General features: G+C 42.2%; 1 pseudogene; it reads right to left on the reverse strand.

The window, feature by feature from the left end:
- Window positions 1-10276: 10276 nt before the first annotated feature.
- On the reverse strand, window positions 10277-56775 carry LOC138611086 (cadherin-12-like; annotated as a pseudogene).
- Window positions 56776-72089: the final 15314 nt, after the last annotated feature.

Consider the following 72089-nt stretch of genomic DNA (forward strand, 5'->3'; position numbering starts at 1 on the left):
TGTTTCTTTTTTTTCCATCCAATTTAATTGAAACAATGTTTTATACCATATTTAAAAAAAAATCAAAAGCTAATTAAATTAGAGGAAAATTAGTAATACAAGTACAAGTAATTGTAATAAATGATGAGTAGCAATAACAAGTCACAATAGCTAGTTTTATCTAATGATTTTGAGTACACACTACTAATAAATATAAATACTAAACTAAACTTCAAACTCCATGTTAATACAACTCCACATATTTAGTTTCAGCTTGTGTAAAAAGTTAGGGTTCCATGTATACAACTCGACATGTTTAATGTCAGCTTGTGTAAAAACTAAAGTGGGATAGGGCAACGGGTTTCCACGAGATTTGCGAGTAAAGTCAACTAATTCGGGTTAAGAGTGCACCGCTGCTTTTACTTTGTCAAAGTCAAGACTGTCTTCCGCTGGAAGTGCAGAATAAACCCTTTGCGCTTTACCAGTCAAAACACATTGCAACAACAACGTCCATGCAGACTTCGGCCACTTAAGAGCAGAAGCCACCCGTTCAAACAAGACAACATATTTATCAACATCCTTTTCATCAAAAGGAGGAACCAAACGGATGTTTCTACTCACGTCAAAGTCCGGAGATCTAGCAGAAACATTAGCAGCAGCACCAAGCTCAAACTCACGCAAGCGAATTGTAGTCTGCTGTTCAAGCTTCTTATTTTCGAGATCGTTAGCAAGCTGAAGTTATTTTTCTTTCAATGACAGGTGTTGCAATTCAATTTCAAGCTCTTTAAGTTTTACCAACTCACCTACTTTTTGACTTGACTGCTTAGGAGTGCTCGGTAAGTCTGGTAAAATGCCCTTATTCACCAAGGCAGCGCATAACTCCGACTTCACACTTTCGCCTGTTTTGAGACACCTACGTTATAGTGATCAGCAATTAACAATAGATGATCTTTAACACAACGATTCAACACCTCCACAGAAGGAGATTCAATGAACTGCTCCAAATTAAACTCCATTTTTAGAAGAACTCACCTCTCGGCTACAGTACAACACAGCCTTAACAGCAACTACTGACTCAAATACTGTAAACTTAATCACAGCAAAAACACTTCAACCCCTTTAGCCCAAAAACTGCATCCATAGTTACCAACAATACAAAAGGCAACACACAGTACTACTGGCTACAAGTACAAGTGACCAAAAATAGCATCCAGAGAAACACAGACTTACTGCCACTAAGTAATTAAACCCTGATGTTACAAAAAAACACGTCACTACAACATTGAAAACTCAGTTTTCAATCTATTTGTACGAGCCCCCAAATTATGTCACGACCTCACCAAAGGCTCTCAAATCAAAGAGGCCAAACATAATAAAGAATCAGAGTAGTAAAAACAACAAGAATTTATTTATTAAATCACAAGAACCCACAAAACAACCCATTTCAAAATCAAACCTAAACAAATACTGATGGGCCGGCTGTCACACCGCGGTGAGGTTTGTCTCGTTCTGGGTTTTTTTGTCTCGTGACTTCCTGTTTTATTTTGAAAATTAACTCTCCTCTCGTTTCAAGTCTCTTGCCCTTCCTCATGTGTCACAGGTCTGATTGTCCCCCCTGATTCCTGATCCTGTCCACCTGTTCCCCATTACCCTTATGTGTTTTATGGTCTGTCTCCCTTTGTCTTGTGCCAAAGTGTCTCGTCCTTGTCGTGCACCACAGCCAGTTGCCACAGTCCATGTCGTGTCTCAGCCGTGTTATTCTCACGTCACGTAAGCCAGTTTTCTTTGCCTCCTTGCGAGTGATTTCTTGTTTGTACATTTCATAGTTTAGTGCCTAGTTTAGTTCTGTTTTATAGCCGTTTTGCTATCCTCCTTTGGAGCGATCTTTTGTTCCTATTAAAGTTTGATAGTGTTTTGTAGAGCCTCCGATTTTGAGGAGTGCGTTTTATTTTGGTCCGGTTTCTTACGGAGTTTGGTTTTCCTCCTTCGGGAGTGATTTGGAGTTTTTTCATCTTTTCATCATCTTTTTCATCTTTTGTTTTCCTCCTCGCGGAGAGATTTTCTGTTTGTTCTTTTCCTTTACTTTTTGTGATTTTGTCCCTCCTTCACGGAGTGGGTTTTGTTTGGAAGAGATTCTTCCTGTGTTATTTTTTCCCTGATAATTACTTAGATTCATAGATATTTTCATAGCCTGTTTATTTGTCACTCTGTCAAAGAGGTCAAGAATTCTAAATAAAGTGTGCTTTGACGGTCTACTCTCTGCATCTGAGTCCTCTTTCTAGCCCAGGCCTGACACCGGCCAAACAAAACAAAAGCAGGAAGACCCTCAGACCAGCCCACAAAGGGCCGCAGGATCTGGTGTCTTTCCTTCCCTAAACCTAACCAAAACTAAACCCTAGTACAGAAACAAAACGGAAAACTAGACTACCGGTCCCATCAGAAAACGAGTAAAGAATGCACAAAGCAAAACTCAAATTAACAAAGGAGTAGCTCCAGCTACTCCTGCTGCTGCTGTGAAGCCATCAGAAGAGAGGAAGAGAGTGTAATGTTTTCTGCCCCTCCCTTTTATGGTCTCTCCTCCAAATCAGGTGGATCACCAGCACCTGAAATAATTAGCAGGGTGAGTACAGACATTAACACCAATAGCCAGCAGGGGGAGCGCATGTAACAATTACATTTTTCATATTTTTCAAGTTTCAAGTTTTTTTTTTAATATTTTGTGAAGTATGAGTGTAAATTATACTTTTTTCCTTAAATTTCAAGTTTTAATGAACCAAACTTGTTAAAATCATGACAATGACACTCTCTCCATGCCAAAATTACACAGAAAAATGTCCATTTGTTACCGTATGATGTCTAATTCAAAAGTTATCGAAATTTTCAATTTTTGGCGGAAATCCAAGATGGCCGCAAAGATGGCCGCCAAACGGACCCTTGGGACAATATTTCAAGTTGGGAACACCAAAATCTGTTTACAAGACACTTTGAGGATTACAAAAATCTGTGTTGAAAAAATATATCCATGGGGTGCATGAGGACCCTATCCTCCTACTAGACTGATAGTTTTGATTCTCTGGACATACTTGGTGTAATTTAGTTCCGGATCAGTCATTGTGGGTTCAATTTAGGTTATGTGCAAGATTTTACACCAACTAGGTCAGGAGCCAATCATCTTGCTGCCCAAACCTTAAAGCTGTAGTAGGTAACATTATTAAAACTGCTCCTAATGGCATTTGTAAGAGTCCACCACTCCTGAAAAACAACAACCAATCAGAGCCGAGCAGTCTCTCAGGCTGCTGTCAATCACACGCTGCGTGTGGATCCTCTATTGTCGAAAAATATAAAGTGATGATTAAATACCAGACAACAACTTATTTCCAAATATGTATTTGAAAAATAGAATTTTGTATGTTTGTACTTTTTCAGTGTTAGAACTGAGACTGTTATATACAGTGATAAATTAATGTTAATTTATGAAGCCTCTTATTCTCATGAGGTTTTTATTAAAATGGTTTGTTTATTGGAGCTGATGACAAACGGGCGTAGAGCTCAACGTCAACTGTTCAGTCATTGTCTGTTTTGGATTTTTATGAGGGTCCGTCTTGAATAAGTTAACTTTATACAGTATGTTTGTGGTTATAGACATTAACAGTCACCATTATGCAGGGAGTTGATAGTAGTCCCACTGCTGAGAAAATCTCCCAATTTAGGGACGCTAAAGGTTTGACAGTAAGCCACACGGTGAAATCCCTGGAGTGTTGGTTGTTTTCTTCTCTATGTTGAGCCACCTCTGGTGCACATTCACTCAGCACACACAGGGATGCAAATTATTGGGATCTGCCAATCAAATGAATGTGTGGAAATGAATTCCACAGTGACGATAGTTTCCACCCTCAGGGGAGACTGTCAGAGATATTGTAAATTCATAGGCGTAAGCGCAGATGTCCTAACCACAGTGCAGCTCTTATACTTAAAGACAGAAACAGTGTATCTGTAAAGGTGGGACTGGTGTGGACACAAGGGGCCCTGTTAACTCGACGGAAGGTGCTCAGTCTAAACTGCGCTAAGTGATTCAGGGCGTCTCTGACGCACTTTTGCTCGTTACACAGCGCACAATCTGGTTCCAAACCGAGGTACAAGGTGCAAAGAGGTTGGCTTAAGTCCCTGGATTATTCATAGGTGTGTTTTCGGCATAACATGAATCAAACCAATCAGAGTGTCAGCTGTCATTCCCTTTAAGAGCCCGGTGCATCTGCAGGCAGGCATTGTCCTTCTTATTTAAACCAGACCCCGACCGGCTTATTTAACTTATTTCTTTCCACTGTGTCCTTGAACACGCAGAAAAAAAGCACACGTCACTGTGCGATTCATGTCGAAGCACGGATTGAATAGATCCCATTGCCCAACAGAAACAAAAATGAAAAGAGGCACGCTGTGTACATTTACGCACGAGGCACAGCATTAATGATTTAAATCTCCAGACGGACAGGATCTTCTGTTTATTAAAGTTCTGTGTGCTGACCATCAAAGACAGGTCGGCTTTAAATGTTTACTTACTTATTGTTGCTACTCGATCACATGGCTGTATTCTCGTGTGTAATCAGCACTGGAGAGTGTTTTAATATCTGTGGGTACGACTGTCGGTGCCACAGGGAGTTATGTTTGGGTATGGTAATTAATTTACCTCCTGGTTGCGTGTGTGTGAGTGTGTCTCAGTTTCTGCTTCATCATAGAGAGCGTGCGTCTGAATGAGCGCGCAGTCTGGAGAGCTTTGTGTCGGTCTCAGTAGTTTTTGGCCTGTGCGCGGCTGGAGCAGGAATCTTCCTGAGGTGAAGCAGATGTGTGTGGAGGTGAAGCAGGTGTGTATGGAGGTGAAGCAGGTGTGTGTATGGAGGTGAAGCAGGTGTGTGGGGAGGTGAAGCAGGTGTGTGTGTGGAGGTGAAGCAGGTGTGTGGGGAGGTGAAGCAGGTGTGTGTGTGGAGGTGAAGCAGGTGTGTGTGGAGGTGAAGCAGTTGTGTGTGGAGGAGAGCTTGTCCACGTCTTCCTGCCCTTCTCAGCAGATCGGTAACAAACCGAAAGCAGCATCATGATTTAAGGAGACGATGGAAACCAAAGCTTGCGGTCTGTTTTCACTGTATCTGCAAACACACTGCTTTTTCCTGATGAGTAGAAGCGCTGCTGTGCGTCCCCGTGAGAGTGACAAGCAGACTCGTGTTGTGAACTCTCCGATGTATTTCCATAATGCGCCTTTAAATAGCAAACACAGACTGCGCCACAGACTTTAGACTTTAGACCAGGTTTTTGTTGGTCTAAGGCGCAGTCGCTCTCTGCATCCTCTAGATAGCAACGAGCCATCCGTTTGCCTGACCACACCTCATATCAAAACCAACGCGCCCATGGGCGCTAACGGTGGCGCCAGATGACTTGCTATTTACACCACGTGGGTGCTGGGCGGGAAAATGACGACTGCAACGACACGTGGTGCTTTGCGTTCGGTAGACGATAGGGCCCAAGGTTATCTCAACGCTTCCATGTTGTCATGAGCTTCGTTCACACCGTCTGACCCTCGGTTCTGTTCCTGGATGGCCATCACGTTTTCTGTTGAGGATGTTTAATGACACTGTTATTTTTACAAGACAGCAGATAAAGTGTGTCCACTTGTGAAAACTTAGAGCTTTGTATGAGGTCCAATTATAGTTTAACTACAGGGCTTGAAATGAAATTGAAGTGGGCCGTGTGTGTGAGCAGAAATGATTGTATAATCTGTTTAAACTCTTCATAAAAATGAAATGAAGAAGTGGCTGAAGCTCACTTAAGCTTTGAAAACATCATTTCACAGCTCGATACACGCATTAAAACATCTGTCCTTGGTTTGTGTTTCCGTCCTCTTAGAGCTCCGTTCTCTCCATCCCTCAGGCTCTATCATCTTTGTATGTGTGTCCTACATTTGTTATTCATCCATTGTTCAGTGGCCCAAATTCTTTCACAGTCCTCCACTGATCTCTTAACAAGCTCTCCTGCTTCCCTCTGCAGAAATGTACACCCCTCTCCCTTCACTCACTCACTCACTCACTCACTCACTCACTCACTCACTCACTCACTCACTCACTCACAGTAAGGAGCTTCTTCAGATACATTTCAATCTTGTTCTTCTCCCCCATCTGCAAATCTATATGTCTTTAATACTCATAATAAGACCTAAACAGGTTTAACAGATGGAGAGCAGAGGGAGTGAATAGATGCAGTGTGGCAGCAGCTGGATATGTGCAGTCAGGCTCCTCCAGTGAGGAGTGTGTGTGCAGACGGAGAACATCTGCAAGCAAACAAATGTCCAAACTACAAAATGAAACAGATGACAGACAAAACTTTTGTATATCTTCAGTTTCAAATAAATCCTTTGTAAGTACTGTAATATACCAGATGCTCCACATTTTTACAAAATAATATCCCTTAATATAATATATTTCTTTCTGCAACCTTCTGTATATTCTCTGCTTTGGACTTTGAAACATCAGATTTTTTGTTTGTTTGGTGTATCTCTATGGAGTGACGTCTGTTTGTCTGTCTGTCTGTCTGTTTGGCTCTGCTTACAGGAGCAGAAGACAAACAAAGTGTGATATAGCTGCTAGTCCTTCTCATGCAGGTCTGTTTCTGCGTATGTGGAAGACTTGTTATTTAGTTTAAGCACATTATCTGGTGGGGACAGAACAGTGATGATATCAACCCTAACATGTTTTATTACAGCAGGGACACCATATATTTGTGTGAATCTCATAATCTCTATGTCCAACATGATGTGTGATCCACACTCTTCTCACTCCCAAGAGGCCAGAGGCACAGATTCATACAGATTTAAAGCAGCAGTTAATTGGCTTCAGAGGCAAGCACTGCCCAAAACATGCACAAAAAGTTAGCTCAACAAGCCCTAATCCTGTCTAACATTAAACATAAAACTTTACACAATTATCCAAACTGGTCACCTCACAAAAAGCCAAAAAAGGGATCAAATAAAAAAGGGCTTCTTGCTCCTAACAAAGCGGCTAGTTTTTACAAAACCTAAAGAAACGATCATCACATCAGCTTGTAGCCGAGTCGTTGTCAAGATTTCAAAGTACCATTGTGATACCTCCTGGAGATTCTGGCTCATACATATGAGGCAGAATAACCGATTAATGTTTTCTACTTTTTCAACAGAACTGCACATTAAACAGGAACAACATTATATGACCCAGGGTTATACCACTTAAAAGATGAGACGCTTTCATCCACAGTGCCTGAAAAAGAAAGTGCCTGATGGTCAGCTGAGTGCAGAGAATGTTTGAGCAGGAGGAGAAGAAGAGGTGTCGTGTTTATAGAAAGAAAGAGGAAGGAACAGAGGCGGGTCTCTCTTCACTGCTGAACGATGCTGTCTCTGAAGTTTACAGATTAACTTCAGGTTTATCCTCTTACTGTTCCACCTCTGCTCTGAGGTGATGCCCTCAGAAGTACATTCATTTAACCTGCATTGATTCATATCATTCAGTTCATCACTTATTAGTTTGTGAGTTTCAAAGTTGAACAGATCCCTAAACTCATGAATATGTTGTTTTATGAAATGTTACAGTCTCTGTAAACCAAGCACGACCCCGGTGGCCTCTCAGACAGACTGTTCCTGTTTTGCAGGGTGGTGCTCTTTTTAAAATGGAGTTAAAATCATCCTGTGTTACATAAATACTGACTTTTCCTGACAGCGGGAAATTAGGTAAATCTGCTCCTCCCTCTGAACAAAATAAAGTTTGCTATTTTATTATTCTATATCTGTCTCTGTTTGTGTGTCAGCATATGTTATATAAGTGTGCTGGTGCTGACTGATGAGGGCTCTGAACAGGTGAAGCTACAGATGTTACACCTCGGAGGTGTGACCCTGTAGGCCATGTTTGGTTAGTTTAAACGTCCTGTGAGGGGACTGAAGGTGTACTATCTTCTCACAGAGAGAACGGCCTCCTCTGCTGTAAAGAATCCTCTCTTCAAAACATATATCACTTGTACAGCTTTAGTGTTTTTGGTGTTCATGTCCTGACTTCTGAGTGTATGTATTTCAATAGCAGACGTGTGAGAGATGCAGAATTACTCAAACAGAGGACGAACATGTTAGACCTTGACCAACATCCAGATTGGTGAGAAAGTTATAATTAATGAGTTAAATATTCACAGTGTCTGCCCTGCACATGTCAGGACATTCATTACTCAGCCAAATCCAAACAGCTGCCTTCAGGGACACCTGACACTTCTTATCTTAATATATAAAATAATAATAAATAAATCTTTTGATGATGACAGAATAGAATCACCCTGTAAGTCGTGTGTCCTGCATTGTCTGCAGAAGCGTCTCACTGTAGAAAAGAGCTCAATAAGTACAATAACGACTGTTTGGGACCCTTTCTTTTACGAACAGAGTCGACATATTAAAGCTCTGATGTTTGAGCTGCCCTCCTCCACACATCGACACCACAGCCGTGGTTCGGATCTACCTTTTCGTCAGAGACACAGCTGAGTGCCTCGTGCTTCATCTACTCCTCAATTAAGTGAGCTGGAAATAGATTTTCCATTTTCAATATAAATCCAGAGCATCTCACATCCTGTATATCAATCTTGTCCCCATCCTGGCATGTTCTGATTGGACCGATCATAAGCCGGCTGTGATTTACCTTCTAAATCAAAATGAACTCGGGAGTGAATTGACCCTCGCCTGCCAAGCCCAGTGTTGTCCATTGTTGCAGCTGAGATGGAGCCTTGATAGAATGAAGGTCATCCCCACTGTCTGAAGCGATCTGTTACGCCGTAGCAATCAACAAAATCTATTTTCCATCACAGCCGCCGCAGAGGAGGAGATGGATTCGATGCACATAGACAGATATTGATTTGGCAATTTCCGAAGGACGAAGCGAATGGGCCCCCAACTGTTTTTATTTGCCAGAGTAATGTGAGGGCCCAGGTGGGACTTTCAAACACTCTCCAAGAACACAAATGAACCCTCCTGACAGACGCATTCACAGCTTTATGATAAACAGCCGCGTCTAAACACTCACAGCTGACGAAAGAAGTGCACGAATGGGGAATATTTCTTTATTGCTGTTGTGTCCTGCTCTTCTCTATATGCCATTGTGTGCAACAAAGTGCCTTTATTTGGTTTACTATATTAACGTACATTATATCAACTGTACCGGTGTTTCTATCTTTTTTTAAATGCAGGTTTAGCATAATCATTTACATAACTTAAAGGGAGCTAACTGCAGGAGCAAACACATTGTAACTGCAGTGCACTGATCTGTGACCTGGTAAATCTGTTCGTGTGTGAGAGCTTACACTTTCTTCAGTGTTCACTGTTTACAAGGTTTCTATAGGAGACGAATGATCCACAGAGGTCTCCTCCTTCTCAGATTCTTATTCAGTGTTTCAATGTTTCTGACGCTCTTTGCTGAGAACCGAGCTGCTGTCTTTAGATAAGCTTGTTTCACTCTCACCCTTCATCTGTCTGACGACAAAAATCCTTCGTGTGGTAAAATGATAAAGTTAAATTCAACCAGGAAGTGTTAAAGTTTCATGAAACAGGAAGAAAAGCAGTCAGGCAGAAATGTTTTATCTCCAGCATGGAGCTCAAAACTGCAGGCTCTGGATCTCAGCTGTGTGCTGCGTTCACGTGCATGGATGCATGTAAATTGGGCATACAAGATGATGACAGGACACCTTAAAGGGATAGTTCGGCTTTTTTGAAGTGGGGTTGTATGAGTCAAGTGAGTGACAGTAGACGACGGTCAGCACGGATCCTGTTAGGAGAAACTGGCCGAAGTCCCGAAACAGAAGCTGAGCTAAGCACCGCTGCAGACGGGGTCACAATGAACACGTACTTAAGCCACTTAAAAAAGACCTACACATAAAACGACATTTCATCGGACATAGTGTAGCTATGGTTGTGAATATTTCCATCCCGACACTCTGATGCTAGACAGCCCTTTCCTTCGGCACTGTGTTGTTATCCTGATAAGAACTGCAAACAGGATCAGTTATGACACTGTCTATTCTCTATCCATGGATGGTCTTATGTCTCGAGCACACAGCCCCCTCATCGGTGAGCACAGGTGAACTGACCGACCCCATTTTTTCCCAGCGTGTGATGAGATGTGAGGCATAAATATTTGAAAAAACAACATCTGTTGAAGATATTTTATTAAGTAACATGAATTCAAATACAAACATGTAGTACCTCAGGCACTTTGAGGAGCTACCACTCAAATGCAGCTACATCCACTGCTCCCCATCTAATCAGTCCACAACTCTACCTCTTATGAACAGCTAATCAGTCCTCACATCGCTCTATCCAGTGCCCCACACAGTAAAAAAAAATGTTTAGAAAAAAAAGCTAATTCCAACATGGCTGCCCAAAGTCTCTGTGTTGCCCAGCTTCCTCTCAGCTCTCCTCTGCCTGAGCGGGCGGCTGTCTGTCCAGGATGTTAGCCAGTGTTTTAAACGGCTGCCCCCAGTCACCCAAAGAGCTGAAGTCCCCTGTATCGTCAATGACAAATGACTCCTCGATGGAGCTGAGTGAGCCGGCCACTGAGCCGTCGCCCTCATAGGCGTAAGTAGCCAGTGAGTCATAGGGCGGGGCAGCGTAACCCTTCTGGCTCTCCTCCAGCCGCTGCTCAATGAACTCGCGGATCTTCTCAGCATCGCCCTCAGTCACTCTGCCACGGGAGGAGAGCGTCGCCGTTTTGTTCACGGCAGCGATGACATTTGCTGTTTGACAGTGGATGTCAGGTGTCCTGACGTTGTCGGAGCGACCGCTGAGATGCAGCAGAACACCGTCTCCGTAGCCATTTTTGTCCTTCTTGGAGGAGCTGCTGTGGGTGCTGGTGCGATGTGGGTGTGTGTTACGCAGGGTGCCCATGTCAAAGGCGTGAGTGTCTGCCTCGCCGCCGCCCTCGTCATCATAGTGAATGACGTTATCACGGATGTCCTCTTTGGATGTCATCAGAGTCTCTTTCTCTTTGTGCCGCCTCTGGCCCATGTAAAGTGCTGCCATAACTGCAAAACACAAAGAGATAAAATTGTTATAAATAAATTATTTATGAAATATTTTTACATGTGCGGTTATGATACGAAGACTTCTCTGGGGATTAAGAATAGTGTGGCCAAGACCTCATTCTCTATCTGTTGGTCATTGTTCAAAGTCCGACTAGCAGCTCAACACGTGAGACGTAGTTTGTGTCAGTAGACAAATAAAGGAACTGCTGGATTACTGTGTAAAGTTTCCTGATGGTCTAACAGGATGACACTCCTCTCCCAGTTCAGATGAAGGTGATCTGCTCTGCATGTGAGGATCAACACAGACTAAAACTGAGCGCGAGCAGCTTTGAAGGAACAACAGGAAGTCCATCTCACTATTACACTCACACTTGTGTTCTGGACTGCTGCTCTGCTGAGTTTATCTGTTAGTGCACACTCTCACATAATGACATTAATACTCAACCCTGCAGGCTGTGCAAAGGGATGCAGTGATTCTTATTAGATTCGATTAGATTTCACTTTATTATCAGAGTTTCTGAAAATTCTTTCATTCTTACGTCTCTTGATGTCCACAGTTACACACAGGTAACAAACATAAATAACAAAACATAACATAATAAAGGCAAATACTACAACATATAATACATCAGACATTACACAGTGGCTGTAGTGCATCGTGTTGAACGCCCCATGCTGAGTCCATGAACCCTGCGGCCTACTTAGAGCCCAAACGCTGATTAGTTAACTTGACAGACTGAGGGACAAAAGAGTTCCTCAGTCTATTCAGTCGCGCCTGTGGGACTCTGATGGCAGAAGCTGATATTCTTCAAATAGAATATGAGAGGGGTCGGATGTAACATTAAAATCTGACTCAAGCGTTTGACCCACAATCTTTGAGCAGATACGTAACAGTCGAGCAAGTTGGGCTTTAAGTTGAGCAGAAAGACAACTATACCTGGCACTGATTCCTTAGTGCATAACAGTCTGTGTTATAGACTGGAAAAATAAGAACAGGATCTGCTTGTTTGCTCCAAATCACCTTAATCTTCTAAGAAAATAAATATGTTGCTGTCTATCTATATGTGCACTCCAGGATAGAGTAGCATCCACATAAACGCACAAATATTTGTAGTTAAAGTGTGAAGAGGAAAGGCGAGCTCACGCAGCCCTGAGGTGCTCCTGAATTAGTAACTATAGAAGTTGAGTATGTCAGATTAACTCTAACTATCTGCCTTGTATTTGTAAGAGATGAATGGAACCAGTGAACCAGATGAGGATTAACCTCCATTTGAGTCATTACGCTCGTAAGAGCTCTGGCTGAATTGTGTTGAATGCCGATGTGAAGTCTAAAAAGAGAGCCCGAGCTGTAGACTTGGGTTTGTCTAGATGTTTCAATAATAGATACAATTTCTCTTAAATGCAAAATGGAAAATATCCAGTTTGTCATCCACAGACTTGGTGAGATGTTCTTCATAAGAATAGGAGTCAAGGCCACAGGACGGTTATCACCGGGTTCCTTGGGACAGGTGATCTTTGGAAGAGGTATTATATGTGAAGTCTTCCACATATCTGGGATTATGTGAGTATCAATAAAACACTGAAAAATAGGCTGCCTCACAGGGGCAAGCTTGTCTGCAAAAGTATTCAAACTAAATGCACACAGGTTATCTGGTCCTGTGGCCTTCTTCCCATTCAAACGTTTAAAGGAGCTCCTCACCTGCTCAGCAGAAACATCAATTCTATCTGAGTGCACAGGTACAACTGAATTAAGGATGTTAGCCATTTTAAACTGATGACTAATTCTATCAGGCATGATGTTACGTTGAAATGCTAATCCTTATAATTTACCATATTTACAGCCACGGCCATTTCCCTCTGATGTCACTCTCGGGGTGGGACGTTCACATGCTCCTAGAATGTCATACTGATGTATTCCAGGTGTGCAAATCATATACTGCATGTTGTCATACAGTATATGATTTGCACACCTGGAATAGGAAGTGAAATTCAGGACATATTACCTCTCAGTTCTTCCCTCTGTCCTGGTTTGCTCACTCACCCTCTCTTACTTATTTGATACAGGTGATATATTTGTCCACCATGTGTCCTGTTTACTGCTCTACAATCAATAGGAGCCTGAAAACAAAGGGTTAATTCAGACGATCAATAGTTTTGAACTTCTCTGTGAGGCCTCTTCTTCATGACTAATGCCACCACAGCTACTGCTAACTGAAATACACTACAGCCCCAATATCCAGCTAGTAATAAATTGCAGCAATATTATTGATGAAAACAATCTAAATATAAGGTGCGGATGCAGTGTGAAGCTGCGGAGGACTTGTTCATCACAGAAAGCTGTCTCTCTTTCTGTCCCTGTTGACGGAGACTCCAGGCTGCAGTGTAGTTCAAACACTTCACTGATGAAGCTGAGAGTTACACAGAGAAGCATCAGGCTTCATCATCGAGTGACCAGCTTTCCTTCACATCTGAACCTCAGTGGATATGCATGAAGTCCATTCAGGGCTGTGGTATGAAGCCAACACTGATGTGTCAAAACCTGCAGTTCTTTGAGCCGCCACTTGAGGACTTGATGATAACATTTGCCAACCCCTTGTTTCTTTCTAACTCCACCATCTCCTCCAAATATGGTCACTTCTGGCTCCAGAAAAACAGAATGGGGACTGAACTGATGAACCCGAGGCTTCAAAAAGGCAGTTAACCAACAATGATGATGACATAACAGTGGTTATGTTTTATACAGTCTATGATATGCATGCACTCTGTCTTTTTCTACTGTAAAAATGGCTCACTAATATCCCTAAATGCTTCAGTGTGTAAGCATTTTGAAAGGAAGTCTCCATTCCATCATTTTTGCAAAACATAGATTAAGATATATTGATAAGAAACAGTAAAACCTCTTTATTGCCATAAATAGCAGTCAGCGAGGCAGAGGCAGAGTTAAAGTACAGTCAGAATTCCCATGCTAATGGAAACAGCTTGACATTTGAAAAGTGTTATCCAGCCGGTCTGGAAAAGTTGCACATGCCCACAGTGGATCAACTCTGAATAAAAAAGTAATTTTGAATCCCAATTGTTTTTTTGCCAAAATAAAAACACAAATTAATCTTCCTATTGTGAGGAAATCTCAGATTAGGAAACAGTTTAATGGGAGGTTTGTGAGTTCGGTCAACAACTATGGAAAGCATTTATTTTGTTCACTCCGACACGAGCAGTTATGAAACAATAGTCCTCGTATTGTAGTTAGCTGTTATATTCATAATTACTTCAGGAGGCAGAGAGAGTGCAGTTAAAGTGTGGGAAGCAATAATCATACTGTTCTCATTTGATTTGTTCATGAGTTACATTAAAATAGTCAGGGATAAAGTGATTATAATATATAATAATAATACCTTCCTCAGCAGACCATCTGTTTACTCTGTTCTGGAGTTTAGGCTGAAGGCTGCTTTGATCAAGTAGCCAAGTGCCAAAATCTGGCAACACAAGAAACAGTAGCCGTTACGATCCTAATAAGGACCCTGGTTTGATCATGGACACTGGGACAAAAGTACGTTTCTGGACTCCTTGTAATTCTTATGTCATACAGCATTCGGTCTGCTCCATCAGAGGATGTATAATGAAATGTTATGGTACCTCTTTTATTACCAGATATCCATGTTAGAAGTCATCTCCAACTTAAAGCGGTTTGAGTATATGGGACAGATTGTATCGAGCATTTAAGATGCTGGATAGGAATGTTGATGATTTGTTACAAGAATTACACTGGAAGGAACCGTCTCTGAACACTGGAAACCACTGTCTGAACACTGGAAGCCACCGTCTCTGAACACTGGAAGCCACCGTCTCTGAACACTGGAAGCCCCACAAATCAGACAAATAAAAAGCAGGTATGTATAATTGTAATATGGAAACAATGATGCAATGTTCTACACATTGACTACTCATCAGTAAGGAACCTTACATAGCAACACATGGAAAACTCAGTCGTTAAAGTAACTGTAGCTGTTGGTTTCCCTGGACACCCTGAAGGGTCTCCACATCCTGCATCCCGATATCAAACCGTACAACATTATGTTTGTCAACATGTAGGACCAACCTACTAGGTAAAATTAAAGGACACAGTTGGCTCCATCCCATGATCTGTTATTCTAGCTGAGTTTTTCGCCTGGGCCTCAAAGTTAGCTTATAGGTTTCCCATCTTGGGTTCCCTCCTCAATCATTTAGTGGTGCTTATACAAATCTTGATCCTTTATACGCCTGAAGAATTTAAAGCCAGCAGAAGGCAGAAAAGGGCAACAGTGTCAGTGAGCTGCCCAATTCTCTGGATGACCTGACTCACGTAGGTGCTTTCTGCGGGAGAGACCATGTGTTGGTTGACGCTGGTAGTATATAACACAAAAGTCTAGATGGACTGATGGCTTTATTAATTTACAGACTGATTCACAAGTTGATCATCACACTTCATCCAGTCTGACCACATCGGGAGTTATGATCAACGTCTGCCCAATAGAGGACTCAGCAAACAGTGTGAACACCCCTGTAGCATTCAAACTCAACCAAGCGTCAGCTGCTGGGTCCAGAAGTCTAATCTTGGGTTCTTACAGAGATGATGCTCTATCCACATGGTATCCACATTTGATGAAACTACACTGTCTCCTATGCAGGTGGTCCCACCACAGGGTCATCTGAGAGACTTCTAATCATTTACTCCAGTGCCTAAGATTCAGCTGTCTGGTCTTCTGAGACTTATTCCTCTCTCTCCAATGAAGATCCAGATACCTTGCTCTCTGATGGAGAATTACCTCCTCTCTTCCAGGAAGAATTTCAGAATTCCTTGCTTTCTAATGGAGAACTGTCTCCTCTCTCTGAGGAACAACGTCCTTCCTCCTTTGCAGAAGAGACAGATCCCAGGGCATGGCTTTCTGAAAGAGCACTGACAAAGGATGAGATCAGAATTTAACTGCCAACACCTTTTTCATGGCAGTTGTTGTACGTATGGTAAATCATAGCTTGATCTTCAGTCTATCTGTAGCTCTGTATAATTGAATTCCAGCACTGATCCCAGCTCTTTACCTGATGAAGTGAAATAACCCTCTTTAAGTCAGATAATCAACCAAACCAAGCAGAAATATTTCTAATGGTCACAGCTGTTACTTTTAAAAGAACCAGCAGCTCTGGCACATCATTTTCAAAACATTGTTTTCAAAAGGGTCAATAATCAAAGATCTCCTGGTCCCCTTACTGTCTTCACTGGAAACCCTGAGTGCAGATGTTTTGTTAGGTTGTCCTTCCTCTTTCTCCCCTCCATTAGAAATCCAGTTGTCTGATCTGTACAGCAGAGCGGTGCACAGGGAAGCAAACAAAACAACACCCCCCAGGGTATGTGCTATAGAAACCAAACAAGGTCATAGTGTAGAGAGCGGCTGGGTTAATGGGGGCTGCAGAATGTACAGGACTATATGATGTTTCAGCTTGTTCAGCTCTTCTGGAGACTTAATAGAAAACCATCTTGTGCATGCATCAGGGCTTTTTTGCAGACTGCCTGCTGCTGGAGGAGAGAAAAACTAGCCGTGTGATACGACTGAGGATTGTGAAAAGGAAGGAAGGAATACTGTCTCAGAAATAATAACAAAGGCCCTTCAGCAGGTTGGGGGGGGTCAAATCAGAGGACACGCCATCCGCAATCTGTAGTCCAATGAAAATCATGTTCTTATTATTGGCTTCCGTTGTGATGGAGGTTAGAGCCAATATTCTTGTTAGAGCATGTATTGTTGTTCAGGTGGGAGACATGTAAACAGCAGGGAAGATGTATATAATCAAATATATACTGCACTATAAAAAGGTCAGAAGAATGCAGCACTGCAGTGTGTTGTTCTCCTGCAGGTGAGAAGGTTTATTAAGTGTCATGAGCAGAGGTGTTGTGGGTGAGGTTGTGCCTTTTTAAATCGACATTTTCCAGGGTGGATGTAGCAGTAAGCTGCTTTTTGACATTACAATACTGCACTAGAGGCTTCATAACTGTAGTCCACATGGGTGACGTTACAGTGGTTAAGTCTGCTTCTTTTATATGGTTTGTGCCTGAGACATGAGATCCAAATTATTTAATCTAACTGCTCTGTAAAATCATCACAGAAGAAAAAGTGTTTTGTGCCCTGAATTGTGAAGTACTTCTGCTTTTCAATGATGGTACATAACATGGTGTCTAATCACACTGCTGCCATTGTTGTTGACCCTGATATAAAGGTTACATCTTAACCGCAACAACCAGACTTATACAAATGTAAATGTTATATAAATTCATACCCTGATCAGTGTTTATTTTTTCCCAGTCACATGCACTCTTTTAGAGTTTTAGGAAATCAAGGCCACATCTACAAAAATCAGACTCAAATGATCACACAGCCTGAACATCCTTTAGGATTGTTGGTTTGATATTCAATTTTATACTTTAAGTTGTGTTTAATATTTAAGGTAGTATTTGAGTCACACTTTAGCTGTGAATAAGAGGTGAGAGGGTACTTTATTCATGTTTCCTCCAGCTTCTCTGATGATCTGGAAAAGGTCACGTACGCATCACTTCTTTAGGCTGGGATTATTGTAACACCGACAAGCTGTCGCCCAAAGAGCTGCAGCACTTTTAACTAAGACTAGGTGACAGAAAGAGACCTAAGCTATCCTCTTGTTACTTCAGGACTGCTTTAAATGCCAGGCTGCCTGTCCTTGAGGGTCAGCAGAGTCAAGCCCTAAAGATTCGAGATCTTCTGAGCTCCTTTAAGCCTGAAGGGACCTCAGACTGAAGGAGCAGATTCCTAACTGTGTGGACACCCTGAGAAAGAACAGAGGTGAATTAATCAGCTTTTACTCAGAGCTGCAGTGCTTTAACTTCCTGACTCAGGAGTCACTCATCTTTTTAAATCCCTGCTTTAATTACTCTTTCCTCTCATTTCTGTCCAAGTTTAAACAGCTTTGTTCTGACTGACTTTTATACTGTCAATTCTTCTCGTCTTTAGTTACAAGAAGCAACAGCCTCTCATAAATGACAGCCCCATGGAGACATTGATCATGTCTGGTTAGAGTGAATTAGTTGATTAATAGATTAATGGCTGACAGAAAATCTTTACCGTCTGGATTTAGACAAAACAAGCATTGAACAAGATGTGAGTTCAGGCTCTGGGAAATGATACCATCCTGATGTTTTACTGACTGGAGGATTATCAATAACAGGTTGACATATTATGAAAGCCATAGCTCCAGCACTTTTTTCCACACTTGAATGGCGATTATAATGTTTGGCTCTATCATGTACCTGATCTTTACTGAAGATAACAAGAGCAAGTTCTTAAGACAAACACAAGGCGTTTTAAAACCACTTGTTTTCCATCTTATCTTTCACAGGGACTATCTTTGACGAAGTTTATACTTCCATTCTGAGCACTTCTGTGAAAAGGTTCATGCCTGTAGTTTTACATTTTTGGCATATTTTGGGGACTAAAATTACCTCAAAATGTGTTTTAGAATTGTTTAGAATTGTTCCAGTAGATTGCCTTAGCCTGAAGCCGCAAGATGGCTATAGTGTCTGCAATGTGATTGGAACGAAGTACGTCCATTGAGATATTTTTTTTTTGCCACTGGGGGGCTCAGATTGTTTTTCAGGGTGTGTAACTCATCTTTATGCATTCTGTCTGTAATGTTGGTGAGAGTAAGAGACTTTTTGAAACCAAAAATAGCTGCTACATCATTCACGACTCTGATAAAAACTGTTATTATGAGTTGCTGGTCTGAATCTGCCTTGAGCAGTTAGTTGTTTTTTTTCTTTGTGTGTGCGTGTGTGTGTGTGTGTGTGTGTGTGTGTTGGCACTATAATATATTGTGTTGGATCCAAACTAAGTATTTAAAACACCAAAGTCACACAGTAACATATAAACTAACCTACTGAGGCAGCGATAGACCTGGTGTGTTTGCAGAGAGCGATGTAACGTCTGTTTGTGGTTCAAACAATCTTCTTCCTCTGTAACAAGAAGGTCTCTCTCTGTAGGGATCCTTTCTGTCATGTTGTCACACACTTAGAATAACAATCTGAGCCTGTCAGTGGAAACAACAAGAACTTTTAGTGGACGACCTTTGATCCATCAAGGATTATGTTGCAGCCATTACAGCCTGTTTCACTGCTGCCTGAAATTCAGATAGTAATACTTGAATATTTAGCACCAGGCCAGGAGCAGATCAAGCCTGTCCTCAGGCTCTGTCTTCCACAGCAAAGCACCATCCTCACATATATGAGGAAATGTGTCTTTCTGTCAGGCATGAGCGCATGGTGGATGTTTTGTGTTAGCAGCTATTAGCCCATCCTCCCTTCTCCTCCTTCATGTGCTCTTTCAGTTATCCTCCCTCTTTACTGAGGACACCAATATAAAAGGGACAATGCCCGGAGGAGGCTGCGATTCTTCTCTGACATGCCATCAGTCACGCACACACATGCACACACAGTGAGAGCTGTGCACACTAGGCCCTGCGTGTTCTCACTGTGGTCGCACAGGTGGTTATGTAACTGTAATCCTCTGTTAGACGCACAAATGAGATGAGATGATGGAGTGAAAAAGAAGTGAATGAGGAGACAGCCTCTGAGTGTATTTATCACCTCACTGTTATAATGATAGGCCTCTTATGAGTTGTTGCTGCCCTCTAGTGTTACAGCACATGCATTAATACACAGGGAAATGCTTCTCATCGTTATCAGGAACCTTAAAAAAATGAATTCCTCACATTTAAGCCTGTAATCTGGATAAAAGTGTTTTTTATTTCCTGGTCAACATAGTGCACACAATACCTCCAAAACACTTGTGGTTTTATGGCAGACAAGCAGCCACATTTTAAAGGTGAGCAGTGAATTTTAGCCCACACACTGTATAACAAGATAGATGCCATCACAGCTCCCTAAAAGTGAAGCCAAAACATCTCTAGCCAAAACATCGCCCCCGGCTGACTGGCTACAGTATAGGTCATAAATTGATTGACAGCTCTGTTGACAAATGGGGCTCCTGCAGCATTCTGTTCCCAAGTAGCAGAGTAAAGGAGGAACGGCGAGAGGAGACGTAACTAACACTAACACTACAGTCATTGAACTTTCCATAAGAGTGAATATCTGCTTCAGACCGACACAAGAAGCTGCTCGCTCGCCCGGTGAGATAGCGGCGGTTGAACAACACGTAAAGGGAAATTTAAAGTAACGGATCTTCTCATCACTGCGGTCCGCTGTAATGATTAACGACAATTAAATAAATGTTTGATAAACACTGAACAGGCTAAGAAGCAGCTAAAGCGAGCACAGTTTACCTGCTACTTAGTGCTAAAAATATATCAATATAATAATACTCACATTTAACTCAGTGAAAATCTGGAGCTCAGACTTCAGAAAGTTCCACAAATCTGTGTGTCTTTGATGTCTTGCAGACCGCCAGCAGGATCCATTTGTCACTCAAGCGACACCCCACCCCTATGATGTAAGACTTAATATAATGAAAACGAGCGTGTTACACAAAAAATGCACCCCCTGTACAGTTATCTTGAACAGTAAAAGCCCTTTGCATCTTTTTCTACCATAAAGGCATTAGCTCCCCATGATAGCATGATAGCACTGAAAATCAGTGAACTGGCCCTTTAATAACAAAACCGTTTTTTTGTACCAGGCTGTAAACATGTTTATTTCTGCTGTTAAAATGGGCATCTTTCTTCCCATCTGCCATAATGTTATTTCTTCTGGAGCCAGTCTCAAGTGGCCACTTCCTCATTGGCTTCATTGTTCAACACTGGAGGTTGCCGCTTGTCTATAACGCTCTTTCCCTAAGTTAAAGTCGAGATGAAACGTCATTTCGAGAGTATCTAGCTTCCGTATCGTGACGTATTTCCGAGTGAAACAGGACGTGCAGGCGGGACATATCATTAGAGGGATTTGATTTGATCGTTGAGAAGTGGGCGTAGACAGACGTTCTCCACAGCGCAGTAGCTAGCTAACTGACCGAGCGTTCTTGGTGCTCTGCGGCTAAATGTTGCAGATTGATTGACAGGTGGATGTCATAATATTATTGGTTGTTGTACTAGCTTACGTAAGCACATGTGATATTTTTTTTTTACAGGAAGAACATAGGAATACGAAGAAATGGATTTTCTGTATTTTTTTTGGCCTAACAGGGATGTGATCTAAAATGATTAAAATGACGTTTTTCATTTCACCTCGACCTTAAATGTGTGTTTTGGTTAGCGGACAGGCCGCCAATCTCTACTGTGCAGTCTCTCTTTCCAAAAGATCTCACCAGCGCAAGACAGCAGCGCCCGCTCCGGGGATATTTTGGCTTAAAATAAGTACAATGAGAGGTGATGAAGAGGCGTCGTTCATATTTTATACAGTCTATGTTATGGCCTTTTTATACAGTGTCCCAAATCAAACAGAAGCAGACAGAAAATACAAATTAAAAACACTTTGCAACTCTGGGCGGAAAAACTCCATAAAACTCAGTGTCACAGCCTGTTGTGACAACAATGATATCCAGTAATGGTTGAGCATTTCATGTTTCTCTTGCAGATACTATGTAGATGGGATGATAGAAAATGATAGGAGGGGAGTTTGAGTGGTCAGATGGTGAGTGTGTGTTTTCTCCAGTTTCACAGTTTTTGACGTATAGATCAAAAAGAAATGACGTATCTCAACATCACTGGACCAAAGGGACCTTTATCTGGAAAAATCCAATAGTATATAAGTTTATGGATCTGTCACATGTCCATAATCACAGGTGTTTTGCATTGTATTGTCCAAATATTATATCCACAACCTATTCCTTTGAAATTCATTTAGATTTCAAGCAACTCCAAGAAATGTGTTTTAGCATTTTCCCTGAGCTGTCATACTGACCCAGCAGGCATCTGAAGAGTTCCAGGGTTTAACACCGAGTTTGGATCAAAGGAAAAGCTGGTTCACTGATTGACCAGAGATGCTAGCATCACATATTTCTTTGTAGCCTCACCTGTTGCATGCGCAAATACAGTTTTATTTATAGGCACCTATATGACAATACAGACCTATAAACTATGGATGGGTCATGTTTCTCAGATATAGTCATTTATTTATAAAAATTACATGTGGCTATTATCTCATCCTTGAAATATATTTTTCCATTGTTTTTACCGGTGCCTGGTTGTAATGTGGAACTACCATCAGACGGGGGCTGTAGCGCACCTGAAAGCTGTTTGCTATCCTATGACCTGGATGACTGAGAACCTTCACATACTATATCATAAGTCTAACACAACTATGGACAGTATGATAGGCTGATCGTCAACGTAAGAAATTTGTGCCGTTATATAAATCCCGTGTTTTACAGGAGTTTCTTTGGTTCACACTTTGACATTTGAAAATAAAACCAACAGTTGTGAAAAAGTAAATTGTCTCTCTCTCTCCTTTTGTCAGCGAGGAGGGGGGTGGGGCGATCCTTGGATAAATAGGCGAATAGTTCCCAGTGAATATGAAGTGGTATTTTTGCTTGAAATGCCCATCCCTTCCCCCAAACATCATCACAGATGCACAGGATATTGTATGCAAATGACACGGGGGTACCTGGATTTAAGATTATTCTAATCTTGTCTATTTATGAAGATCTATTAAAATATAAAACTAAAAATCCTCGATTTAGTCTGTAATCTTCTGTGCACAGTCAAAGGCGATACTGTGCTGGTCAAATGTAAGGCCTCACAGAGTAGGTCATCATAAGTAGGTCATACCTACACCCCTTCCTGTCATGAGTACAGGTGGGAGCTGGTGTTCTTTTTCCCTGGGTCAGTCTGTGTCAACACTAAACAAAAGTGCTGGTCTGATCCTGCGCACAGGGTTTTACTGTTTTCATCACTATGTCCTAGTTATTAGAAGATGATCTTACCAATCAGCAGAGCCACACATAGCAGAATGGCCATCAGAGCTCCAGTGCTGAGGCCCACAGGCAGGAAGATGGCCTCGGCTGAGCAGGTGAGCAGCGAGCCCCCCGCCCCGCACGAACACACTCTGATGGTGAGGGTGGCTGTGCTGCTCTGGGCGGGGTAACCGCTGTCTTCAACCACAACAGGAAGAGTGTAAACGTCCAGCAGCCGCCGCTGGAAGCCCGAACGCCGAGTCACGATGCCGGCTGTGTTGTCTGAAAACACAGAGAGGAGGATGCTACATCACTGATAAGGTCCCACACAGTCTTTATTTTCACTATGCACTACGGGGGCACAGACACACACACACGCACACACGCTCCAGTTCCCCCAGCTGGCTGCAGGCCTGTGTGTCTGACTCCATCAGATGTGAAGCTGACTGTAAAGGTACAAATGTAAAATGTAAGAATGCTTGTTGGGGAAGTGTTGCAGGGAAACAGTAAATGTCAGTGATCATCTCACAGCAACATTCAGAGGCAGCAGAGACAGACTCTCTTGTTTCAGCACAGAGAGGATAGAAGACAACCTGTTTAATAGAGCATAGAGAATAGATCAAGTGTTTTCTTATTGTTTCGGAGATAATCGTCTATGAAATCCATTATGAACATCTGTTTTTATCATGTCTTGTCCTGTGTAATCTTTACATTTTTTTTGGTTACCCAGTGTTTTGAGTTGTGTCTCTTTTATCTCTTATGTCTTCTGTTTTCTTCCTGCATCACTGTGTGTTATACTGTATAGTTGGGTTTGTTGTGTTTGGATAAAGCATTTTGTAACGCTGGTTTTGGTAAGTGCTATACATATACACTTTATTTTTATGGTCAACTCTTTTACTTAATGATGAAACCACAGAAATAGCCGGACTCTTTATCATTTATCTGTGAAATGGTTTGAGAAGAACACTTCCCTGCAAACAGTCAGTGTCAGTGCAGGAAGCTGTGTGTTGTGTGTGTGTGTGTGTGTGTGTGTGTGTGTGTGTGTGTATTAGGTGGGAAGTTTTGAAATGCTGAACAATCACAATGCACCTGTAACATCCTTGTTCTGTGAGGTAAAATCGCTGGAGTGGAGTCAGGTGGTTTTATAGAAAGTGATGTAACAGATGCTTTTGGTTTAAAACATTACAAACAGGAAGGATCCACACCAAGACAGACCTATCATGTTTGACACTGTCAATAATCTGAGTCAGTGGCAAAAACACGCACTCTGATCGGTTCCTTTGACCCACAGGATTTGGTTGCAGCCATTATTTCTCTTTGGAACAGTTCCAATACCTTTGAGGTGTCTGGTCTACTGCTGCATCGATCGTGGTCATCATACTATCAAACTGTTGGTAATCATCTTCTTCCTCCCCCTTACTTACTTCCAAAGTCTCGAACAGTGAAGTTTCTGTTGCGGAGCTCTTTGGGGGACTTGAAGAAGAATCTCTGGCCAACAGGAGGAAGGTCGTTATCCACAGCGCTGACCGTCTGGATCACCTGATCAGCCAGCAGACAGACAGAATATGCTTACATCTCTCGCTCTTATGTGGCGGCTGCTACCTTTATAATTCAATTCTACCCACTATAGTATATTGAAGTTTACACACAATACCTTTAAATCTATCTGAATGACAACATTTCAACTATTTGAATTGATCATAGCAGAGTGTATGGCACAACCTGTTAGTCTGTAATGTAATCTCTATGTACAGCAGGTCACTGAAGCAGGCACGGGTGGGTTTACCTGTCCGACTCGAGAGTTCTCACAGACGAAGATGTCTGACGGAGCAGCCAGCTCAGGCGGGAACTCGTTCACATCCAGGACGTTGACCGTCACAGACACTTTGGTTAGCAGCAGAGGGTTGTCTGTAAGAGTGAACATGGAGGAACGAATAAAGAAACACTCGGTGACACGGCCTCATGTTAATCCAACATACTGTCAGTGTGACCTCTGGCTCAATTATTCAGTCTGTGAGACATCATGACAGAAGGACACAACAGTCTACAGAGTCAACAGACAGAATGCTGTGATAGAAAAGGGTCCTCCAGTGCTTGCCTGCCTGCCTGCCTGCCTGCCTGCCTGCCTGCCTGCCTGCCTGCCTGCCTGCATGCCTGTCTATCTATCTATCTATCTATCTATCTATCTTTGGCCACTAGATGGCGTGAGCTACTCATCAAACATGATCCCAGCTGTGTGTGTGTGCGTGTGTGCGTGTGTGTGTGTGTGTTTGTGTGTGTGTGTGTGTGTGTGTGTGTGTGTGTGTTCTTAACCTCATGTCCCACACCTGCCAGATAATCTTCATTGTAATATTTTAATCACGTTGGGTCATCCTACCATTTAGCGTATCTTGTGTTTCACTCACACACAGAGGAATAATATTGTAGCTCTCTGTAATGGGGGGCAGATTTGTGACTCAGCAGCTCTTTGACTCCTCAAGGAGCTCACAGAGGAAATCATACGCTGCACACACAGTCTGGATGAATTAAGCTGCTGGCTCAAATGTTCTAAATTTAGTTTGCACCACAGTCAGCTGCTACTGCTGCTGCTGCTGCACTCTGGATGTGCAGAGGAGGAGGGGGCACACAGGTTCAGGACCCAGGTGCATCTCAGGTCTCAGCTCACCTGTGAAAATATTTGGCTCTAGGTTTAAATATATTTGTATCTAAACAAATGTTAAGAAGTTTAGACGTTACCTGTCTCACTGTCATCCTTCCTGATGTGGTCATAAAGACAAATGTTTGTATGTGCACGCTGTGATCATGTGAGGACGTACACAGCATGCCATTACTTTCAGATGGAGTCTGTCTGCAGTGTGAAGTACTTACTGACTTTGGTTGCCACCACCGTGACATTGTGCTGAACAGTTGTCTCTCTGTCCAGGTAGTCATTGGTGGAAATGGTTCCTTCAACAGTATCTATGTCGAAACAGCTGTCGGAGTCTGTGCGCCATTCCAGCGAATACCTGCAGAGAGAAGAGCGGTCCACATGAGAGGGAAACACGTCACAGAGGAGGGCTGCTTGATCATCAGAGAGACAGCAGAGAACATAGACAGGAGAAACACTCTCACTCCTTCAGGGGTGAACTGTGAAGATGACAGCTTAATCGAGTCCCGATGTTTGTAAGCTAATTATCAAAGCAGTTCAATTTTGGACAATTATAACTGTTCAGATGAACACCAACACAGCTGTGTTTGTGTTTACAATATAAAAACATGGTTAACACTGCAATGCACTCTTGTTTTAACATATCCATGAGACAGCACAGAGACGTTCCAACACAGCGCAACACATCTCTCCTTGTTTTCATAAGGTTAATGTTTTTTTATGTCCCTGCTCAAAAGAAATAAGAAGATAATATAAAATAAGAGTACATTTATATTCAAGTACACATTCTCATGATTAACTAGTATTCTATTAGCAAGCATATAGATCTTTAAGGGCCTGTGTCCACTATCAGCGTTTTTTGCACTGGCAGCGTCGATCTTTTATGTAAACCAATGCAGTTCAGTGTTTTCTCCTGCAACGTTCTGTTCCCGAGTAGCAGAGTAGAGGAGGAACGGCAAGAGGAGACGTAACTAACACTAACACTACAGTCAGTGAACTTTCCATAAGCGTGAATATCTGCTTCAGACCGACACAAGAAGCTGTTCTACTGATGTTTTTGTTTTTGGTAAGTTAAGTTTGTGTTTTGGTTTGGTAGCAGATGGAGACGCGTCATCCACTTATATATAAAGTCATTGATAAAACCACATCCAACAACTACAAGACCATTCAAGTGTTCCTTTAAATAACCTAAAAACGTGCATTACTCAAGGCCTTACCTTTAATTCCTTCATTTATTTTCTACACTCATATCCATCACTTACTCTGTGTGTACAGTTCTTCTTAATCTCTAAATAACTATAAGCTGAAAACTCGTGAATTATAAAATGCAGGCGTGGATTTATATATTGAGCTATATTATGTCATTTTTGTGAAATCTTCTTTCTACAGGCTCTTCATTTTCTTCCCAAAGACAGACTCATGAATTCTTTGTCACCTGACAGCGCTGCTGCTGGCGTCCAGGTCATGAGCCGTCACAGAGCCGATGATGGTTCCTGGAGGAGTGTCCTCGTACACTTCCAGAGAGTAGGAGGGCTTGGTGAACACAGGGGGCTCATCTATGTCCACCACAGTCACCTTGACTATCGCTGAGTCCTTGAAGGGCCCCAGATGAAGGAAACGAGGGTCCAGCTGTGCGTTGGACGCTTCGACTTTGAAGGTGTATGACTTCTTGGTCTCATAGTCCAGAGCCTGAAGAAACGCAAGCATATAGGAATGGTGAGATGTGATAACAGCCATTTAACACAAGGCGCTTCAGCCACACTGAAGAGAGCGATGTAACAGCTGTTTCAAAAAGAAGAAAGAAAAGAAAGAGCCTTCCTCTGTAACAAAAAGCTCTATCTCTGTAGGGATCACTTAGACACTTAGAATAACAATCTGAGCCTGTCAGTGGAAACAACAAGAACTGATCAGGGATTATTCTGCAGCCATCACCGCCTTACTCATAGCTGCGGCTTAAGCAATTTAATCTCAAGACCTTTCTACCTTTTGCTCATTTAGACACAGAATTTCTTAAATACATGGCTGAAGTGATCCCTTAACAGGACGATAGGTATAGTGTTTTTCATGCTGTGGCAAATTTAGCAGCACCACAGTGTTGGCTCTGCATTACTTGATGCCCTGCAGCGTGAGGTGAGAGACAAGTTTGTCAAGAAGCAAAAAAACATTTGACTCAAGAATGTTCTGGTGTTTTTCACAAAGTGCTTCAGGACAGTAAGCAAGAAATTCTCCTGCATCCACCCGGACCCGCTGCATGGTATGCTGTTACAAAGTGTTGATCCCTTTCTGCATGGTGACTGATGTAACCTCCTGCACTGATGGGAGACATGATGATTAACTAGCGCATTCACCACCTAATGAAGTAGCCATGGGCATAGCTTTGATTACAGCTGTTGCTAACATCTTGTTCCTCACCAGCTCCGCCCCCTTGTCCATATCACTTCTGGCTCCAGAAAACAAGATGGCGACAGCCAAATAGCCTAACTCAAGGCTTCAAAACAGCTACAGAGAAGCCAATGGGTGACATCTCGGTGGCTAAGTCTGTGTTTTATATGATTCACATTTCAAGATTTTCACTTCTGCTTTTCGAGCACAATGCCAAGATAACTTCACTATTGTTGCATAGCAACTGTGAGTGTGTCTTGATTTATTAATTCCTCACAGTAGAGACTTCAAAGGCAGCATATTTGGTTATTGATGTCCAATCACTTTGATGAATGCATCACTGATTGATTTGGACACAGAGGAGGGTCGATTTCCATTCTTCCCCTCGCTTATCTGTTTGCAGATGCACAGGTGAGAGCTGCAGGAGACAGCCACTTTGAAATGGAAATACAACCGCAAACTGTACCAAGACACATTCATATACATATCAAACTGAGTGTGTCTCATGATGCCAGGGCCAATTCACATTCCTGCTCTTCACTGCTGTCTGTGCTGTATCTGTTGGCTTCACTGTACCTCCTTCCTCCTTCCATCATAGTACGAAGAGTTCATTGCAAGGAAAACTACTGGTAAGGTTGTGGAAGCTGGAGACAAAGAAGCATCAATACACAAAAACCCAAACACACATTTCTGGTCTAACCCACTCATGACCTTCAGCCAGTGACTCTCAGCCTCCTCGTGGGAAAGAACCAGACTGTCGTTTCCCACAAACAGCCTCCTGTCAATCAGCTCTACTGATAGAAACAGTGGAGGAGATAATGAGCATGTGGATGTGTTTGTGTTTGCATCCTACAATAAACTGTGCATGATATATGTTTATGTCCAAGTCCATTTAGGAAGATGGAATACTGTTCAATCCACATCTTCACAATCCTAATACCACACAGGCAAAAGATCAATAGAAGTGTTGAAAGACTTTTATATCTTAATCATGTTTTCCTTGTACATTCACAGATTCACCTGTCACTCAGTGCACGTTATGTCATTTATCTGCATAGACTGTATTAATTATGGACATAGCCACCGTGACATTACCCATTGGTTTTTTCGACTGTGTAAATGAAGCCATGAGTTCGGGATTTGTTGGTTAACTGGAGCCAGACGTGACCTTATTTAGATGAGAGGGTGGAGCTGGAGAGGAGCGAGGGGTTGGCAAACGCCAAGTTATCAAAGCTAAACAGTCTGTGTCTGTGGCTGATCCATTAGCTTGTGAGTGAGCTAGTTTAACTTTCCCAGGAAATTCTGTTGGTGGCGGTGACTGACTGTTTATTTATTTAAAGAAGTGGCGTGTTGGAGAGAGTGTCAGGTAACCGTAATGTAACAGGAAACTTAAAATAATAAGTCTTCTCCTCACTCCTGTAATCCGGGGAGTCTCCAGGGAAAAGCCAACAGCTCCTGACTTCTGAACTGGTCGACGATTGAATAAATGTTTGACAAACACTGAACACGCTAACAAGGCAGGCGTGGTGAGCCATGCTGCTTAGTGCAAAAATATATCAATACAACAATACTGTAATAATACAAACATTTTAACATCTGCTGTAATGGTATTTTCTTGGCTTCTGTAGCCTCAGGTGGACACGGGAAGAACTGCAGTTTTTTGCAATTCCGCATGGGCTGATCCTTCAACGAGCTGGTTTTTATTGCTTGTTTGAGCAGAGACATGCAGCCAATTTTACAGACCGCTCACCTGTCTCATTTCTAATCTTACATTGTGTCCTGTGTTTATCTCTGTGAACACAGTAAGCTTATCCTTTTAGCGCTGTGCTGTGTGTGCCAGTCTGTCATATAATGGTGGAGATTTTACACCCAGAGACGGCCAGCTAACGCCCGGGCTGACACAGGTTTGATATTTTTGGAAGAGTAAAAGATAAAACGTTAGTGTGAGTCAGCTGTTCCTCGGTGGCTTCAGTGTTTCTGATGTAAACCGCCAACTGAAGTTAGGAAGAAGAATATAAATAACAAACATGATCTAAGTCCCAGTGTTACTACGATCAAAATGCTGTAATATGCATTCATGATCATTTAAGATCAATCGATTGTTACCAGTATCCAAGAGATCCTTCCTCACTCATCATCTTTGTTAACAGGTCACATATCACAACCTGTCTGCTGCCTGGTTGCCTTGGTAACAGTCAACTACAGCACTGCTGCTAATCTGCAGTTTGGTCTCAGGCTCTAGTTGTCTTAATGGATAAAACCTTTAGGAACAAATGAATAACATACTGTTTAAGATAGCCAGCTAGCAGGAACTACACCTCAACAACAACACTACCCTACATAAAGAGCCTACGTCACTAACAAGTTGTGTTTCCACATGTTCTTTGGGGAGGGGACATGTCACTGGTGAGTCGGCTGAAGCAAAAGATCTCTTCCCCTTTAATACTCAAAATATAAATGTTTAACACAGAAATCAACCTTTTTCTTAGAAAAGCAAGAAGTTCTTTTTAAACAGAAGACACAAACATTTCAACATTTCAAGAGTTACTGGTTCACCACTGCCTCTCGAGGTGACGTTGTTATTGTGTTATTGTGTGACGTTGATGGTTTTTGTTGTTCAGGGCAGCTGTTGACCTTTTTTTCCAGTGTTCTGCTTTTGATGAGAGGGATGTAACTGTTTCTGGTTTCAAAAAAGCAACTCTTTTACAGAAAGGTATATCTCAGGTGATCTGATGCTAAGCTAACTTTGTTTAACCAAAGACAGCTGTTAGTTTGCTCTCTCTAAGGCCACCAGAGTCATGTCACTGTGCCATGTTCAGTGTTTGTTCTGTCTGCTGCTGCTGCCACAGAGCTGCTACACTGCCTTTCCATGTTTTTATAATAATGACGTTAAAGATCAATCTGTCTATTTTACTTTGAAGAGCAAACAAGTTTCTTGGTATCATTGACTGGAGCGGTTACTCTGTTTGTGTTCTCGTGTGTTACACAATATTGTTTTGGAAAAGTTGTATATTGGAGTTTCATCAGGCACTGATCTCCGGCCAGCTCCTTCCCTCTCTACTCTCTGTGGCAAGATGCCAATCAGGTAAATCCTCCCCCGCTCTTTGGCCGTCAGTCAGCCTGCTCCCTTTTCCCTCACCTCACCTGGGTGTCTATGTGTCAGTGAAACACAGATTTACCTCTATTGATTCAGGAGAGAATAAACGCTCATCCTTTTGGCTGGTCTACAAACCAAAAAAATACTCAGGTCAGTCAAAAGACACTTAAAGAGGAATTCCGATATTTTAAACCTGGTTTTTGGTGTCTTATCAAATAAAATAATTTATACGATAAAACAAACTAAGCAACAAATGAAGGCAGTGGTAGGCAATATTCTGCCCTGGTCTGTGAGGTACATTTTTTTTGTTAATGGAGTCTGGTGGCTTTGAAGAGAGCGATGTAACGTCTAAAAAAGCATCTTACTCTTTAACACAAAGGTCGATCTCAAACGATTTGCATGAGGAGCAGATAAATTCGATCTGATGCTGAGCTATTTCAGACACATTTTATGTCTTCCGTATCTCTCTGCTGCTGAGCCTTGAATACAACATGTTCCAGCAATAGGAATAAGAGGGGATATATCCCGTAATTTATCAGCTTATAAAAAGATCAGTAAGTGAATTATAAATGCTTCCCAGACTCATAAAATATGGGAGCTGTAACACTACGGGTACCGCCAACGGGTAAAATGTACCCACAGCTGTCTTTTGACTGTATTCAACTTTTTTCCCAGGAAATATTCCAGTCTTTGACTTTTCCTTAAAGTGTGTAAGTAGCGCCCCCTGTTGTTTAAAAATGTCAACATGAAGCCAGATTTAAAAAATTTACCCAGATAAAGAACGCTGTCATTTTCGCGCTATTCATTCCGCGCGTCTGGACTGATACATTGTATGTTGCTATTGCAACGCCTTTTCTACTACTGTGTGTCATCAAGTTGCTCATCAAGTCATGAACTCCATTTCAACATGGATAAGAGGAAGAGATGCATGAATGTAAATCAGGCATCAGATTCACTCAGTGCCTCGAGTGAAGGTGAGTGTGATGGTGGGGAGGTCTCTGGACTGTACGCTTTATTTGGACGTGGACCAGTGTGTGGCTGGGGTAAAGTTCAGCGTGTGAACCTAGCAGGCCTCCAGTGGCAGTGAAGCCTGCAGTGATTTAGTTATTCTTTATTGTTAGTTAGCCTACTCTTTGTGTTGAAACTAGTGGTTTTTCAGTTTCTCACTTGCTTTAAGTGGTTTTGTTACAATTCTGAATAAACCTTTGGCCTACTTTGCTTAATCCGCTTCATCCGTTATTTTACCTGGGTTTTTCAATTTATTGTTACTGCCGTCATCCTCTTAAACATCTTTTGGGTCGTGACAATTTTTACGTTTTATGGTTTGTTTTCTGCGAAGCACCTTGTTCAGAAAGTGCATAAAGACACCACATCTAGCATTTCATTACACAACTTTGTGTTGTAAAATGATAAATAAATGAACCTTGTACTTTGAAAATCAATACATTCTAATAGGCGGCAGTTTTAGGTATACTGTGACCCCTGGCGGTGTTAAACCTCCACTGACTGGATGACTGTTGTAAACATATCTGACACACGTATTCTGTTGGCTACTTCAGACATCGACATCGCTGCATTCAGTCCAGTGTCATGGAAGTTTTCATGCTGTCACTCTGTTACTCACTTCTGCAAACTGAGACGGCCTGAACCATAATTTAATTCTGCAGCATTAACAGCATAACATGCAGCAGCAAAACATGCTTTAATCATTTATAAGTTAAGCTAAATACGGGACAATTATGTTTTTTACTTTGTGTTTGTGAGACACACTACACACCACAATATTATTTATTCACAATTCAAGCTCTCACTCAGTGAACCTGTAACCTGGCACGCCAGCCTTCCTCCTCACTGATTCTCTTTCAACATTTTCTTTTGAACAATAAATCAGTTTATGAAACGAGACGTTCCTCAGGAGTTCAAATGAAAGAGCTTCACGTCCTCATTCTGTTGATTTGTCATTTTACTATGCAGGGAATATGCATCAGGTGTGTCCTCAGAGGCCTGCAGGCTGCGGCTCAGTCTTAATCTTTACCTTCAGTCTCTTTAAGCTCTCTGACTGAGCCTTCATCAACTCCTTTCTGTTCTAATACTGAGCAGCACAGGAGAAACACACCTGTGGTGAAATAATGTAATGTTTAGTTTAGCATCCAGTTTTTATCCTAAAGTGTACCTCCACAGGAAATTGAAAATGATTATTGTAGCTGATGTGTTTATTTTAGCTGTTATCTTGGCTGTGTAATTATGCTGTGGAAACTGTGTCCTGATTTATGATCAGCATGGAGGCAGTGCTGAGATATCTTTAACCAACAGCATCAACAGCCAGGGCTCCGAACCTATAACCCATGAGCCCCTCCCCTCATCCATGGCCATTGTTTATCTTTGTGGACCCTTGTCACATGAGGGCCCCGTCCCCTGCCAAGAGATCAAGTATTCCTAAATGAACAGAGATTTTGACTTTATATCAAATAGAAGAACAATCAAGAGAACGTTTAGGTTGCTCTGATGTGTAAATCAGTTGGATGGAGGTCTTGCTGCTCTGAATCTGCTCCAAGGTTGTCGGCCATGTTGGCTCAGTCTCCATCTCTTGTCTGTTTGTCTTCGTACGTCTTGTGTTTTTTTCTCATGTTATAGCTGCCGGGGGTGCACTGATGGATACACCAAGGAATCCTCTTTTCTACGTGTTATTGTCCCATCTGTTTAGTTTAAATCGGTCTTGATAATCCCTCTCACATTAAAGCACAATAACGGTCCTGTTAATTTGTACATGTTAGGGGAAATACAAGTACACACATTAGTGTTGTCATGTAGCGGGTAAAAGTAGTGTGTAGATCTCTGCCTTTCAAGACAATCTGACATGCATCTGGATGCACGGTGATTCATGGACACTACATTTTAGTTTAGAACGATTCAGTGTGATTCAGTTTGGTGCAATGTGACATGATACAATGCACTTTCATGTAGTTCTGCACATTTGTTTCGGATATACGTTTTTCATTATGAATTGAATTCTCTATATAAGGGGCTCTGCTCACCTTCAGACAGAATCCCAAGGTTGTTGTTTTTTTTACCTTAATGCTCAAAAACTAAATAATAGATTCTTAAAAAAGATAAACTACAACCAGAGACGAGGGGAAACACTGTGGACTGAGCTGTGTCTGCCTGCTCGGGTAGGAGAGTCATGAGGATGCAGGTGTGTTTATATGGTAATGATGAGAACCAAATAGAATTAAAACTGCATTTCAACAATTTATTTTTCCCATGTCATCATTCTGCTGAGATTGTCACATAAACATTGGTGGCATAACTTTCTGTTATTCCACAGGAGTTTATTTTATAGAAGTGACCTGGGAGGACTCAGTGGAGGACGCGTATGAAAGGAAAAAGCTTAGATAAGCAGATTTGGCAGCAGAAGCTGAGTAGAGAGCATGGAAGGTTAGGGTTTGTCCTGGAGAAGTGGGATGTCGAGGGTTCATAGCACCATCAACTATCTCATTACTGGGAGAACTGGGAGAGCGTGGACAGAGTCTGTGTAAGGCAGTAAAGGAGATGAAAAGAGACGAACAGTTAAAACAAGCCGGTGGATTTAGATGAGGAGAAATAAAGTCTTTGGGGGCCAACACAAATGTAACAGTAATCCTTTCTTTTATGCTGTTCCTGCTTCGTACATAACGTTGGCACCAGGAACAGTTGCATTGTTTACATAAGGATTTGATAGCATGAGGTTTTGATGGGCGGTGAGAGCTAGCACCGGTGAAGGGAGGTGTCCACTTGATAACCCTGGTGATGAGCTGGCTCTCGCTGCCCATCTAACTACAAGTTTGTTGTGGTGCTGTTAAAAGCCATGTGGTAGGGTAGGTACCGTGGACTTGGGGTTAGGGTTAAATGGTAAATGGTAAATGGACTGTACTTATATAGCGCTTTTCTAGTCTTTGCGACCACTCAAAGCTGCTTTTACACTACATGTCACTTTCACCCATTCACACACTGATGGCAGAGGCTGCTACGTAAAGTGCCCAACTGTCAATCAGATATCACATTCATACCCGTTGGCTATGCCACCGGGAGCAATCTTGCCCAAGGACACTTCGACATGTAGCGTGAGGGAGCTGGGGATCGAACCTCAGACCTTCCGATTGAAAGACGACCGACTCTACCACTGAGCCACAGCCGCCCCGCATGGGTTACCCCCATCTTCCTTGCTCTCTCTTCTCTCCTCTCTTCCTCATGAAAGTGAGAAAGTACGGAGATGGCGAGCGTACAGCCCGATCTGGCGGGAGTGAGAGCGAGCCCTGGACGGGGCACCTCACCCTGGCTCTGGCTCTGCCTTCCCCATCTTCTTTCTAACACACCTCTCTCTACAAACTCTTCCCCTCTATCCTTCTCTATCTATTTTTTCTCTTTTGTGTTTAATACGTTATTGTGGTTTCGGCGTTACCTGTAGTTTGTATGAACGAGCCCAACTGACTTCTGACTGGACTGGATGTTTTAGATGCACTGTGAGAACTTTTTAGTTTACATATATTGCTAAATGTTTTCACCCCTAATAAATACTGAAAGAAATAACTCATTAAAAATAGTATCAAAGTTGTTTACATACTTTACAACTATAAGCCCTTTTCAGATTTGTGTCTAGTTTTCTCTGAAGAGTCTGCAGATCCACAGCTAAAAGCACCCACTATGAAAAAAATGAGTTTCTGTCGGAAATGAAATCCTGACTTTAGCAGTGTGAAACCAGATAAATGAGTGAATGAAGTGTGTCGAGCACAATAAAATGTGGAAGTTAAATGTTAAAGAAGGAGATTAAAATGATGCAGACTGCAGCACTTTGCTGGTGATGTGCTGTCAGTGATCTTAAGAGAGGAGAGGAATGTGCTGATCTGGCTGTGATCCCAATCATTCGGCCTCTTAACCTTCCACTTACCAGGCTATCGGACTAGATTATGCCTCACACACTTACACACTCACAAGCACACAAAACAGTCTGCTTTCTGCTGTGTCAGCCAGCGAATTCCCCTGATCATCTGTGGTGTGGGTCAAATGAGAAGAGGAGTAAGACAGAGAGAGAGAGGAGAGCAGAGGGACCGAGTTACAGCGAGGAGAGGATGGTGAAAATAATCATACATTTGATCTTAAAGGCAGAAGATGTTTTATTTTTCAGTTTTTGGTTTGTTTTCAGACTGATATCCATTCTGCCCCGATGGAAAACTAAACTCTTACTTCTTTAAGCATAAACTTGAACATATTCCACTTGCTCCTGACGGACCACAGCATGAAGTTTCACTGAATTTCAGTCCTCATAAGTCCAAGTTTCAACAGGAAAACAGATCTCCAAAAGAGTCATCTGAGGACTTTAGAGAACTTTAACTCTGTTAATTGCTCCATCTAGAGGGATGCTTCATTGTATCACACACTGGACCACACGCACACATGTCACATCATATCAGGCAGTAACACATCAGAGGACGGCGGAGGCTTTTATAACTGACCTTTAACTAAATGAGAACCGACAGGACGGCTACTCCAGGAGCACAAAACTGTACCAACCATGGCTCTTACTTTGGAAACGAGATAAATGCCCTCCCTGTTCTCTGATTTGAACATGTATGCCGACATGGAAAACATCGTTTATGACACATGGGTCCATGATGATGGTCAGATCCGTTTCTGTGTGAGAGTTTGTATAAAAAGTTACTCATAAGCCTCTATCACACATGCACTCCTGACAATGTCAGGACCGTCTGACCCCGACATTACCCTTTCACACAGGTCCCGTACAGCAGGAGATTTTTCCCTGTCAGACACGGAGGGGGGGCGGGGACAGGGAGGGGTGTAAGTATATTTGGCGACTTATTTATTTCAATTCAGTCATGTGTGTTTTTATCTGTCAAAAAGATCGTCATCCACGATGGATAACCTTACTGAACACTCTCCCCTCGGGCTCTGTCTCTCCCATACCTGCAGCAGAAGAAGAAACACACACACACACACACACACACACACAGACGTTCGCTGGTCCCTCCTGTAAAGGCATTGATTGCCGTGCGACGTTTTCTGTTAAACACTGACCATCTTATTCTGTTTTTAAAGAGGTGCAGCTGTGTAGTGTCGGTCTCATTAGTCGGGTTTGATCGACACGTGCGGCTCACCTGCTGCTGTGAAAACAACATCGCAGGTGAAAAAATACAAAACGCAACTCGTATTTTTACTTTGTAAAACGTGCAGCTCATGATGGATGCAAACAGAGCAGACGGATAGGAAGAGAGAAGCACAAAGAGCTGCTGTGTGCAGGTCCAGCAGCTGAAGGTGTGTGGGGAGAAATAACTGAAGAGAAGCAAGGTGAGCAGATTAGTTTGTGAATAAACACTTACTGTGTTATCTTAAAGGTGTCATGGCTTGGACTCTATTTCCTTGTTTAGTTTTTAGTATTATATTTTCATATTGTCTCGGCTTTTGTTTTGTTACTTTGTTTCAGAGACGTGGGGGTGGTTCAGGAGCGCTGGGGAATCTCTTCACACACATGAAGATCGCTCGGCTTAATCTACAGCAGCTGATGTCCTCCTCATCTCACCGCAGGCTGCCAGATTGTCTTCGCCATTCCAGCGGTATATCGGCTCCCCTACACGTCTTGTAGGAGTTAACGCGTGTTTTTTCCAGTGTAGTTCTACTTTTTTCTATTTTTCTTCCAGTGTCTCCCTCTGCTATCCCAGCTCCTCACATCTCCAACTATTCAAGCCACCATTCTCCGTTCATCAACTACACAGAGACTGCTTTTCCCCCTGATCCACCATCATGTAAATTAATCCTTTAACCCTTTCCCTGAGTCTGAGACACGTTTTGGGCTCCTATTATGTTTCGCTAAATCGTCACAAAAGGACTGGAATACCAGTTAAACATACACATATCACAGAGGAATGTCACACATGCTCATCATCCTTGTTGCCGGAACAAACCGCGGACGCCAAACTTTATTTCTGCACACGCACACTTGTATAAGTTCAACAGGCTCATGACACCAGTCTAAGAGCAACAGCATCCCAGTGCACCAGTTAACACAAACATATGATGGAGAACAGTGATGCACAGTTATAATGGTTAACGATATAGCTGTCTTTATAGAGGGGGATGTGTTGTTCACGGCAATATCCCCCCGCAACAAACAATAGTCATCTGAATCTGCAGCTCCGCTCAGCTTTACTGAGCTTTTATAACCATCTCATTGTTAGGTTGTCAGGTCTACAGATATTTCACTTCTATATACAGTCTATTGTTCATAGTGGCACCACACATAAGAACTGCCTATTTTTGGGACTACATAACCATATGCATTATAATGCATATCAAGCTGCTGCAGCACAGTTATGTATGTCAAAAACAGCTACTGTGAAAGAGACAATAAGTGGATTTACCTTTTTCAACACCACCACTCCCTCCTGACTTTGGCCGTCAGAGAGGATATCGAACATGTTGCCCTCATCTCCTGGAACAATGGCATAATCCACGTCTGCACTGCTTCCGGCATCGAGATCGTGGGCTCGAATCCGACCCACTGCCGAGCCAACCGATGCCGACTCCGGCACCCGCAGATGAAAAATACCTGACAGATAAAAATCCAGTAAGAACAATTTAAGAAAGAACATGCAGACTGATTTAATAGGCGAACCAATCAAGGATTCTTTCATCTATCCAAACATTTAAACATCACTGATGAGACTTTCTCACTCTTTGCAAAGCGCGGTGGGTTGTCGTTGACGTCGCTGAGGGTGATGTTGATGGTGGTGGTGGAAGCCAGCCCCCCCAGTTGACCTCCCATGTCCTTGGCCTGAAGGAGAACCTGGTACTCTCCTTTCACCTCACGATCCATGTTGGCTAGAGCCGTCCTGATCACCCCTGGAGGAGGAGGGTTTTAATCGTGTGCTCGTTATTATATTCAGCCCCTCATATAGAAAGATACACAGACAGTTGAAGAAAGCCAAACATTAACACAAGGCAAGGACAGTCAAAGCTTCTGCTCACCAGGAAGGAGAACTAAAAAGAGTCCAAAAGGTTCCTCACACCAGGTGAAGGACTTATCATCAATTCAAGCAAAGGTTTCTGGCTTTGATGAAGTGGTTAGAGAGGTGCACAGCGGTGGGCTGAGCCGTTAATCAGACAAAAAAACATGAAAGGAATTGCAGCCCCTGGGCTATATCTGCTTTTTTTTGTCTGTGCCACTCTCTGAATTTAAACTTTATTATTTATACTTGAGGACTTTACTATACATTAATCCATTCGTTCTCTTTAGCCTATCCAGGATTGGGTGGCGATGGCAACATTCTGAGGAAGGCCTTCAGACGTACCCCTCCCCAGCAATGTTTTCCAGCTCCTCCTCGGGGATCCAGAGGTTTTTCCATCTTGTTCTGGGTCTATCCCTGGATATCCTACCAGTTGAATGTGCCTAAAAAAAACTTCAACGGTAGGCATCCTAATCAGATGCCAAAGCCACCACAGCTGGCTTTCTTTCATGCAACAGTGCAGCTGCTGTTCTCCAAGACCTTCTCCTCCTCTCCAAGCTGAGATCAGCTTACCTAAGGTTGAAACTAATGGCACACATGTGTAGCCCCGATCTAATTCTTTCTGTCAAGTCTGCACTGATCCTCTTGAACCTGATGTTCAACTTTTCTTTGAATTATATGGTGTTTTCATTTGGAGAGACCTATCTCAAGAGACGTATGGATTCAGCCTCTGGATGCCTTTACCGTGGGCTTCTTTTGGCACCATCATTGCTACCACATTGCACCATTAGTAACACTTAATTGATAAAGGAAGCTAAGGGAAATTACACCCTGAGACAAAGCTGGTTCTGTTCTGAACACACTAACGATGGTCTATAGAGAAATAACAGATATACATTTACAAATTGGACATATCCAGAATTAGAACCTTGATGGTGTTTCTACAGTAATGGGTAGCTGAACACAGAGGCTGGTGGTTTGATATTTTCATCAAACACCTTCATTTCATAAAGTCTGTGCTTACAGAGACTGAATGGTCTTACTCATTGTGAAAATCAAACATGACGCTCCTTGTTTAGAACAATTACTGGTCGGTTGAGATGTCTGTCGAGAGACAGAAAGTCTTTACATTCTTTTCAGTGCTTATTTAAGCATTCAGGTGCAGGACTGAGGAGAAGCTCACTCTGAGAACCACTCGCTGTGTCCTGACCAGTTGAATTTCACGCGCTCCAGAAGCTAGTGCGAGCTGTGGGTTCATGCAAAAGTCACAGTTTGTTTTGGAAGTTGTGAGGGGAAACATGAAGGTTGCTGTCCTCAAACCTGTCTTGGGGTCCACAGAGAAGTATGGCTGGCCGTGGAGGATGCTGTAGACAATACGTGCACTGTTGCCATAGGTGGGGTCATCTGCATCTGTGGCAGTCACCTGTGTCACGTAGGTTCCTAAACAAACATACACACAAAAGATGTTTAGGTATCATATAGCATGGAAGGGGAACAGATTTTATACACGTCACAGATTGCTAAAATCACGTGACCTGGACAAAACTGAAGAAGGTGTTCAATGAAAAACTAAAAGTTGTACAACATGTGTGGAATGTGCCTTTAAGAAACAACAGAATCACTTATCATTTTGAAAAGTAAAAAAAAGAAGCCGCCCTCGTCACAGAGACAGTCGACCTGTTCAGTGTCTCAGATTCAAACTGTTCGAGAATCCAGAAACTCAACATCAACAAACCTTCTCAACAACAGAAATGCCACTGCTGCATGTGCTCTTTGACTTACAGGATTATGCTTTTTATCATATGGACACTTGTGCTGTTTGCTACCATAGCTAATCCGCTATACATTTTGTTGCTGTATTTCTCTGCAACAAAGACGTCCTGGGGTCAAGCTTGTGTTCTTTCAGAGCACTTTGGGCCTCAGCTGGAGCATTAACAGCTTAAGGCCTAAAGACCTTGGCTGTTAAATTACCTCTCAGTAATGGTATTTAGCAGACAGATGGGCCACTAAGTCTGGCTTAGTGAGCTGTGTGTGTGTGTGTGTGTGTGTGTAGCTACATCTTAATGTGTCCAAGCAGACTGCAAAGTGAATCTTAAGAACTGAGCTGAACCAACAAGCCCAGAAGATAAAATATTGTTTACATTTATTTATGTTAAAGGGACAGTTATTTATCAATAGTCAGTGTTTGGAGTACCAACACTGATGCTAAGCACTGTACGACAGAAGAAGACTGTAGGCCTCGGAGGTGGACATACTCATAAAAACACCTCTCACATTTGAAAGGTTAAAATAACTTCAAGAGCACGCTACAGTTTGATTCTTATCCCTCTTTAATATTCTTATTTTGTAGATGTTTTTTTTGGCCCCTCACTCTTCCTCTGTCTGGATTTTGAGTTGCATCATCACACATGATATATTACAGAACATAAAGGTATATATGTTAAGAAAGGCTTTATGTAAACTTGTCCTACCTGTGGGGGACATCTCAGGGACACTGGCACTGTAGGGACCATCAGGGAATCGCGGCTCGTTGTCGTTGATGTCCTGCACCTTGATGATGAACTCAGACTCTGGCTCCAGAGGGAGGCCTGACTGGATGTCTACAGCCTGGGCCCTCAGTGTGTAGAAGGACTTTTCCTCCCTGTAAAGCATCAAGTATGTCAATAGGTCTAATCAACAAAGGTATGTGGTTTCACTCCAGCTTGTGTAACATGCAGGTTGCTGTGGTTTTTACAGACATTCTTTGTATCAGACAGTAACACCAGGATGAAACAACATGCTTCAGCACTGGAGGTCTAAACTACAAGGCTGTTGATAGCAGCTGTTTGTACTGTTCTCCATAACTCTGTTGTTATTAGGTGAATGGTTAACAGCCTGCACTTAGATATCTCTTTTCTATTCTTCAGAACACTTTCACTCTACATGTCACATTCACCTTTTCACACAAACATTCATTCACTGATGGCAAAGGCCAAAGGGCAAATCTCCGATCAGAATCTAACCATTCACACAGTCACTCACTGATAGCTTTGGCTTCAGGAGCAATTTGGGGTTCAGTGTCTTGTCCAATTGGGGCACTTCGACATTCAGCCAGTTTTAGTACAGTATGCTACAAGTCTGCTGGTGGGTTACCACTGTACTCTACACCAGGTTTAGGTATAGTCTTCTGACCACTTGCAGTGCTTTTACACTGCATGTCACATTCACCCTTTCCAACACACGTTCACACACTGATGACTGATCACACACTGATGACTGATCACACACTGATGACTGATCACACCCTGATGACTGATCACACCCTGGTGGCTGATCACACACTGATGACTGATCACACCCTGATGACTGATCACACCCTGATGACTGATCACACACTGATGACTGATCACACCCTGATGACTGATCACACACTGGTGGCTGATCACACACTGATGACTGATCACACCCTGATGACTGATCACACACTGGTGGCTGATCACACACTGATGACTGATCACACCCTGATGACTGATCACACACTGGTGGCTGATCACACACTGGTGGCTGATCACACACTGGTGGCTGATCACACATGGCCATGCCTTTCGGAGTAATTCTGGATTCAGGACACTTGAGGGGGAACGCAGGAGCCAGGGATCGAACCACCAACCTTCTGTTTGAGATACAACCTGCTCTAATGCTGTGCCCATGTTTTCTAACATAGTTTGTTTAGAATCACAGAGATATGACTGATTCCATATTGTATATTGAAGTTCATTGAAGATATTAATACAGGAAAACTAGTAATTTTTTATTAAGATTTAATCATCACCAGAATAATGTGCATTAAAGCACATATTGCTCTAAGTCTTTGAACGGGATGATATCAACATGTTTGTGGGTATGTTTTGATATTACAATGATTACTTATCTTCTGTGTGTTTCCTTATTGTTCTAACAAGAAGTGCACAATGGTAAGCACGTTATTCCACCTTGCTATTTCATACAGTGCTAACATTTAATACCAACAGACTGCTGCTAAGCCTGTAAGTGCAGTCCATTGATCATGTAACACGGACATTCAGACAGAATGAGTGTTGTTGTAGGTCCTGACCTGTCGAGCCCCACCAGAGCGTGTATGTCTCCTGTTATTTGATCGATGGTAAAGATGGACCCAGCTCCTTCTCCTGACAGAGTGTATTTGACTGCATTGTCTCCATGGTCCATGTCTGAGTGGAGCTGCAGGAGGCAGAAAACACACACAGAGACAAACGGCATTAAATCATAGGGCTCCCAGTTAAGCAACAAACAGTCACAACTTAAAATTGATTTACTGCTGAGGTCAGTGTCCTCAGAAACAATGTGCAAACAGAACGTGTTGTTTTTCCTCTGAAAAGGCTTAAAACATGCTAAAATATACACTTTCAAACAAGGATTTACAGTGATAAACATTGACATATAAACATTCATCATGTGAAAATTGAAACAATCATAGTTTGCATCACTGTAACTCAGTTATTGTCATCTATAATAAAGCTTCCTAAACTTGCAGAGGCTTAGCTAATGCACAGTGAAGAAACCAGGCTAGATGATATGACCAGAGATGAGAGCAAATCTCTCATTGATGTTTTAATCAACTTCTCGGGCAGAGAGGTGCAATACTTACATCTTGTGTCTCATGTATTTCTTTGCTTTGCAGAGAGCCATTGAAACAGAATATTTAATAACTAACACCTTTTGAAGGAACTGCTAATCTACTTTTTTAGTCAGCTTCTTACTATGAGCGATGTGGTCCCACAACAACACATGCATGCATACATCAGAGATTTCTGTATTAGCCCTGGTCTCCACAGCCACACAGTCCTGATGCAGCACATGAGCTGAGTTTCTATAATGTTACCTTTATACTGTTTTTAAGGGCTTTAAAATCTTCTTCCTGTTTCTATTTCAGATGTTGAGTCCATCTGAGGCTAAAGCGTAAGTTATGGACCAAACAATACTTTAGTAAAAATTCAAAAGTTATATATATGTTTTTCCCCCTCTAAAGCACTTTTACCAGAAGCAGTGACTTGATAAAAACACATTGATTTTTAAAGTAAGCTGACGCTCCCCAACAGTGAATTCATTATTTTTCTGCAGAAGGAGTCCGTTGATGTGCAAGTTAACAACTAACTGACCGAGACCCAGTGGGCTGCAAACACTGATGAGAAATAAGGAGCTGAATATCGATGTAGTTTAATGAAGATCCAGTGGAGCTGAAACGTCGGTGTGCAAGTAAATAAGGACCAGAGGAAAACGAACAGCAGCTCCAACGCACGAGCGGCACACAGTCTGCTGTATGTATGTCACTTTAAAACAGATTTCTTTTTCTGTATTCTGACTCTATATATTTTATATATATTTGTTTCTTAACCTCGATATTTTTCTCAGTGTTTTTAGCATGCACCATCAGACAAAGGCAAATTCCTTGTTAAGCAAAGAATCAAATCAAATGCGATACTGAAGCTGAACAAACTGTCAGCTCACAGCGTTTGAATTATTCATTTCTTCATATATACTTGAAATGAGAAAGCATATGTCTGGTACATGCAGCAGTTGTCTCTGAGGACTCAGCGAAGCGTGTAAACATAAAAACTATCTCCAGCTTCAGTCAGACCATTGTTACATCTGTCCTGCGCAGAGGATTCATGCATTTCCAGGGCAGGTTTGGCTCAGACCAAGGCCTCTGCTAAAACTTCTCTTCTGGTATAACTTCAGCTGCACATTAATTGAAATCAAAGGTAACATTTGTGTCATCAAGATGCTTTGGAGAATATTAGAAATGGGACTCCTTGCCTTCAGACCAAAGTCACCTGTGTTCAAAAAGCAGGATGCTGGTATGCGTTGAGCATTGCTTCAGGTATCAAATCAATTCAGTCCAGGAGTTTTCAGGAGGATATTTGTGAATAACAAGGCTTCCAATATGGCAAATCACTCTCATGATTTTCTGTGACAGGACTTATGTTATGTTGGTAACATCCATTTTAATTGGCGTCATAACTGCCGAAAGATAAAAAGCAAAGTAATCCACCAGGAAGGTGCCCTTGCTTGAATTTCAACAGGTTCAACTTTTGCCGGCGGGAGCCCTCTGGCACCCCCGCTGTGCCCTGTGCTAATTTCGGTCAGTTGCGCCTCAGCTTAACCCTCCGAACTGCAGGGTGGTGCGTGATATACAGAAGCAGAAAACCAAGGAAAGTAGCCTTCAGACCATCTGGCTCGTCTTTATCCCATCAACCGCATTACTGTCAAGAAAGAGGCTTTCTTGCCAAAACACTTGGCCATCAGTCACCTGCTTAAGGTGTGTACTAACCACATCCCTTTAACTGCCTTTTTCCTCTCTACTTTTTACTCATTCATGAGTTGGTTGGTTTATTCTGAGCCATGTCATGATCTGTTCGGCTCTATAATTGGGGTTCCAGGCAGGCCATGGCAGCCATCACTGGACCTGGGACCTGTACACAGAATGATCTAAGAGAATTGAAGTTAATGGATCTGTCACAGGAGCATAATGTTTATGGAAAACAAGGAGATCTGGTCCTTCACACATGCTAATGATGATATTGTCTGTGAATGATTTCTGTAACATGTCCCTGAGAAAACAGGGTTCATATATGACCAAGGCCTCGCAAATTCAAGCATGAAAGGTTAGGTACAGGCTCCTATGGGATATTACAGACCTGTTAACCCTTCCCCAGGCATCATCATAGTTACATATTAAAGATGCATTTTACATAAGAAAAAATAACCAACAGATCTCGTGTGTTTCAAAGGTCCCAGCTGTCATTGGGCGAGATGTACACCCTGGCCATGTCACAGGGCTGACACAAAGACACATCCACTCACACTTACAGGCAATGCAGAGTCACCACTGAACCTAACTCACTACAACTCGTTTTGGGACACTACAAACTTCTAGCAGAAGTCTGTCGTCCAAACTGAAGTGTCTGGTGTGGAGTTTAACAGATGTGGATGTTGACCATGCAGCGAGGAGTCTAATGGAGGATTATATTGGCGGCATTATGGGAAACGTAGGATCCAGTGTTTTCGATCTTGACACAGTAAAAAGAAACTGAATGACCAATGTGAAAGGTGTCGATTGGTGACATTAATCCCAAGATGATGACCACAATGATCTGTTGAGAATTTTAGCGCCTTTCATGTGGTTTATTTGGTTTAATGGTCCAGGACACAAACATGAGCCCAGATGTAGCAAATGTTGCTCTCTGTCTGCTGGCTATTAAGGGACTGTTTGCCAGCATGGCAGCCATAATAATTTGTAGCATGTTACTTAACACAGCTAATGCAGCTTTAGATATAATGTAACATCTGACATACACAGATATTGTTCTGTCTCTAAACCTGACAAACATGCAGATAAAGCCACTGTTGCCTGCAGAGTTTGACTGAATCAAGTGCACCACTGCATTAATAAATCATCTTATCAACTTTCACATCATCACAGAGAGCAGCTCTCTCACCCATCTGATCATCCTTACACCAACTTACATCACTTCATCTCAATCTTTAATCAGTCTGCTGTATTTTTCATCACAGTCAGTCATAATGAGGCATGACAGATATGTCCAAGTGTTTGATTCTGCTGGAACTGAGACATTTGTTTGTCTCCTAGAGCTGGATAAGTATTAACTGATCCCATTGATTGATCCCATCCCAAATCCCATTGTTTCCTGATTGGGTATTATACAGCAGGAGGAGTAGCAATGCTGGAATATAAAAAATGCATAGCTTAATAAATGGCTATATGTATTTTTCAGTTAGGCTAGATGCTGCTGTTCTTACACAGAGAAGAGCGAGAGGCGTGCTTGTGTCTGATGAATGCTGATGACCTCACTGTTTACTCCTGAGAGTTGATTTTGTTTAAGCTGTCATGTCCTGCAGTGACAGATGGAGGTGCGACTGAAAAGGTCAGGCACACATATGTAATGAGGGCAAAGAGGTGATATGTCTCTGCCCCAAAAGGCCACACAAGCTGCACAAGTCCTGCTGGGAGACGAGCGAACATGAGGCTTCCAGACTGCAGCAACACAACCGACCCAGGGAACGTTCAGTATGAAAATACTCCTGATTTTAAGTTTTTCTGTGTGTTTATAGTGACTTTAATCTTTTCAAATGTTTACAGATATGCCAAAATATTAAGGTAAATCTATCCTCCTGACGAGGAACATCACTGTGATCACTCTACCTCTACTTCTCCTAGCTTTCAGCATGTTTACACCAGGCCCTACAGGAGTAAGGCATCAGGGAAAACTTCTCCTTTTCTCCCAGCTGCAGTTGGAATGAAAACACCGTCTACACTTGGCCAGCACCCAAGATGGCTTGGGAAGAGCTCCTACCCTCAGGCCACGATAGGATCCTGAATGAGGACGTTGCTCTCTTCCTTACACACCCTGAGAGAGCCAATAAAAGTGGATTGAGCTCAAAAACTTGTCAAGACGTAAGAGTGATGTTACAGCGCAGCGAGAAGATGAGATCGTGCTGTGGAGCTGCTTGGTATTTCTCCCTGTCAGTCATTACTTGTACTTCCCTGATTTGACAGGGATCATTACTCGACTGGAAGCGGTTAACTCAACATGAATAACATAGCCTGGATATGAGACGTACGTTTCAAAGTGAAGTCAGTGCTGAAGTGCTTTCAACTTTGGTTCTTTAAGGTGACCTTGCTGTTTTTGTGAGCTGCCGGCATGTGCTGGAGTGAAGCTGTTATTGGAGTGATCCCCGTGTTCAGCAGCATTATCAGGCCGACATGGAGCGCTGTTATGGGCGAGCGAGACAGTGCCTGTTTGTGTGTCTGCTAACACTGCCATCCACATGACCAGTGTACCTGAATGGTCATGTGAAATGTGTTTTCAGCCATGTTAGTCAGGACAGAGATTCTCCCTCGTCTGGGCGGAGATCATTTTGGTTCCATAACCTGTTTCAGAGGGGGAATTTAGAGACTGACCTCCCGCCCTCCATCATATATACAGATGTAAATAATTCTCACTATTCCCATTCTAGGAACACACTCACTCTTACACAGTCCAGCTGGGTTTTGCATTCTGGACAATTTGTCACAGTTGACCAGTGAAGAGAGAAATCTAAGGAGTCTCCACCTGAACCTGAGTGTGAGTGTGTGTGTGTGTGTGTGTGTGTGTGTGTGTTTGTGTGTGTGTGTGTGTGTGTGTGTGAGCTCAGTACAGCTCAGTGAGTTAAACATTTTATTCCTCATGTTATGTTGCGTTATTGTCATGTGGAAAGATGCACCGACATCACACTGACCAGAATGTAACTGGTAAATCTGAATACAGACACTAACGATGAGGCTTGTTGTACTATCTCTTGTTCTGATCAAGAAATCATGCGCATGTGGCTCTTGATTCCTAAAAAAAAAGTGTGTCCTATGACATCAAATCATTTAAACATGTGTGAAGTAGATCTGGGTATCATGCCCATCAATCTTGCCAGATCAGATTGACAGCTTCCTGCCCAATTACAACTCAAAACCAGCCCAAATCTTAAACCTTGCCAGATACCTGCATAAAACCGTAAAACAATTATATACGCAATAGAAAACAGATCGTAAGCATGCAAAGCTTCATATCTGCATCAAATGACCAAAGATAAAATGTTTGATAAATATGCTATCGCAACCCAAAAAGAGTGAAGTTAGGCAACCAAATACACAAAATGTAAAATGCGCTCTTGGCACTGTGGTGAAGCACTGCCATTAAATGTCATGAAACGTCTGCCATGAACCAAAAAACACCAAAATCCAACCTAGTTTAAAACTATAGGATTGTGGAGGAATGAAACAAATAGATAAATAATATAAATAAATGGATATGCCATTAATTGCACCAAAAATATTTAAAAAATAAGGCCTTATTTCGGCATTGATTTCTGACCAAATGTGATTTAAATTGATATTTCTGATTTAAGAAATGTAAAAAGAAGATTTATACCACATTGTCAATGATAATGACGTCAAAGTAAATAGGTCGTTCCCTTATTAAGAGGATTGAATACAACTCATGTCAATCATATATGGGTAAACAGTGAGTGAGAGGAAACCACTAAATCGTGAAATAAACTGACAGCTTGTCTGGTGTTCGAAAACCCACCACATGTTGACAGAAGCAGCCCGAAATTCATCTAGCAGCCCAACGCTATTTTCCCCAGCCCAAGGTGATCAAAAGAAGCCTAACTGGGCGGACACGCGCCCAATCTGGCAACACTCATGCCTATATACATATTGATAGTTAAAATGTAGCTTTTGTAAAACTATTTTTGTGATACTCTTGTCCTCTATATATTTTTAAAAATATATTATGATTGGTTTTGAAATAATGGTTCTGTTTATCAAATTACAGGTAATTACCATCTGATCACAGACATGGTAGGCGATCACTCAGGGAACAACCAGCTGGAAGAACTAAAGTCTGTTGCACCCTTTTCCAATAATAATAATAATAATAATAATAATGATACATTTTATACATATAGCGATTTAAACGGTACTTAAAGGCACTTCACATGAAAGAAAGAATGGAAGCAACAATAGCGAAGACATTAAGAACATATACATGAAAAAAACTGTTTCTCAGAATAAACCATGTTCTCTCTGCTGCATGACACATCTCACACAGTTAAGTTCACTGACGATGCAGCCTGAGGTGCTGCACTATGCAGCATCTCAGCAGGCAGCTACAGATGATGTGTGTGCAGTTCAAGTGGAGTTCATCACTGACCATCTCATGTCTATGTGGATGGGATAAACTCTGGACATAAGTTAGAAGTACAGGAGCAAGCTTTCAGTATTCACAATGTGTTATCAATATAGATGTTTCATTTAAATTCAATTATTTACAATTACATGTTCTCATGTTTCTGTAAAAAAGTCGTTTTTGTGTTCTTGGACTTCCAAATCAGGTATTAAACGTTTACTTGAGTATATTTGTACTTCACTACATTTTAAGTGGCATTTAAGATGTGCCAAGATGCCCCATCTACCTGGCAGGTTTGGCATACTGAGATGCTGATTAGCAGGGTGTGCTTAGGCTCGGTCATACAGAAAGTTTTGAGGAGGTGCACTTGGGATTCTGACTGCAGCAAATTCCACCAGAGCCTATAAACTGAATGTTTGACGACCATAAGCCCTCTCTGATGGTGTTTGAGATAATAAGGATACAGCCAAGCTGCTTCACAACTGCAGACCACGTGTAACCATGCCAACCCTGGACCTCCACATTCTGCTCCTTTACCTGTGAGGTCCTCTGAGACGCGCCATCCGGACAGCTGATACAACAGCTGTTTTCCTGGCTAAAGAATTTCTTTACAAACTGTCAGAAACCTTCTGAGCTCAGGGCTGGCTGTCATCATGGCTGTCATTGTGGGTAATGACCACCTTCAAAGGAACTTCAGTGCTCTCACAGCGTGGTGAATCAGGGATGTTGTCTGCACAAATTAGGTTATTTCTCGCATGACAACAGTTTTCTGACAAAATATAAATTGTTCTGTGGAAATGAATGGATTGAAAAATACATCCATCTCCTGTTTTGTCGTCTTTTCTCTCTACTTGAAACATTTTGGGTAAAGAAATGTAGCCACTGAAAGCTCCTGACCAACTGTGAACATGAAGACTTCATTAAACTACATTATCAGCTGGCATTGAGTGCTTGATACAGAACGGTGTAGAGGGGAAATGTGGTACTTTGAGGACCAGCAGGGCAGTAAATCTTTATTTGTGTTGCATGTTAGAGGTAATTTGAAACTGATGGCGTGCTTGTGCTCAGTTGTTACTCCTTTGGTCTGAGCAGGACTCTACTCTGTCATAATCTTCTAAACCTGCTGGCCTCAGATTTAAGGTTTTAGCACTACAAGCTCTGAGTCAAACTCCTAGTGGCAGGAGGTCATCTGATTTCCTCACCCCTCCTCCTTCCAGGCAGTCGTGCCTCCTCGGGTGATAATCAAGCTGTGTCCCTACTATTAGCACCAACAGCAGATTAATCACGAGCCCCTGGGCACCAGTCCTGTTTGGCTGGGCACGAGAGGAGCAGAGCTTACCCACTCTGAGCGAGCACGTGTTCTCCTCCCTGTCTGTAGTCAGGCCAACAGAGAGATAAAGAGGTTAAGTAAAAGTTTTCTTTCCATCTCAAACTAACAACTATGTATGTAGCCTTGGACACTAAAGTGGTGTTAAAACCACTTTCAGATGCATCAGGATCTTACTTTGGGTGTAATGATGTAAAGGACAGCTCAGGTGTTTTTAAAAATGGAACTCATTTTTACATTTTCTGGGAGTCTAAATGACTCATAGGAACAAAAGGTTTTTGAAATTGCTCCTGTAGATTGCTTCAACTGCCAACAAAAACATGGGCTGTAAAAGCTGCTATGTAATCCTTGGAGGCAATGCACCAGATCAAAGTATGTCCATTAAACGTGTTTTCTGTTTCTCTGCAACTGACAGGCTCAGATTGTTGCTCTAAGTAGATCAGCAGCTCACATGTTCTGAAAGGTACAAGTATTGTTTTTGTCAGTAGAGTTCAGTTTGAATGATGTAACAGTTGTTCTTACCCTACAAGTTCTGTCTCTACAGGGTTCCTTTCTGAAACATCCCAAAATATGTAAACATACTGCTCACTTCAACTATCAGAATCCCCCTTTAATGTATCATGTGATCTCTTAGAACATTAGTTGTATCTGTGCTTCTTGGATGAGATGTGTTAGCAGCTCAAACAAAGGCAAGTTTGTTTAACTTGTTGATGAGTTTATTAACATTTCTTAGTGATGATGCAACTAAGCCAAGTCCATTCTAATCTGACAAGACACAGAAGCCACTAGAGGTGAGCATTATTTGGTTGCACATTCATGGTCAATAATCCAGAGATGACACAGAAAACAACACATACCAACGTTTTCAAGCAGCTGCATTACATCATGATTTAAGAGGTCAGAGTTGTGCGGACTTTATCCATAACCTCAGCCATCTTATCACACGTATGGTCACAAAGCGAAAGAGCAACACACAGAGCAATATTGAGGCTTTCTTTAGGAAACATAACCTTTTAGTAACACACTGTTCCTTTCACTTGAAAACATCATTATCTGTTATCAGAGTTGGAGCTCCAGACTTCAGGATCCACTTCCATGTTTCAGCACCTCGGACAGCTCCCAACTCCCCACTGTATGACAGGTACCAGACCTTTTCTGGTCTTCTTCCACACTGATATGTTGTTTTCAAACATAATCCTTGAGAAATTATTATGTTACTGAATAGTTCAATTGCATTAGTCAAATTATAATCATCCAGAAAAACAACAAAGGCATGAGAGCAAATAGGAATTAAATGAAAGTTCAAACTTAATTAGCCAACTCAGTGTGTTGACTTTATTAAAGAGGCAGCAGACTTAATAATGAACTTTGATAAGAGGATTTGCTGTGAGTGTGACTGAGCGTCCCTCGTGCTGACGCTGGTCACACAGGCTTCAACTAAAAAAGTTAAAGTTAAAACAAGAGTGAAAGAAGAGCAAACAGCGTTCTTTCTCTCCATTGTTAAGCTGGGTGAAGCTTTGACAGCAGGGAGTGCAGCATGCTTTTTGAACTGTTGGTAACACAGCTGTTACACTGAACAGATGTACAACAGCAAGCAGCCTGTAACCTGATGCCCAACAATGTGTTTACATCATTTCATTCAGTTTGTGATTTAGACTAATGGCTTGCTAAGCACACAGTTACATCCATATTATTATACATAAGAGGTCAACTGATTTAAGTTCAATATATCAGTGCATCAGTGTACATTACATTTACATTTCATTTGGGCTGTGGCTTAGAGGTAGAGTCGGTCCTCCCCCAATTAGACGGTCAGTGGTTAGATCCCCAGCTCCTCCAGTCTATATGCTGAAGTATCCTCTGGGAAGATAATAAACCCCAAACTGTGTGTGTGAAGGTGAGCAAATGATGAGTGGATTAACGTATGTGAAAGACACTCTAAGTGTTTTACACTACATATCAGCATTCACTGCTGGCATGTAGTGTAAAGCACTTAGAGTGGTCAGAAGACTACAAGGGGCTATATAAGTGCAGGCGATCCTGGGTTTGTGGATTGCTGCTCTAACTAATGATTCATTTCAGATGTAAAAGTATAACTAGGATTTGACTATAGATGTTAACTTTTTATGTGAAACAGAAACAAGTGGAGTCTATCTTTTGTTCTGTTTTTGCGTTTTGTTTTCATGCGTTGTGCACACGTCGGTGAACTGAGATTCATTACAAACTGTGGCTTTCTTACTCACCACTGTTTGTATTCTACAGTGAAAAGACCTGCGTTAAGTACACACAAACTCAGATCTTTCTTTTTTATGTACGGGCAAAACTCCCACCTACCAATCGTCTCTCTTTATCTTGAAGGACTGAAATCAATATTTTTGTTCTCAGGACTTAGTCAAGAGTTTTGTTCACAGAGGGTTGAACTGAATCTAGAAAGAAAGCTTCAGATTTTCTGCATGAAACCATCGACAGACTTTAAAACTCAGTTACTCTGAATTGAATTATTGTATAATTATGATCCTGTGAAGCATAAAGACACTTGTATTCTGTTGGGTAACCCTGTGTTGCTCATTTTAAAGAAAGATTTGAAGAATTGAAAAAGGCTTTTATTAAATCATCAAATATAAAGTCTGACTTACTGAGATATCCAAAGAACAGAGTCCTGGTTTCTTAAGGTCACGGTGTTAGCTCATCCACATGTGATGCTAACATGTCTAGAAACAAATCCAGTTTATTTGATTTATCAGCAGAGGTCTTGGTCTCTTCCCACCCCTGACCCCGTCCCCTCACATGAACACAAACGCCTCTGTGTGCCAGCTGGAGGTCTCAGACCTCCTGCAGAGAGGAGGCTGTTGCCAAACGGATCACATCCACAGCCGCAACCTGAGCTCCTCTTAATACTTTCAGTGCGTCATTTGGTGCTGGTATCGGTAACGAGCGTTTCACAACCAACTCTGTGGTTGGAGCATGGATTGTATGAAAAAAAGGACAACATGTCAGCTGCCCAAGAGCAAAGCAAAAATAGCTGGTCGACCTGAGGGGTCTCTGAGGTTGTCGGGACATCAATTCTGTGGCTCCACCAGTCGATCTCCACTGAAGATCGTACGTGGCGGTATGTTGGCTTCATTTTTGTACAACAACAGGAATGGGTTGGGAGATTAAAAATTCACAGCCAACAAAGCAAAGCTTTCTCACCTCTACTATTTCTAAAGATCTCAAAGTTACCAAAGACTGTAGTAAGTAAGTATATAAATAAATAAACCAACTCCAGCTATGCTGTGCACGTCTGGATTAGTAGCAAACTCTTTAATTTAGCAAATAATGTTCACAAATGAGTCAATTATTTTCAATCTTTAACTTCAGTAATTCGTCACTGAGATCGTGATAGCAGAAATTTTAGCATGAGAACATTCCTACTGTTTAACAGTTTCTTTTCCAGCCAAGAACATCACGTAAAAGCCACCACCATGTGATGGTGGCACAGAGGTCTGAAGACTAGAAAAGTGCAATACCAGTGCAGTCAGTTCACTATTTAATAAGTCCTGCTCCTTGCACTTATTACTCAGAGATCTGGGGTTCTGCCCAGGGACCACAGATGTGGCCCTCTTGTGCACGGCCCCTGTCAAACACACTAATAAACTAAAATAAACAGGTATTTCCAAACAATATAATACTACAGTGTATTACTACCTGTTGTCCTTGTAGGCATGACCCCACTCTCAGACCAGTGTCTCACCTGGTTTTCAGCCAGGTGTAATAGTCAAAGGGTAAATGAATTGACCCGTGATGGGACATAACATTATAAAAGCATTTGGCAGCAGGTGCAAGTCATGGCAGCTCCAGTGTAATGATCACAATGAGTCTGAGTCTATCATTAATGTTCTCTCACAGCAATAATGATCTTCTAATAGAGGCTTACCTGATGAAGCATGCGTCATCAGTGCTGGTCACAAGTGCTGCCTCGATGTTTTTTTGTGTTATTTCTTTACTTTGGTGTCAAACAGGTTAATCAGATCCAACTGTATAATACATACAATAAATACATATATTTATACACAGCGCCATCTTTCTTTCTTGTTTCTGTCAGCGGACTGTGGAGGCTCAGAAGAGAGTGATGTAACGGTGCTTTCTGGTTAGAAAAAGTTTGGTCTAAAACCACCAGAACTTCCCATTGCAGGGGATTTCATGCTCATGTATGATGTTGACCCAATGTGTCACAACCCTCAGTTGCATTAGTGATGAGTAAAGTCCTAATGCATCTGGTGGTTTCGTAGAATACAGAAGGGCATCACTCTCTCTCAGAGTCATGGTGGATACATCGTGTTGTCTAAAGCTCACACTGAGTAAGGACCTTATTTATCTCCTGAACTTTTTACTTCCAGCGCTCGGATGTTGTCTTCAATTACTGAGCAGAGCGGCGATCGATCCTGCAGGCTCGGCCTTCTGAGAGGATACTCAGACAACAAAGAGGAGTGAAAGGCTTCAGAGTAAGCCCCCTCAGCCCGACCCTAACCCCTCCAACACCTCTTTCAAAGATAAAGGGAGGTTTAATCTGCACGGGGAATCTGCAGCTAACACTGACCAAAAAAAAGGACAGAGAGAGAGAGCTGACATAATCATTATCAACAATTAGGGTCGTGTTTCATCTTCACAGGAAATACAGAAATGCACTAAATGTTTCCTGGCAGGGAAACAAGGGGGGATTAAAACGCTGCTCAGAATCAACATTTGTGTCAGTGTGGTAATCCAACATTTCAGGGTCAGTGACTTCTGTCAGTGTCCTCCCACTCCCTGCAGTCAAACAGTAAATAACACAAATAATAATAACGAGGGCCCCCCCCCCCTCACTCAGGCTGAGCATTAGAGACCTCACGATTCTGCGTGTCAAAGTTCAGGGTAACAGTGGCACACTAACAGCGTGTGTCCTGCAGGGAACGGCCAAAGCCTCGGAGTCTGTTAGAGGGCGCAGTCACATAGTCGAGACTTTAAGGTTTTCCTGTGTTTCAAGCTGTGATGCTGCTTTAAACCATCTTACCGCCTCCTTTGTCACAAAGTCACAGCTCATGGGTCCGAAAGTTGTTGATCTTTGTGTTTCTTATTTTGCAGGTAATTGTATACATTTAAAAATGTGTAGAACAGTTTTCTGTAGTGTTCTGTTCTGTATTTTATTATTCCTTTTTTAACTCGACCCGCCAGCTTCAAAACTGCACTAAAAAGAAAACTGATCAGTTGCAAAAGTAAAGGTCAGAGGTGAACAGGTGTGCCTTACCTTCCCAACATACTGCGGTTCAGACCCCATGTACTCCTCCAGGACAAAGAACTGGTTCCACACCCATCCTCTTTTAATCCGCTGGACCTTCGGCCTCCCGTGCCCCCTGAACCTCGTCCTGCCATCTGATGATGTCACTTCCCCCAAAGGTGACCTCACTTTATAACCTCCAGGTCCCCCCCTAGCAGACATCCCTCCAGCCTTAGTTCTGATCTGGAGCTGAGCCTGCAGGGGCACTTGGGAGCTGTAGTCCAACAGGAAGCAGGAGCCCACCAGAAACAGAGTGGCATATTCCCTTGTGATCATCAGGGAATATCTCAGGTGAAAAAGCTGGAGTAAAGTTCAAAGAGCTGGCTGATTCCAGGCTGGGAACAGACATGCATCCAAAGCAGGATTCCACCTGCAGGTGAGCATCGGACAGAGGAATTAACTTCCAAGATGATCCAAGATGATGAAACGAAGATCTGTTAGTGCACGGTGTTGACTGAAGATCATTGTGTCTGTGAGATGATGTTTGACTGCTGAGGAACCGAGTGGACCAGCTCGTCTTCTCGACAGCTCCGTCCTCTCTCCTCAGCTGAGACACCTGCAAGAAAAGATGAAGAGGAAAATGCTGCTGTCATCCTCGAGACACACTCTTTTAATTACATTCACATTATGATGTGAAATATGAGACCTGGTTCTGTATATCCATCATCTCTGTTCATCTATGTTCTCACTCCAAACTCATCAGATGTGGCAGCTTGGTCAGTAACCCTAGATACCCCACTAGCATCAGTTTTGCTGTGGTGAGTGTAACAATAGTAGATATGCCGGTGTTGTGTGCGGATGTCAGATGGATAATGTCAAACCATCATTCACACCTGGTTTACACTGGGAAAGAGGGACATCTTGGTTGGGTTAAGGCACCAAAACTACTTGGTTATAAAGGTCATGGTTTGGCTGTACTAACGTATGCAATGTAAATAAACTGTTTGACGTCATTTATGCATTAAACACAGCTCACGCATGGCACATAAGTTAAACAGAAGTCATCATTGACTTGGTTTCACATGTAAACCAACCCTGTTGCAGTGGACCATTTAACCCATTCATTGCTATACAGCACCACTCCAGGCACTTTATCACCCTTCAAACTACATCACCTGACTTCAACAGCACATCACAACAATCAGCTAGGGGACAACCTCCAGAAATGTCACCATATTTTGAAGTGTTGGTTGAATATACATGTCAATAAATATTCATGAACATTTGTTTGACAGCTGAATAGCAGCATAAAAACAAATGACAGCCTGCTGGAAACAGACAAAATGCAGGAGTTGATGTGAAATGTAAGACAGCATGAATGAGTGCTGTCATCACTGCAGTCATCATCACCATCAGGCCAGGGGCCCAGCATCTCCGTCTCCATCTGACGGCTCTAATTAGAAAAAAGCTTTAGCGTGGACACTTGGCAGCCATGCTGGACTAATGTGACAGCTGATGAACGTAGATGCACGTGCAGAAGTTGAAAGGGGAAGGTTTGTTTATGCCAGGCACTTTTTAAAGGTCTAACCATCATCAGAAACACCCCCCCCCTCTTACACCACCACCACTGACATGTACTTCACTGTTCCTTCCCCAAAGATACTGAGCAGCGTCCTTGCAATCATTCTTATATTTAAATACATTATAAAGGCTGATGGTCATACATCCAACCCAATACACAAATTGAAACAAAGAAGACACATTAAAACCTGTAACAGCAATAAAACTAGTAACACTAGAATATTGCACCTAACATGGCACATTGCACCTTCCAGTCTAAACCTTCAAAAAAAAGTACTCTGCTGACATGTAAAGTTCCACCCATACAGCAGGTCACTCCTTCTATTTGTCAATAAACAATAATATAGAATGACAGAAGAATGCACGAGATAACGTGAGGGAAGATGGTTCACAGATCGATCACAGATGGCGTCACCACATCAATCAGATTCCTTCTCAGATATGGAGAAAGGAGGCTGGCGTGAGAATCGGATGACCATCAGATCACAGCGACCTCTGACCTTTGGGAACCAAAATCTAATCTCACATTTTTATTCCCTGGATGTTTTCAGTGGATTCTTGCTTTTAGGAAAAGATGTGACGTCTGTTTGTGGTGAAGAAAAACATTTGACTCTTGAACAAAACGTCTCTTTTCTTGGTGATTCTAAAAGAGCATCCAGCCTTCACACATCAGGGCTTTGAATTATCCACTATGATGACCATTATGCGCCGCTCTGCCACTGTTCAGCACAGATTATCTGCTGCTGCTGCAGGCTGTAGCTGTGCTTGAGTTGGAAACAAGTGAATCTCCTCTCAGCTGTGACATTTCTGCTGCTGCTGGCCCACTTCTATCGTTCAGCGTTCGTAAACCAGTGTTGTAAGTATGCTGCAGATTGTCAGGCGATGCACAAGCAGAGCGTCACATCCTCAGAGTTACTCGAAGAATAACGGCAAGTTTTCTGAAAATCTGAGTTCCTTTTAGGTCAAGAGGGACATTTCTGTGCCGGCCCTTACCCCATCACATGACCAGGCTGGCATGGATCAGTGCTCCCTGAAACAAGAGATGGTGAAAATGCCTCTCGGGGGAGGCTTTGGTGTGTGTGTGTCTTTGTGTGTGCGTTTGTGTGTGTGTCTTTGCATGGATATGATCTCTGGAGAGAGGCTTTAGTCCGTTCAGGCACATAACCTCCCACAGTATTAAAATAATTTGGACAAGAGGATGTGAGTGGAGTGGTGCTTCAGAGAGGATTACTGAACTTGAAGATCTCTATGACCTCACATTTCAGTCACGTTCTACTGTTGGCTACAACACAAGCGCTGATGTCACAGCACACATTTCATCCTGTGACCAGATCCTCAAACTGTGTGGTTTCTCACAGAAGAAAAATATTCACACCTTTTTCAGGAGTCCACTATTCTTGGATGTTATTGATTTCTTTGCCCTGTGGTCTTAATGCTGAAATACTCGCCCAAATCCCACAGCAGGATGGTCAGCTACAAACTTTTTCCGAACCTCTTTTAAACTCCTACAGGGCATGTTTGTTACCTGCAACACAGATTAGGAGTTCTTGCAATAGAAGCCAGTGCCTACATGGGTTATTTGGTTCATTGTGATGTCATTCCTAACGCATCTGTACAACCTCGTCCAGAAGCTTATGTTAGTCAATAAACATTAGGAATTGAAAAATATATTGAAATAGTATTTTATATTTTATTTTTATGATAATATTTTGATTTTATTTCTTGAAATATTCAAATTTGTCAGTTTTTAAAAGCTTCATATCATCCTAATCGAATACATGCCTAATGAAATTATTCTGAAACTGTTCCTCTGTAGTCAAATGTGTGCATCTGTTGCACAGTCCTGTGGCCACAGTGAGACACAAATGTGCTGCTAATGTCTGTTTCCATGAACATGTTATAAGGTATTGAAATGACTGCAGATCAGATTACTGTATTTGTATGTATTAGTTTGTCCTGCACTCAGGTAAGATATGAAAGCTCATTCTGGGATGTTTTATGATTTATAGTTACAAAGAGGTTTGGACCCAGGCTCTTGTTTAGCCTGTTAGTTGCAAAAGAAAGCACATATTGGGCCCTGCCCTGCTCATACACCCAGCGCAAAGTTCCACAGCTTACAGCTCAAGTCTCATTACTATTTTCCACCTTAAAATGAGGTGTGGTCAGGCAAATAGGTGCCTGTAAGATGGCAAGCTTTAGTTTCCCTCGTCTCTTTACATTATGATACTGCGTTTGGTTTGGTGATGAATGGTTTGGTGTTTGGTTCTGGTTGCCTCCACACACACCCGCTTCACCTCAGGGAGATGCCTGCTCCAGCCACGCACGGACCACAAACTGCAGAGACACCAAGCCCTCCATCATGCACGCTGTCTCTAATACACGCAGAAACAGACACACGCACACACACACACACACAACTAAGAAGTATATTTATTATAACCCTCAGACATGCTCAGATATGAAAACACTGTCTAGTGCCCATTACACACGCAGTAGAGAACACAGCCATGTGATCCAGCAGCAACAATAAGTAAACATTTACAGCCGACCTTTCTTTGATGGTCAGCACACTGAACTTTAATCAGCGTAAGATCCTGTCCGATCCTGACGGCGTGTCTGGAGATTTCAATCATTAAAGATATAATGCTGCTGTGCCTCGAGCGTACACACGGGATCGCTTCAGTGGCTTAAAATTCAATCTGTTCGACATTTATATCAGAACAAAGGCTGAAATCTGCCGTGTAAATAGCAATATGCCTGTCTGCAGGGAATGAGAGCTGACTCTCTGAATGGTTTAATTCATGTTATGCTGAAAACACGCCTATGAATAATCCAGGGACTTAAGCCAACATCTTTGCACCTTGCGCCTCGGTTGCCCCAGATTGTGCGCCTAGTAACTAGCAGAAGTGCATCAGACACGCCCTGAATCACTTTAGACTGTGGGCCGTGTAAATAGGGCCCTTAGTGGACGTAAGTTCTCTCTCTCGAGGATTATGTTGCATCCATTAGAGCCATTTAATTCCTATCTCCATGATGGTCAGGGTGCCTTCATGATCTGTAAATTATATCAAAATAAGATCAGAAATATTGACCTTCATACGTTAAGTCAATTTGAACCTCTTGTTTGGAGAGTTTGGCGGAGGAAGATTCTGCAGTTGTTACTGATACACACTGATGGAGCATGACTGCAGGTGAGAAGAGCTACCTGAGAAAAAAGCTGTGCGAAATTTAAATGGTGCAAACTCTCAGCCAAACGGACAGGTGTCACCTATAATAGTTCATGCACCACTAAACACTAACGAGCTAATTAGGGACACGTCAATCACACATCAAAGGTGACACTAAGAAAAGAGCAGAGCTGAATTCTATATTTGGACATTTTCTCTCCTAATGAGCGTTTGAACACAAAATAATGATGCAGTTATTACAAGAGCAGCAGGGGAGTCATAAACAGCTAATGATGACACTGACACCAACAACATTTAATAGCTTTATAGATGAAACACAATGTTATGTCACAGTGGTGTTGTCCTCTTTCTTATTAAACAAAGCTCTATTTGATGTTTGATTTTAAATGGTTGATAATGAGAACAACACCAACATACTGTATCTTTATCACAATGGCTCTGATTGGCTAATGTTAGCGTGCTTCTGTGGGATGTATTCCTCTGCCCTGAATTAAGACTGGAGGGTTGTACAGCTGGGTATAAACCATGTTACTTATCCCCAGAGGCTGCTGCAGTGTTTACCCGTCTAAACACTGAAGAAAAGATGAATGAAGAAAACACTGAATGATGAGTTATTCTAAGAGCTTAACTAGAAACAGGGTTTACACTGTCAGATGTAATAACGTTCATTTAGAGCAGAAGAAGGTGATTAATCTGCTTTGCTGCTTGTTTGTTTGTCTTTATCTTGGACAGAAACCTACACATGGTCTGTTAAATGTTTGTAAGAAACAAAGAAAGTGTCAGATATATGATATTGTTTTTTTCTTTCAGGCATTAACACATACACTTCCTATTTTATATTTTCACTTATGTGTCACTTGTTTTTTGTATTTCTAATTTGTACTGTACTGTACTTATCTTACCTTAGATATGACATGAGCTGTAAAATCAGCTGTTCCACATTGTATAACCCTATCACTGACAATGTGTTCTGCTCTCTGTTAAATGATCTCTGATGGAGTGTGCAGTGAAAAACAAACAAGTAGTCACTAGCAGCGCTAACATACAGATTGTTTTCTGGAGATCTCGACTCATTTATCACGTTAACTCGAGATAACAAAGCTGCACCAGCATAACTTAAGATGGTCATAACTCGTATCCCCTCAAAATGAAAACAGAAACAGGCTTAACTGACCACATCAGTGTGGGACATGGCAGCATGACATCACAGCGAGCAGCATGTTTTCTACATCGACGAAATTATCCCGTTATCACAAGAAAACCAGCTTTAACATCTCGACATAACAAGATAAAAATGTAGAGATCTTAAGGAGACAAATGAAATGACTCGTTATCACAGGAGAACAGTGAATAAAATGTTTGGATGTATGTCCCCTTAGGGCTTCCGTACTAACACACACTTTAGGGAGGAACCCAAAAAAGTGACTTGTGCAAGACTTCTGACTTAAGAGACTCTAATTAACACACTGAAAGTACAATGCAACTCTAATTATTAAGTTATTAATAAAAAATATTTGAAAGTCATTTTATGGCCTGAACTGTATTTTCTATAGAACAATATATAGATTTAAACAATTCAAATACATAAATAGTTGTTTTCTGAACCACTTCACAAGACACTGTAACAGAAAAGGCAAATAACTGTGTGTGCCAGCGTGTGTGTGTGTGTGTGTGTGTGTGTGTGTGTGTGTGTGAGTGTTGTAGAAGCAGAGGTAAGCAGGACCAGCTCCTCTGCAGTGATCCTTAAAGAGCCAGACAGCGTCACAGTGAGTCAGGCTCAGCAGGCCCCACACAGCAGACACACCAGACCACAGCAGCAATTTATAACTTTTTAGCTCAGACACACAACACAGAACAGTGCTGTGTGTGTATGTGTGTGTGTGTGTGTGTGTGTGTGTGTGTGTGAGAGAGATACACACTGACCGAACAGAATTTGCAGATGCACTCTGATTTTTGTTGCATATTTCATTGTATTCTATATTTAGTTTCTGCACACGCTTCAGCACGATTGTACATTTCTATAAAATCACATGAAGAACAAAAAAAATGGAGGACAAGAAGAGGGTGGTGCCCAGACTGCAGTTCCTAAACGGTCTGAATGACTTTCTGGAGTTATCCACCTCACAGCGCTCATCAAACCCGTGTCCCCTGAAGGAGGCGTCCCATGGCATGAGTGAGCACTATGACCAAATCAAGTCCATGGTGCCTCCAGGGAAGTCTACTGTACTGACATGAAATAAAGCTCCTTACTGTGCAAATGCATCGCTCATCCTCCTGACCACTAATCTGTCCCCCCCCGACATGGCTCCTCTTGGACCTGAACGGCTCACAGACGGGTATTTGTCATTGAAGTGGACACTGTTCAATCTCAGCATTTGGGTCCTAACATTTTAAGTATCATGTGGTAATGCTCCATAATCCATATATTGGTTCATTAGACGTAAAAGGCCTCTCTGCTTATAATAAAGATGTAATGTGTTTTGACCTTCAGGGCCACCTTATGTTAGCTTGATTTTTTCTTACAAGTAATTTTATAGCTGCTGATACTAAGCTTATTGTTATACTATACAGTGCATTTAGTAGATTATAGTTTTAACAGCTTCCCCTCCTCCTGTCAGTACATCCTGGAGCTTAAGCTTTCAGTTGTTATCACAAAGACAGAAGTACACATCTGCTCAGTGTGAACACATTGCTCTGAAGCTTTGTGTTGAAATGATTGTGATTGAACTCTGACTATGAAATCCTTCAACACTCGGGGGGCCTGTTCGATGCGGCAGGATTTGGGGTTGGCGGGGTCACTCCAGGAGAGGCTCCCTCAGGAGGGCTTCACCCGGACTAAAGGCTTTCCAAGTGGATTGATAAATAAACAAAGTTGAAAACACGATAACAGGATCAGTCTTGATCACACAATAAAAGGCTCAGACTGATAACACGATAAAAGGATCAGTCTGCAGAGGAAGAGTAAAGCTACGGAGCATTCAGGAGTCTGACTGCAGCAGGGATGAATGATGGAGAACAGAAACATACGACGCCTGATGGTAACAGGAAGTTCACTTGAAAATGTACAGAAAAACGAAAAAGTCGCTGCTTTGTGGAAGATTATTTGTTGGTGAAATTAATTCAGATCTCACTTTCACGTCTGAACACAAGTAAACAGTCCTCGCTGAGATTAAAACACGAGGGCATGAAAGCCAATCAAACTCTCTCCTCTCTAATAAAGCTTCTAAACAACACGTGTTATTATATTTCAAAGACAACCACACAAAGCGCCGTGTTAAAAACTTTTTGCACTTGTAGAAACATAAAATAAATCCTCTTAGCATCTTTGATGATGTAACTTTTTATCCCTGAAAGCACAGGCATGTTAGGAAACCAGTCCATGTCCATTGTGCTGACGCTCTATGGATTTGGCTTAACAAAAGCTGGATCTGACACTGATCATCTGCAATATGTCGATCTATAAAATCGAACATATAGTGTGTAATAGATGAATATAGCCTGAATGTTGAGCATTGCTATTGGCTGATCCCTTTCTCTCTGTTAATTAGTTGCTGTAAAGACAGAGGGACTGTGATACTAACCCAACAGGTCCTGCTTGTGTCAGCGTAGCAAGGCAGGAGGCCATGAAGCCCCTCTTTCACACAGTCTGTGTTAGGTTAGGGTCAGTCAGTCAGCAGCATCTGAGGGGAATAATGCTGATAATGATTTAGGGCAGTTAGTTAATATGTGGTAGCATGGCAGCAGTGGAAGCTGTATGTGTGCCTTCACTAGATTTATAACCCAATGCCTGAACACAAAGGTTAAAACTATACGGGAAGTGAAGTCAACACGGTATCTTATAAAGTTTCTTTTCAGTCCTGTTTAGCTTCTTGTTTCCCCGGGCTCTGCTTAAAAGATTATATTATTAAGTGATGTTATATTAACTGTCCCCCTTCAGTTGGAGCCCTCTGAAAAATGGCCTCTTTGGGCAGCTCAAATAAAAACCCTTACAGCTTCACTGTTCATTCTCTTTGCAACAGAAAACTAAACTTTCACCTTTTGCATCATCACTTCAGACGGCCTTGGCCATGACATGTGGGGGAGGTTATATCAGGCTGCTGGATTAACTGCAGATTAGACCATCAAACTGCTCCTAAAAAACACGTTATGGCCGAATTTTCCCTATCCAGGGATATGAAAGTACTCCAGGAAATGACATCACAATTAGCAAATATAAATAGATAATTAAAAAAAATGAAGGTGCTGGTGACCATCTCAGAGATTCAAGGGCGAAGAAGGAGTCTTGTTGAGGCCAGAGATAATAGAGAAACAGAAAACCGTACTGTGATGTTCACATGGGCACCTGACGTTCTTTACCATACGATACATGACGCTGACATACTCACACAGCCGCTCCATGTGCAGGCCCTCTGCTTATGTGCTCAGTATTTATGCTAAGCTAGTACATGTGCTCAAAGTTGGAAATTAAATTTTTATACATTACACTCACACCGTGATGTGTCATTAATATTTAATAATGACAATAAAGCAACTGCACAGAAGGAGAGAGTGCAGCCTGCAGAGGGACTGATGGGGGGGGCGACGGGGGGGAGACGGAGGAGAGGAAACAGGTGCAGATCCCAGAACCCAGAAGTCATCAATCTTCCACTGAGGTGGAACAAGGCGAGCTGCCCCCATTGGAGCCTCACAGACACTCTCCAGGCTGCCAATGCAACGCTCTCATTCATTTCCATATATCAGCAGCACTTCCTTCACAAGAGCTGGAGAGCCGGAGAGCCGGAGCACTTTCACAGGAAATACAGACAGATTCTTAAAATGTATTTACTTATTCATGGTAGATTTTTTCACATTCATTGTGTTGTCATGATATGTTTTGTTTCGGGGGGGGGGTGATCTTCACAATGGTGTTTGAAGTTCACCACATTTGAAGGACTAAATCTCTGTCTATAGAGACCCTCAGTTTGACCTCAGTGATCCCCTGATGCCTGACACATTATCACAGGTCAAACTAAACTTTACTGTACGTCTCTTAAGGACTTTTGAGGTGCAGGGAGGATGAATTGATGTGCTGCATGACTTGGAATACATGGTTAAAAGCAGAGTGCCAAAGCAAAGGGCTGCATGACGACAAGGTGAAGCTGTGACAGTATACAAAATATAGTGTACAGTTGGGTTTACATTGAATTTTTAAGGTGGGCTTAAAAGGACGTTCAAACCCGGCCCACAGCTGTGCTCTTTTATCTGACTTTCTTCCTCTGTTTTTATTGTCAGCTTAGTTTTGATCCATATATTATATCATTGTATACATTGTAATGGTTTGGAGCAACAATGATAATGTTAGTATGTGATGTTGAACTCGGAAGTATGGATAATCATAGAGTGAGATCTTTTGCATCATTTGAACAACTGCTTTAAACACCTGATCATTTCATTGCACCACAAACTCCTCTGCAGGATCCAAACAACCCAGAGATGGCAGCAGAACAATCGTAAAGCCCCGACTGAAACCTTTTAACCTGATGAGTTCATTGTGACCACCTAGATGTGCTATGGTTTCTACCTGCTTTGTAAATGTGGTCTGTGATGGTTGTTTTAGCTGCGATCGAAACTAAGTTATTTCGTAAGTTTAGTTTTCTGTTGCTGACTCTCATGTGTCGTAGTTTCTTTAAGTGTAAGATGTGAGAAGAAGAGTTTAGGTTTGTAGGCAGGTATTAGAATCAGGTCTTTGACTGTAAATGGGAGTCTGAGGCTCTTTAGTGTCTGACTGGGTTAACACCAAGGAAATGCAGAGTTGTCATGTAGAGTCTAGGTCTGTTTCATGGTACAATGAAGACAAAGCGTCTGTGTTTTGGTACTTGTTTCAACATGATCATTTTTGTGGATGTAACCTCCAGGTTTAGCTTTAGCACCTGTCTAACTTGTTGTCTACAAGTCACTACCACTGTGACCTGAAAAATGCTCAGCGTGTGGCTGCACTAAAGCACATGAGTTAGCAGTTTATTCTTTTGCTGCATTTTGTTAAAAGCCTGTTTTTAGTTAGTCAAGCGTCCCGTTGGCTCATTTTTACTGATTGGGAAGAGAGGAGGATGGTCCAGCCATGATGTCGTCATCATGTTGTAATGTAATGTTTTTAAATGACCCACTTGATAATCACTGTACTGTTAGATACATCCTACAGCATTTTCCGTTAATGCAAGAAAGCATTTGATACTTGTAGTGTATTTTAAAGACCAGTATGCGTCAGTGAACCACACAATGCTCGTTGATAAAATGGTCCTCTAACACAGGGTGAGATAAAATCCTCCATCCTACACTAAACTGCTTCAAAGACCCAAGTATTGGAAATCAGAGCAGACAACGTGATTTATTCTAACTCCAAACATGGTGAGGTTTTAATCTCTGAGAGCAAAATAAGTTGTGCATCTTTGTCGAACTTCTGATATTTTATTCATCACAAGCAGGACGCCTTCTTCAGAGCTCAACAGTAACTCCATCACAGGTGTACCTGTGCTGACAGTATCAGCAGCCTGAAGCATCTCTTCTTATACTTCTACTAAACCACAACACATTCAGACTGAGATACAGAGTGAGAAGGGACACCTCCCGACTCAATGAATATATGGACATAAAGCCTCACCCTGGACTTAGAGAGACAGCAATCCACACCTTCGGGATTAAAACCCACAACTCTCTCTCACGCTGCAAACCTCCGCACTGCCCCAACATAATGAAAACACCTGTGAATGAACAAACATGAACACAGTATTTCTAACACTCCAGAAGTTAACTGAACTCTTTACATGTAATGTTGTTTTTCAGATATTCTATACATTAAACTGTTTAACACACATTTAAGAGGCAGCAACCAGAGGGTCATCGGTGTTTGATACTTAACTTAAACAATGAATCATTGATCCGTTCAGCTCTAATCAGTGTCGGCCTTTATACTAATCCTGCTGCCATCATTACATGTATTTGTAGAGGTTTTATTGCCCACTAATCACAGATTACTTCCAGTGTGTTCGTGGCTTCTCGAGCGTATAATGATGATGTTGTTTTTCATCTGGTTTGTCAACATGAATGTTGTGAGTTCACAATCAAGAAAGAAAAAAAAGCTTCACAGTTCAACCTGTGCAGCCCCGAACTTCAGCCAAAGTGAGCAACGAGCTTGTGCAGGGCTGTCCCCGACTCAGAGTCCTGTTTGATACGAAGCTTCGGCTGTTAGTTTGTGTCAGCTTCAGAGTTTTCCATAAGCATGTCTGTCAGACGGACATTTCCAGTCAACTCCTGTTTCAACTCACTTCCACGTTGACTTGAGCTATATTATTGAACCAAAGACATCAGAAACAAAAGTTGAGCTAAAGTTAGCGACAGCTCAGCTCGCAGCTCCCGCTCCAATCAGAGAGCATCAGAGAAACTCTGGTTCTGCTCTGAATCACCTGATCATCTGTTTGTTTTTGGAAGAAGACGTCTGCAGATATTTCAGCTTCTTTGTGAGCGATCAACACTGAAAGGTCATTACGAGACTTAGTAAAGATTAGGCTGCCATGCTGTTGCTCCTGCTCGCTCTGTGTGCAACGATGCAGCTAACAAAAACACAGAGATGTGACTATGTTGAGTCTGCGTCTTCTTGAACTGTCTGCATTGTGCTGGTGCACATGGTGGAGCATTTAGCAGCTGAGATGAGGTGAGATGTTCTTTCAGCATTTGGTAAAAAGAATATTTAAATTTCATGAAGTGGACACAAAGAAAACCCAAAATGAAAGCTCATTTCTCATGTGTCTGATGGATGAGAAAATACAAATACAAAATACTTTGGTTGTGTGAAGCACAGCTACTGACTGTGCAGAAAAACACGTGTTGCCATTTAAAACAATGAAGCAAATTGTTCATAAAAAATAAAATGAGCAATCTTAGTCTAACAGGACGTTGCTCCTGCATTTATAAGGCAAATGTTAGCGCTGTATTTCAAAAGTTTAGCCGGACATTTCTAAAGAGATAGGGAACCTATAACACCTTTTTGTATCTGACCAAGCTGCTATCGACGAGTTGGGAGAGAGAACGTGTTGTGTATGAACAGGTGCAACATTTCATTTCATTAGAATAGTTGTGGTTTCACCAAACTCTCTGCTAGAGTCCTACTTCCCACTCAGTGAAAAAGCAAAGAGCCGCACAGACAGCTTCATGAATGCTGAACTTCCTGAGGAAACGTGCAATCAGTCTTCATATCACATCAGCATAAAGTGATCAAAGAGCTCCCACAGCAGGCATGTTCTTCCACACAGAGTGAGGCTTTCCTGTTTAAGAATGCACAACATGCCCTGCATGCAGCTCCTCTACTGTAGCTGTCACTTCTTTAATTGATTTAAGAGAGGCCAGAAGCTGCCCACTCCGGCTTACTGTCCCACCTCCACGTTAAACACTTAAGGAATAACCTTAATGCTTCGGATCACAACAGAGACATGTCTTACAGATCGTGGTGTGGAGTCAGTGCCCTGATTGTTCATTATCTCATCAACAAGCAGTGTTAGTAGGAAAGCGGGGTACTTACCTCACAGACTGTCAGTGTTCCTCCGAGCTGCTGCCCAGTAAAAGTCCAAATATTTCCTGTAACTCTCTCTGAGGCGCTTTCTCTCTTTCCATTAGTTCGCCCTGTTGAACTAAGAGCTCACTCTATCTGCTCTTATTATCTCTCCTCCCTTCTCCTCTCTGTGGATCCTCTCTGCGCTCTCTCTCTCCTCCCTCTAAGCCCCTCCCTCTATCAGCCTTTTTCTCTCTCCCTCACCCTCCCTCCTCTATCTCTTGCTCTCTTTCTCTGGTCCTCACTGTACATCCATCCAATCCGCTCAGCGTCATTCACTCTCCAGGATTTTCTTTTCACACAAATTAATCAAAGACTGTTTTTTATACACCCACCACCTTGAGTTCAACATTTTGATCACATTTTGGTTCTTGGAGCCAGAAGTGACCATAATTAGAAGCCATGGAAGAAGTGAGGAGTTTGCAAACACTCAATCTCAGAAGCCAATATCATCATCATCATCATCATCATCATCATCATCATCATCATCATCATCAGCAGCAGCAGCAGCAGCAGCAGCATCATCATCTATTGTCTGGTGATGATAGCCTCTGGGATGGATGGCCAACTTTTCCGGGCTTCCTGTAGCCATGCAGTGGTTTCCCGTGTGCTGCATGTTTTCAGTCTCGTGTGAAACAGGTTTTAAAGGAAATATTCTTACAGGAAGAATGAACAGTGTCTTTTCGTACAACTGAATGCAGAATGTTTTTATTCTGCCTCATTGTTATAAATATAAACAGGTTATAAATCAAGAGAGAAGTAGGCTCATTTTCTTAAAGACTACAGTCAGACTTCTTTTTGCAGCCAGTGGAGACGCCCCCTGCAGGCCATTAGAAAGAATTCAGGTATAAAGCTCTTCAGCACTGAGGACTTATACTGTATAGAGTCTATAGCTGTAAAGGAAAAACGTTGTCATGAACCTCGTGGAACTGCTGTCTTTAACAGAAAAAAACAAAGCATTAATAAGTAATAACAAGAAACAAAATAACATTAGATGTATTTTTGATGTTTTTCTTTCAGATCATTCAGTCGTGGAAAATGTCACTAAACGTACATTTCTCTCTCCCTCTCCCTCTGCCTCTCGCTCTCTTTTCATTTTTTCTTATCCCCCCACCCCTCCCAGGGAAGATGGTTCAGAGTTGTTGACAGAGAATCAGTTGAGAAGAATTCAGCGAGCAAACCGTCTGTTTCTCTGTATTGTTGCTGAGACGCTATCAGACTGCATCTCCCCTGAGCCTCCTGAGGAGGGTTTCTCTCCTAGCACTTAATCACACACACACACACACACACACACACACACACACACACACACACACACACACACACACACACACTCAGTCTTAGAAGTATGCCTGTTTTGACAGGCGAGCACACAAACACTGGCTGCATGAATAAGCGCACACACACAGGATGAATTTACCCGCAAGAAAAAAAGCAGGCCTGTACGCACACAAGCATGTTTTATGTGTGGCATGCTTGCACATGTGTTCGCAGTGAAACGCACACATGCAGAAGTTGAACACTCACAAAGACTTAATTGTGGATTAGCATCACCCCCCGTCCCCGAGTCTTAAAGCCGAACTCTGCAGGGGTCTCTGTCTATCTGAACCAATTACAGACTTAACGTGTGATAAGTTGCTGTGTGGGTGTATGTGTGGTTTAGGGGGAGTCACACATGCTTTGAAGGACTCCTAACTACATGTGACGCCTCTCTTATGTCTCTTCTTTTATGTAAAACGCACAGAGGCTGAATGATGGGGTAAAGTAAATGGACTGTACCTATATAGAGCTTTTCTCATCTTCCGACCACTCAAAGCTGCTTTTACACTTCATGTCACATTCACCCATTCACACACTCATTCACACACTGGTGGCAGAGGCCCAAGTGCCAATCTCCTTTCAGGATCTATGCATTCATACCCGATGGCTATGCCACTGGGAGCAATTTGGGGTTCAGTGTCTTGCCCAAGGACACTACGACACGTGACTGTAGCAGTCAGGGAGTCCCAATCAGTCGATCGAACCCCCAACCTTCCGACTGAGAGACGACCGACTCTACCACTGAGCCACAGCTGTTCCTCCTCTGAGGCGGCATCGGAGGTAGTAACGGAGGCGAAATGGTATCAGAGTTAACGGCAGAGCTGGCAGGACGGAGCTTTTTTACACCTCGTGTAAAAAAAGACACTGGGGTGGCTTTACGTCGGCGTAGCTTGGTTCAATGTAAAATTGCAGAGGCGCTGTTACAGCAGAGCTTCATTACGGCTCTGTAACAGAATCACCATGTAAAAAGGGCATGAAGCTAAGCATCAAAGAAAGTATTAGAAATGTGTTTCAGATGTGTAAATATCCTCATTGAAGTTTTCCAATCATTGGAAAA

The sequence above is a fragment of the Semicossyphus pulcher genome, unplaced genomic scaffold (genome assembly GCF_022749685.1).
Source record: "Semicossyphus pulcher isolate SPU_LCO1_2020_fin unplaced genomic scaffold, fSemPul1.0.p SCAF_7, whole genome shotgun sequence".
NCBI classification, from domain to species: Eukaryota; Metazoa; Chordata; class Actinopteri; order Labriformes; family Labridae; genus Semicossyphus; species Semicossyphus pulcher.